The following is a 72,089-nucleotide window of genomic DNA, read 5'->3' on the forward strand; positions in this document are numbered from 1 at the left end:
AAGACCCTAGAAAGAATAAGAAAGATGACTCAAAACTTCGCATCCTGCTCATTCTACCATGTCTTGCGAGCTCAGAACAAGAAAGCAGATATAATGGCTAACAAAGGATGCCTTCTAGCTCAAGGTATTCTGGTGAATAATGAGGATGAAGCTAAAAGGCACCCAATTCCTTAACAGGCAAGTACAGTCGTTCAAGGACAGATTCCTGCAGTACAAAGGCTGGCACATACAGACTTTCACTGTCGAGAAAGAGTAATAACAGGGTGCATATTGGATTTCATATAGAAGAAGGCCTCAATGTATGAGATTCATAGGCTCAGGGTGGGGGATGATCTGATGGCCATTGCGAGCTGGAAAAGGTGGGGGGTTAAAGATGCGGGGAGTGGTAAGCAGTTTTTTCGCACCGCTTTCGGCTGCTGGGCAGTATTCCACGAATCAAATGCGATGTACCTCTCGGCCTGACGCGTGGCAAGACAAAACTGCCCATTTCACGTGCTCCTGTGGAAATAAAGGTCGAACAACAATTGGACGTGATCAGCATTGGATTTGAGCGGGGGAAGATCTGACGGTCATCACGCGCTTTTCATGGCGGGGTCTTATCCCAGTCGTGGGGCCGAGTACAGAGATGGTTCAGGTTAAAGCTCGGACAATGAGGGACGCGATAAGCGTCAGATCTGGGCAGGGTCGATCTGACAGTCACCGCGCATTGCAAATGGAGGGGAGTTATTTCGCTGGGAGCGGTAAGCAGGTTTCATCGCACTGCTCTTGGCTGCTTGGCAATTTTTTATGAAACAGACGCGATGCCACTTAAGGGCCGACGTGTGGCAATACAAAACCACCCATATTGCATGCTCTTGAGGAGATAAGGATCAGAAAGCGTTGGACGTGATATGCGTCAGATCTGGGTGGGGGAAGATCTGACGGCTATCACGTTTTGAACATGGCGGGGGTTAACCTTGAAGTGGGGCCGGGTATGGTGGAAAAATTAGGCTTTAAATAAATTCATTATAATATTTGCGGGTTTGTAATTTGGCTGTGGAACATAGTTTTGTGGGTTTTAACTAATCCAGGAAAGTACCAAAGTAGCAAGGAAAAGAGGAAAGAAAGTCAGGACACTAAGTCGACAACAACTAAGCAAGCATCACTCAACCTTCCAAATGAGTCAAATTCAGCTGCTAATCTCAGATACAAAAGTCAGATTAGGAGGACTCTATTGACCCAGAAGTCTCACATTTGTCTGTATTCGAGGTGTTTGGCACGCCCAACCTCTTTTTTATAAATAAAAATCAACCGTTTCAGTTAAAAAAAAAAAAGTATACATAATAATATTATTTTAATATATATATATGTGTGTGTGTGTCTAGTCTAACTTACTGACAAAATAGTTTTTTTTCACAGGAATTCACCAAAATCTGGCAATACAATTTCAATATTTTTTGTTGTCTAAGATTTGTTCTTGTTTATAAGGCTTTGGTGGTTGATTTTCCTTGGTTGGAAATTGGACTGTATGGCACGCTGAAAACAATCATAAGATAAAATTGGGGAAAGATCCTTGGTTAGGGGTGGGAGATGGTTTTCTTCTATCTGATGCACTTTTGAACACTCTCCATAGGTTTGGTCTTTACTACCTTGATGATGCAGAACCTCATACCCCACAAATTAGCATTATAGTGGGTTGGAAATCATCAGTTGATTTGGATTTGGAGGGGCAAGAAGCCGAAGAATGGAATCAACACACAAATTTATTTGTTTGAAATTTTATAAGGCTAAAGGAAGAAATCGAGGATGAGCTTTGTTGGTCAAAGAACCTATCTATGGGTCACTATACAACGAAATTGGGCTACTCAATTTTTCTTGAACCCCAATTTCTGGCTAAACCACTTTTACAGTGGAGCACAATATGGAAACTCGAGTCTCCTTTAAAAAGTATGGTCAGGTTATGGCTTGCATTCCATAATAAGCTTCTCATTTGGGACAATTGTTTGAAGTGTGGATGGGCAAGTCCAAATCATTATCCTCTTTGCAATTTTTTAGATGAAAACATAGGCTCACTTGTTCCTCTCTTGTGCTAACATAGTACATATGATCCAATTAGTCCTTGCAGAGATCTATCCATAAGCTCACTAGGCAAATGTAAGGTTGGAAGACAATTTGAAGATTTGGTTGGGGGATAGATTAACCATCTAATTTGAAGCCTTTCCTTGCATCCTCATGAATATGGTGGGCTTGAAACCTAGGTATATTCCAATCCTTTTTTATTCCTCCAAAGATAATATTCAAATTGATAAAAAGACTATGTAAGGAATATATGGTTCCCCAAAACAATAGAAAAATAGAATCTTTGTCATTCTAGTAATTCTTTTTAAACAAAAATGAGTATATATTTATTAAATATGCGTTGGTTCATAGTTGAAAGAACTTGGAGATACATCTTCCAATATCAAACCTAGTTGGGCATTCGTACTATGCTGCCTACAACATCCAAATACAAAAACCATAACTATTATAGGACTTTCCTTGACAATTCTACATAACACTAGATATACTAAGTACATAACCAGGACGTGCCGAAGCAAAACATTCATAAAATATAGATAGACATCTAACAACAGTCGATATTACTGGGAGGCAGGTTAAGGTCAAAATCATGTTTCCCAATGACATCTTGATGGCGAGCCTTTGCCCCTTGAGATTCCTTGAACTTCAGTTCCATTATCATGCTTCTTAGCGCATCCACTTCATCATACAGATGAGAAAATTGGACTTTGAGAGTCTGCAACTCTTCTTCCAACTCGATGTGAGAATGGGTCATTTGACAGAATTGGACTTGTAGCTCGCAGTCAGCCTGCAAGAGGGATTCGTGAGTAGAGAGGCAGAGTGAATGTGGGCTATCCTTTGAAGGAGACTTAGAATCTGAGGGGTAATTCATATTGCTATAGAAATTGTCAACCCAATTTCTAGCAATTGAGGAATATATTAGCAACTTACTGCATAAAGAGCTATCCCAACGCAATAAAAGAGAAAGGTGATCAATATGGTCCAAAACTAGCTTTGCTTTACCTAAATTACTTCGGTTACCGAGTCCCTTTTTAGACAAAGCCTTTGCAAGAACCCCCAGTGGCCAACTACAAATTTGTGGCCTCTTCAGTAACCGATGTTCCAAGAGAAGTAATATTGACCAACAATTTCGAACCAAATAGGATTGATAAGATTGAAGTCGGAGTTACCTTGAAAAAATTGGAGCCGCAACAGACCAGGCGGGAGAGGACAATCTTCCCAGGACTTAGATTCCCTTCTGAGCCCATGATGCTCGAACGCCAGAGGTCCCACAAACAGAAATGACGAACCCACATCACTACCAACTTGAGAAGAGAGTAGAATCGAGAGAGGAGATCTGAAAAGAGCTCCCACCAAAGAGGATGGCTTGATGCCACAATTAGCAAATGAGAGAGCCATGAGATCTCAAAATCCAGAAGCTAAAAGAAAAATCGAGTCGAAGAAACGAGAGAGAATGCTCCTAAGGGGAGGCTTCTTGACAATTTAACGCCACCATCACTGCCATCCCACACAAGCTCCATTAACTTAGGCATTGATTCCCTTACAATTTGCTCTGATTTCTTCATCATTGTGCATTCAGGAGAATTTTCCCTATGCTTGAACTGGGTAGGGGTGATGTTTCGAGCATGCAAACTAGAATATACAAACACAACATGACGAGAGCGACCATGAAAGGACACATACTTTACTAACATAAGGCCATCAGACAACAATGAAGTCAGATGAGGGAGGATTGTCTCATCATTGAATAATGAGGAGCACTTATAAGGGTCTCGTTTGATTTAAGTAAAAGGTATGAGACCAATCCCGAATTTATGTTCCTTGATCTGATGATCAAAATACATCATCATAGAGCCAAAGGTCTTGCAAATCCCTAACAAATAATACATTTGGATCAAGACTCATTTGTAGTAAGCATTGTTTCCATTAAGCAGTATGTCATGTTTCCTAGTCCGTCTGCCTCCAAGTTGTTGACTAGTAAAATGTGATACAATTACGTGTTGTGGAAGGCTGCCAATAATTCTTTGATTCTTTGAAAGTTCTTGGCAAGAGAGCTATCTTTAGGAAGCTTGTCAAATTTTATATGTTGAATCGTTAAGTAAGAGCCCCCTAGAATAATCAAATCTTTCGCCCCTTTGTCTTTTGCTATGTAGAGGCCCTGGATGAGACCATAGGTTTCATCTTGATTGTTTCAACATTTTCCCATACCCCATGAATACTTAGCTTCAATGTTTCCATTGGGATTAAACAAAATCCCTCCCCCTTCTGCCACCCCTCATTCTAGTCATTGATTATGAGGCCCCTTGGGGTTTTTTCAATGGAGTCTCACAAGGGCATCCACCCTATTGTGGTATTGGCATTATCCTTCATATTTGTCATTCTCATTACTTATCATTTTAGTATGCTCTTGGTCAAGGCATAAACAATAGAGTTGAATTTATAGCACTGAGGACTCTCCTGTCAGTGGTGTCTTTGAAGGGCATAAAAAAATTGCAGGTCCCTAGGGATTCAACATTGGTAATCGACTGGGCTTGGAACAAGGTTTTAGTTGACAACATTTTAATTCCAATCTTTGCTTCTAGATATTAAAGAGGCCATCCATTCATTTTATTGGTTATTTTTCACATGTGTGCTCAAGGCACTAAACATAAAGGCCAATGAACTATCCAAAGAAGCTATATTACCTCCCTTTGGTGCTTTTGACGTCACAAAACTAATAGATGGAGTGAAATGAGAAGTAATGACATTTCACTTCTAACTTTCATATCACATATTACAATTTGATTAATGATTTTTTAATGTTGATTTGGGTAATTGTTCAAATTTTGATCTTATATGGAGATAGAAATATATCCTTCGGCGAAAATCACATGGAATATCATTTGTCGACGCGTTTCGAACCAACTAGTGTGGTTCATCGTCAGGACAAGTTGAAGAAACAGATCCAGCTTAGCATGATAAATAGTCTGAGCAGAGTCTCCAACGGCTAAATTAACGGCTAATTTTGACCTTAGGACCCAGGTCAAATTCTTATTTACTAATTTAATTATAATTATAATTATTATTATCTTTCTTATGGAAATAAGTTAAATTAGGTAAAAAGGTTGGTTTTAAAAAGGGAATCTATTTATTTATTTAAATTAATATATATATATATATATATATATATATATATATATATATATAATAATTTTAATGGTTGGTTAGATAATTTATTTATTTATTTATTTTTATTCAAATTATTAAATAATTATTATTGGTATTCTATATATATATATATATATATATATATATATATTTTAATTAAAATCATAAGTTGACTAGTATTTTTATTCATATTCTAAGTTGACTAGATATTATAATAATAGAATACCTAAAAATAAATATAGAAATAATAATTTTATTTAAATTATATTAATATAAAATAATAATAATTTTATTTAATTTTTATTAATAGATAAAAGGTAATTAAGTTAGAAAATCAAAGATAACTATTATAAGTTAATGGGAAAATTAGTAAATGCCTCAATAGAATATATAAATGTTAATTAAAAGAATCATTTGATTAATAATTTAAAGTTAGTTAAATAAATGACCTAAAATAATAATTTTATTTCCATTTTATTAATAAAAATAATAATTTAATTTAAATTTCATTAATAAATAAAAGGAAATTATTACCATAAGTTAAAGGAAAAAGATATAATAAAATAAATTAATATTATTTAGAAGAATCATACAGAAAAGGTAAAAAAGGACCTTATAAGAACAACAAGGCCAAAATTGGTTAAAAATCTAAGGGACAAAATTAGTTAAAAGAAGGACATCAAAATAAGAGGGCTACAAAATATCAGAAGACATAGAAAGAAAGGAGAAACCAAAAAATAGAAACGACACTAAAATAAAAATAAAAATAAATTAGTTAAAAATAAAAATAGAAATGATAAAGAAATGAATTAAAAAATAAAATAAAATAAAATAAAATAAAATAAAATAAATAAATAAATAAAATAAATAAATAAATAAATAAATAAATAAAATAATTATATATATATAAAATAAAATAATAGTAACGAAAAACGACAAAAAACAAAGAGGATGAAAAAACGACTAGGACGAGAGGGCAGGGACCCAACACCTACTGACTTTCCATCCATCATCCCTATTGAGATTTCTTGGTCTCTTTTCAATCTCAAGCGCTTCCCTGAATTTCCGATGGTGGAAATGCGAAACCTTAGCAATAACACTGGCCTCTTCAATACAAACATGATGATTGGTTTTCTCAGCATGTTCAGCCAAAGCGGAAGACTTAGCTCTCCTATGCTTAAGATCCGCTGCGTGCTCGCTAATCCTCTGATTAATGGAACGACCAGTCTCCCCAATATAGGGGGTCCCACAGGAACAAGGGATCATATAAACGCCCTTCATATCCTTAGGGTCGATAGGATCCTTCACTGATCTGAGGGACATACGAATGGTGTTCAGGGGCCTAAAGGTCACAGGGACATCTCTTAAGAATCCTGCCAATTCTATCAGTGGTCCCTTGAACATAAGGAAGATGGACACCTGGAATACGATCTCTAGGTTCTCTTTTAGCCATAGAATTCCTGGAGGCTTTAAGGAAAGCCCTATGACCCAAGAATCTACTATAACCATTCTCCGCAAAGACATCCAGCAGATGGGATTTTTCTTTTTCAAAGCTCTTCTTGTCTGAGATCCTCAGGGCCCGAGTAGCAAGGGTACTAAGGACACCCATCTTCTGCGCCGGGAAATGGTGGGAACTGGCATGAAGATACTGCTCCGTATGAGTTTTCTTCCGGAAAACTCGATGGGCGAGGGAGCCATCATCATTCCTAGAAATAAGAATATCAAGGAAAGGAAGGCAACCATCTACCTCCTGCTCCTTAGTGAACTTAATGGCCGAGGATTGCTTGTTGAGATGGTCAAAGAAGAGATCAAGCTCAACCTGGCCATGAGACCAGATGACATTGGTGTCATCCACATACCTCCTACAAAGCTTAGGAAGGAGCCGGGAAGAGTTCAGAGCCTTAGACTCAAAATCTTCCATAAACAGATTAGCAACAATAGGGGAAAGGGGGGATCCCATTGCCACCCCACATGTTTGCTCGAAGAACTCCCCTTCAAAACTTAAGAAGGTGGTAGTGAGACAGATCTCAACCAACTTGGCCGTGTCAGGATCTGTTAGGCGGTTAATCACATCCATGGCCTCATTAATAGGGATGCAAGTGAATAGGGAGACAACATCAAAACTGACAAGAATGTCCCTAGGATCAAGGGACATTTCATCCTTTAGTCATGATATGAATGAGAAATTGTCTTTCAGACAGAATATAAAATGAAAGAAATAAGAAAAAACAAAAACAACGCAAAATATTCAAACACACATGAAGAGATATTTATTAGATCTAATCTATCTATCAAAACACACAACACAATCTCATATTTATAAGAATGGGATAGCTTACTACGAGCTAGAATGATAATGATACCAACGTTCCTACAACTCACACTTCTTAGAAAACAACACTTTCTAGAAGAATGCATTGGAACTCTAATACATTGGAACAATACATTTTTCCCATTAACTCTAATGCTACCCCTCAATGGAGAAATGTATTCTCTAAAACACCTACTTGTTTATGTTTAGTCCAAGCTGACATTTACAATCATTTCCAAAATGTTGACATTGATATTAAGGAACAACTATCCCCCAGAATGCATGGGTAACCAATCGATGCAGCCACCAGTCTACTAGGATTTCCTTTGTCTACATGGTTCATTTAACCATCCTTGAATCACATATCTTCATACATGTACCTGTACCTTTAAATCCCCTTGCATCATTATCATTATCATCCTCCGTTTTCTCAGCTTACCCATAACCATGCTCCTGATGCTCTTGCATCAAACTCCCAAGGAACAAAAAAACTCTACAAGAATCCTCGTCCATATTTTCCCTGTCCCTCATAAACTTTTGTTTCTTCATCACATCCTCACGTGGTTTTCGCTTACCACAAATGCATCAAGTGGTTTTGGATGACCACAAGCCATCACAACAAGTGGTTTATAGTTAGCCACAAACTTTCCTCCATCATGTGATTTCTAGTTAACCATAAACCTTGCGTTACAAAGTGGTTTTAAGATTACCACGAACTACATGGGGGTACGCATTTCCTCATCATGCTTACATTTGACTCATGTACATACAATTCTCATACTCCATCAATGGAGAAACAAGGTACATGCTCAAATATTTTCTAGGACCAATACATCAAGTCAAACATGACACCATAGACTTGTTTACAAATATAATGTATGATTCACATCCACAATACTCACAAACTTTTAACTTTGATTGTCCATCATTGTTTGCTCTCGTTTGTTGCCAACTTCATTGCTATTGCAAGACTTCCATGTGCACTATCATCAAATTTTCATTGTCTTCACTTGAGATTCATCCTTGAACTTTCTTCTATTTCCTTTTTGTACCTGCATAAAACTGATTATTTATGGAATAATCAATCCATTTCACTTTTTGAGATTTTTCCATCTCATATTTCCCCCCTTAATCAATGATTCAATTGCTTCGATTCCACATCAAGCTTATATATGAGTCCACTTGTTTCCCTCATACCTATATGAGTGGTTGATTTAATAGCTTGATGCCACATCCTCTCTATGACTGTCCTACTACCAATCCCATTTGCTGCCCCTGCTGTTGGACCAAAGGAGCTTTTGTTGGCTGATTTTGATCACCTGTAGGCATTTCACGAGATCTCATGAAAGCTCGGTCCTCCATGAACTTCACATCTCGTCTTGCCATAATCGTTCTATTGCTAGGAATGTAGATCATGTATGCCTTTGAGGTTTTTTTGTACCAAACGAGAAACCCCTTCTCTGCAGTCTAATCCAATTTGGTGCGCTTCTCATCTGACACATGACAATAAGCGATGCTTCCGAAGATCTTGGAGTGACTAACTTCTGGCTTTTTCCCGGTGAAGACCCCTTCTGGGGTTTTCATCCCAAATGCTCTATGAGGAGTCCTTTTCTTGAATATACACTACAGTGTTACATGCCTCTGTACATAGAAACCTGGGCAAACCCTAGTCATATAACATTGCTTTTGCAGCCCCAACTATGGTTCTGTTTTTCTGCTCCCTATCCCTTTTTGTTGTGGATTGTATGGAGTTGTCCACTCTCTTCTAATGCTTTCCTTCGCACAAAAATCTGTGAAGTCTTTATCAATATACTCTCCACCATTATCTAAGCGAAGTACCTTGATCTTTTTCTCTATCACATTCTCCACGAGAGCTTTAAACTCTCGGAAACGATCGAAGGCCTCATCCTTGGTCTTTATGAAGTAGATCCAGGTTTTCCTGGAATGGTCATAATTGAAGGTGGCAAAATATTCGGCCCCATTGAGAGCTCTAATGGACATCGGGCCACAAATGTTTGAGTGTATCAATCCTAACATGCCATCTACTCTGCTGTCACTTCTTGGGAATGCATGTAGGCCTGACTCAATAGGGCTTACAAAACACCTGAAGAATGAAACTTGCATATGGCTAAATTTACATCTTAGACAAAAACTTTAGGGTGATGGGTACAACTAATCATGCACCCCTTCCACATCTTTACATCATTTTAAATTAGGTACAACAAGCATTCAAATGTTTACAACAACATAAAGTTGGGCCACCACTCCTTTATAGGAATCACATGCCCAAAATATAAACCGATGTATACTTCAACTAAAATATATAGAAAAGAGAATGCACTCATGTGAATGAGACCAATAATACACCATTCACCCATCATTCTTTTAAAACTCCACCATGTCATAAATTTTAACATGAGCCCATAAAACAATGAGCATTATCTCAACCTCCTCATTTTTCTCTCCTTGCATTTAATAAAACCACCCTTGAAAAATGTATGGATTCTTTCTTTTCATTGAGAAGTATATTCTTCTTACTTTTTCATTTCACCTTTACATAAAAACATTTAAATTTGGTATATTTCCATGCGTGGAATCAAATTTAAACTAAAAGTAGATACTTTTTGTTTCTTTAAAATACATTGGGTTACATTCTCCATTTCAATGAATATTAAGATGCTTAAGTCTCTAAACAAACACTAAGACTCAGGTAAATTTAGGCATGGTAAATCTCCTTCACAGGGTAAATCTCCATTGCTAGGGATGTCCTTACTCAATTTAGTTGTCTGTAATGAAAAAAATCACCTAAAGTAGGACCGATATCATAACCAAACATTACACCTCACAAGGGTAAGAATTGAAATAGTAAAACGAGACAACGCCAAGTAAATATTTCTTGTGCTTCCTTTCAAACTCATTTTGGCATCGAACATGCATACAAAGACAACTCTTTTTACTTTGGCCACGTCTCCTTTATACTTTTCCAAGTAACTAGTCTTATCTTCTTCTTCTGTTTTTGAATTTATAAACATTACACCTCACAAGGGTGAGAATGGAAATAGTAAAACGAGATAACACCAAGTAAATATTTCTTGTGCTTCCTTTCAAACTCATTGCCGCATCGAACATGCATACAAAGACAAATCTTTTTACTTTGGCCACGTGTCCTTTATACTTTTCCACGTAACTAGTCTTATCTTCTTCTTCTTCTATTTTTGAATTTATCTCCACATCTCGTCATTCCAAGTCCACACAAACGAGTCCACACAAATCTCTCTAAACTCTCACATATATTTGTTCTAAAAGGGATTAGAATAACATATCTTGTAAACTAGAAGACACAAAATATGAGGAATTGAATGTCTTGCTCATCACACAACTATGCATGCCCAACTTTGATCTGCAACCTCAAACACTTGTTTTTCTTCTACATCGAGTGGCTACCTAGATCCAAAAATTTCTCAGGAAAATTTCACTTCAATAAATCATCTTACAACATATAACACAATAGTTTGATGGACAAACATTCTATTGCGAACACATAGCTCAAAAAAAATATTTATTTTATTCTCCTATGATAATCAACGATGTTATCCATAAGACCTCATTTCTCTAGGCCCTCTCCCAAGAGAGTGAGGCCCAGAGACCTACTCTGATACCAAAACAGAAAAACAGAAACACCACAAAATATCTAGACACACAAAAAGCTATATTTATTACACTTGATCTATCTATCCAAACACACAATACAATCTCATATTTATAGTGATAAGATGACTTATTATAAGCTAAAATGATAATGATACCTACATAATTACAACTCACACTTCTTAAAAAACAACACTTTCTAAATAAAAATAGATTAAAACTCTAATACATTGAAACAATATATTTCACCCTTTAACTTTAATAAAAAAAAGACATTTTAAATAAAAATTGAGTACCTTTTAAATGTATTTTTTTGGAAAGTTTTTCTGGTTTATTTTCTGATTTAATTTGTCTAAAATCTCGTATAGATTCATTGAAATAACAAGTTTGATAAGTGATTTTTCACAATCAAAGTGCCCCCAGGGTTTTTGAATCCATATACACAGTCAAAAAACCAATTTAAACAACACAAACCAAGATTTGACCACAAATTTTTTAGCGGATTAGAAATCCAGAAGTCACATTTAAAAACGGTGTCAAAATGGTCCTTTTCACGACACTTTTAATCAAAATGAGACAAAGATTTAAAAAAAATTGAATTCATGTTATTTAATCTGTAAAATTCAAGTGTCCCAAATTTTTTTAAGGTATTGAATTATTTTTTTGGTGACTAGCGGAATTGGCAACGGCGGTGGTATCGTACTCACGTTACACGGGGTCGAATCCTACTGACTACCACTATAACCTCTAGGAGGAACCGCCCAGCCCGCAAAAACGACCCTCGGTTAAGACGAGACTCGAACTTGTGACCTGCATAGCGGCATAGATGACCTGCATAGCAGCATAGATGACTTAGCAGATCGTCTCCTAGCCATGAAACCAAACCTCTACGGGCTTAGGGTATTGAATTTATTTATGTATTCAAAAATGTATTTTAAATAACAAAAAACATATTATTTCTTACAATTATTTTGCTAGATTCTTAAAATATCTATTTCATCTATAAATTAAATTATTCCTTTAAAAATTATTTTAATAAAAAATAATTATCGAAATTATTTTTATAAAATATTGAAAATTAAATTATAATATATAATTCAAAGCATAAAACAATAAAATAAATGAAATTTAAGATTGAAAATTAAATTATAATATATAATTCAAAGCATAAAACAATAAAATAAATGAAATTTAAGATTTCCGAATTAAAAAGATGTAAACTATTTTTTTAAAGAAGACACGTAAAATATTAAAAGGAAAGGAGGAATATCAATAGTGAGGAAATATAAAAGCAAAAGTAAGAATCCAAAAATCCAATATAAATGAATGGGGACAAAAATTGCAATGTCATGAGAATCATTATAATTGTTCTAATGGAACTTTTCATACTTTTTAAAAATAAATGTTTTTAGTATTAATTGCATTAAATGAGGTAGTCATTGTTTATAACTTTTTGAAAAATAAAATTATAAATGTTTTGGCAATCAAATGCATTAAATGAGGTGGTCCTTAAAAGTTGACTTTAAATATAATAGACAATTATCTTATAATGTTTTTTGAATTATGTTGATTTATGTGCTTGTTATTTAGTTTAATTTAATCATAAGTATGAATGGATGATAAGTTTGGTTAATTTTTTTATTGATTTGTTGTGGAAGTAGTATATTGAGTTTAATATTGATTTAGTGATTAGTTTAAATTTATTTTAATTTTAGATTTATTAAGTGTCTAGAGGGATCAATTTTTTTTTAATTCTAAAAGAAGTTTGTATTTCAAAATATTTATCCCTATGAGTGCTTGATAGCTCTAGATTTAAGACGGATATGGGTTCGTTTAATTATTAATTGTAATTAATTATTTTTATTATTATAATATAATACTTATTTTGTTATTTCATTTTATTTCAGTGTATTTTTAGCTTTAAGTAATTTGATTTAGTCAAAAATGTTTTATTGATAATTATAATTATTATTTTTTTAATTAATTAATTTATTTTTTGTAATTTTGATGTAATTTGATGGAATCAAAATGTTAAACATGGCATTACAACATTTCTACCATAGTAGGCTAGAGAGTTCTCGATGCAACAAGGTAAGGTTAACCAACCTAGATCCATGTTAACTTTATATCTACCAAGTGTCAAGAGCGATCAAATCTCTTGAGGTGCAAACCTCGTTTAGAGTGAAAATAGATTTGATCCCTCTAGGTGCTTGGTAGATCCAAAGTTAAGATGGATCTAGGTTGGTTTAATTATTAGCCTTTAAATAGACTACATTAGAGAAAAATACCATGAGAAAAACCATGGGGAAAATAGACTACATTAGAGAAGAATACCATGGGAAAAACCATGGCAAAAACTTTTTAATTTTTATTTTATCTTATTTTGACCTAGTCAAAATGTTAAACATTACAACATCTCTACCATAGTGGGTTGGAAAGCGCCTCTAAGTGCAACCAACCTAGATCCATCTTAACTCTGGATCTACCAAGCTCCATCTTAATTGTCTATCTACCAAGCATCAAGAGGGATCAAATCTCTTTTCACTCTAAAAGAGGTTTGCACCTCAAGGATATTAATCCCTCTTAGTGCTTGGTAGATCCATAATGGTTTAATTATTAATCAACCTAGATCCATCTTAACTCAAGATCTACCAAGTCTCTAGAGAGATAAAATCTCTTTTCTCTCTAAAAGAGGTTTGCATCTCAAGAGGCATCTCAAGAGATTTGATCTCTCTCAACGCTTGGTAGATCCAAAGTTAAGATGGATATAGGCTAGTTTAATTGCTCCCTTCAAATAGGCTATGTTCCACATGAATACCATGGGTTCTCAATATATTGAGTTATTTTTATATTTATTTTTTTAATTAAGTTTTACATTACATTACTATTTTTATTTTAGTTTATTTATGTAATGCGACTTAGTCAAAATATTAAACATTATATTACAACATCTCTACCATACTTCAATTAGCTAATATTCTAAGCTATTAAATTATTTCTTTTTCCTTATAGAGATATCTTTATATCCCATTAAGGAAAGATATATTGTTTTGTTCACTTGGGACTAATGTGAGAGGCTCGAAGTCATTACAACAATATTCAATAAGAGTTTCAACATATCACTTATGGGAGTTGAACCTATTTGGAGAGGATACCAATATTCCTCTCAACCATCCAAGATAAACACAATTGACAAGCTATTGAAGAGTTGTTGAAGTAAGATGTCGAGTTCACTATTAATCTAGTGATAAGTTCAGGGTAAGTGAATTGAACATTAATGCAAAATCAATATTTGAAGTTCAAGGTACATATGCTTTAGATGCAAAAATGAGTGGAATGAAAAAGCATCTAAATCACAAAAATGAATTGATGATAATCTGGGCAACTTTAATCACCCAACCAATTGGGCAAGCCAATCTTCCAAACTATTACATTGTTGTTGCAGTAACATGTTGAGTTCACTATTGATCTATTGATAAGTTAATGTTAAGTGGATCCAACATTGATGCAAAATCAATGGTGTGTTGAAGTTCAAAATGTCACGGCCCTAGATGCATAAATGCGTGAAATTAAAAGCAAATTAATCAAAAACATGAATTGATAATAATTTGGTCAAATTTAATAAACCAACTAACTGGACAAGCTAATATTTCAAACTATTAAATTGTTGTTGAATTAGCATATTGGACAAATCAATGTTAAGTGAATCCAATATAATGCAAAATCAATGGTGGTTGAAATTTAAGATATTATGACACTAAATACATAAATGAGTAAAATGAAAAGTAACTCAATCATAAACATGAATCGACAATAATCCAATCAACTTAACCTGAATTGAACTTTATTTACCTAACCAATTAGGCAAGCCAATCTTCTTGTTAAAATAAGATATTGAATTCACCATTAATCTATAATCAATAATGTATTGAAATTCAAAATACTAGTTATGCCCCCAAAGAGTGAAATGAAAAACATGTACTAATAATGTGAAAGTCTCACATTATGTGCTTAGCTCTAATTGTGTTTAAGTCTATCACATTATCCTCAACTCTAATTGTGTTTATTAAACACAAGCATAGTAAACACGAAAAGCCAGTCAGTATCTATGAAAATTGATTTACATCTTTGTTTTCATTGTTATATACTATTTACAAATATTCATAGTTAGAGAATTCTATGTACTCATAGCAGTTGATGTAAGTGGGCTTATTATATTTGCAATGCCCCTGCCATGTCTCATCACGGGACTTTTAACTTTCCAATGTCCCTGCTCTGTTCCTTTCTACCTTTTCAGTGTTCCCTGTTCCTTTATACTCTCTTCCCTATACTTATTTGGTTTTGTTTGCCTTTTTGTTCAAACGGTCATATACACTGTTTTGTATAAAACTTTTGACATAAGCTACTGCACACAACAACATTATTCCATATTTTCATTCTGTGTGTCCCCAACCCTCCAGATGTTGACTCCCCCCTGCAAATGTCCTCATCATTCCAATTGATTACAAAACACATAATGCCCCTGATCTCAGCATTGTCCCCATCAGTGGGGGCGCTCAGGAGTCAGGACCTTGTCTCACCTGAACCCCAATTCTTCTCCCTCACATTTTCTCCTCCCTGAATGACCGCCATGACCAGATTAGTAAGCGGCATCCTCGTACCCCGGGCCAAAAAACCACCTAAAACCACTTGACCAGCGACCAAACCAGCTTCATCATAACTCAAACCAGTGACTTGCCTTGCTCCATAAATCACTCAAAACCGCCAGACACCTACGAATCAAAGCTCACAGCTCTAAGGCATGTAACATTAAGAATGGAATTATGTGGATTTATTAACCTGGACTCCAAATATTCAATAAATCAATCATTACCAGAAGCCATTATCGAGCTCCCGGGTAGTGAAAGGTAACGTCTCTCTAACTGCTAAATATTTGTTTGTTATCATAAATCTACCATCCACAACCCAACCGACAGCCTTTAACTGGTCAAATGTTAAGAAAGACGTTGCAGATAAAACGGCGTTCTCCCAAATACTATTTAAATAGCCATAACGTGACGTGGAATCGTGGCATGCTTCCATAGGCTATTTCAGGCTTAAATTTAAAATATGTGGGACATCCGGCACCGCCGTTGGATAAATTTAAAGCTCCAGGAATGGTTATGGAGGACTAATTATCCTACGCGTTAATTATACTGTCCTATAAAACCTTGCACTCAAAGCATTCAGACCGCTACAAATTCATACCTATTTAACTCAGAACTGTTGCATTTACCCTGTGTTTATATCATCAGTTTGTTGTCCCTGGATTGGTTCTGATCATCATTTTGAGCACAAATTTGTTCATATTGCTTACCGGAGTCTGTTTTTTCTTTGGGAGGTATTGCATTCATATCCATATTAACATTAACATGTCTGTCAGAGCTATTCAGAAGGTTCAATTTATGACTGGGCATTACAGGTTTGAATCTTGCTGTTTTGTTTTTTGATTTTTTTTTGGTATATAAATAATCTGTTTGTGATTGCCTAGAAGCAAAGCTGTCACTGAAAATCTGAGAAAAATTAGTGCCCAGAGAATGCATGTTGCTTTCGTATAAACTAGGCCTTGGAAAACGGTATTTGTGGGAAAAATTACAAACCCTGAATTTAGCTTTAGGTTTTGTATGCATAAGTGATTGTTTTTTTCATCTAAATTCCTTTACTTATTTTTTTCCTTCTGAAGATTTATTTACTGTAACTTGCCACCACTGGCTGTTGATGGTAGGTGAGAGGTGTCCACACGCTTTAAGACCACGCATCTGCTCCCTAGCTTGCGATTTAGCCTACAAGTTTTTCTTAAACATCGTCATCAATGGTCATCAATGTTGTCATGTTAGCAGTCGGCCAAACATTATGGCTCTTTCTTTTTAGCTTTTCTGTTTAACCGGCAAAAGTGCAGGGGGTGACAGTTTTAGGAAACCAGCGAAATCTTAAGAATGGTTCTTTAATCCTCAAATTACAGTAAAGCAGGGACCTCTATGAAGCAACAAGGAAGATCTGCAAATAGAAATCCTGTATATATGTCTAAACTTGTATTGATTTTCTCTCTATTACATCCTAACCTTTTTCAGCTTTTATATAGGTTTGGATCCTTCCACTGGAGCTTTTACTTTTCCTAAAAATTTTTTGTTAGTTAAATCCTATGTTTTAATTGGCGAGGGTATGAAACTGCTCTTCAGTCAGGCTACCTTTGCCTAAGAGATGTGACTGAGAGCTATTAAAGTCATCCAGGATTTGCTCTTAGCTTCATCTGAGGATAGAGCTGCGCATGGTGGATTTTGAACCTGGGTCATTATCGTGGGTAGTGGTTCAACTTGCCACTTGAATACAGTTGGACTTTAATAGCTTGTTACTACCATTACTATTATTTGTGAATTTAAACATCTGTTTTGAGCAACATTTTGGGGAAACCCATTTCCCATGTGTCTTTGAAATTGAAATGTGGTGCTTTGCAAGATCTGTGTAACAGTGCTTTCAATTTGCATACAATTTCATACTTTTATTTGTTGACTAGAGGTTTGTCTGGACTTTGAAGTTTAATTCATTTCAATGATATATTTATACTGTTTTATCTTTTGTTCTGTTCTTAAATTCAAAGTGATTCTCAAACAGGGAAGATGTTTTAGCCTTTGATTGTTATGGAGTCCGGTGTTGACATGTACATTACTGTGAATATTGGCCTTTTCTGAATCTGTTTGATTGTCTATTATTTTTCTTGCAGCCAACGGGATTAAACCTGGGATTTATATAACCTAGAAGAGGGTTCAAGGATATATTGTGAGAAATCAGTAGAGATGGCATTTGTGTCAACTAACATGGATGAAAGATTGGCTAACATTATCTATAATCAACAGCTGCAAGAGAAACAGGCATTGAGTGAGTTAATAGACAGTTATTCAGTTTCAAATGCGGAGGCTGAATTTCATCGGGGTTTGAAGGAACTTGTTCGGGATCATCTTAATACCTGCATGGCCTTTGCTTCTTGCAGCAATTCTAATGAGTCGATTACTGATACTAGTAACTATGGCAGCAATGGCATTCATTGCCGGCGTTTGAAACATGTGAGTGAGCGGTGCAATATATGTCAACTCCGTGATTTGTTGCAGCAAGATGAGGAGGAGGAAAGTGATCAACTGGCACGCAGGCAACATAGATCCAGTAGTGAAGAATCGGCAGAGTCTTCGGCTGCAAGAAGACGGCAATCTAGAATTTTGAATCGGTGGGCTGCACGCCAAGCTCAGGAGATGATAACCACCATGGAAAGGCAGGCCCGAGAATCAGAGCTTCTATCTCTTGCTGGTTTGCATACTGTATCAACTAGGAATCCTTCATTCCTTAGGGAGTCCTCACCTTCTAGAGCGGTGCGAAGTGTTGAACGGCCGAGTACTAGGGCATCCTCACTTGTGCAGATGTGGAGGCAGTTGGAAGGTGAATCACGAGTTAATTCCTCAAGGGACAGGACAAGGACAAGAATGGTTCAGTCTGAGACTTACGAACGCAGGAGAGAAGGGGCAGAAAGCCAAGCATTCTACCAAGTTAGTGATTTAGAGGAAAGAGAGGACAGGTCAGTCACCAACAGTGTAAACGAAAATGCTCCTGCGACTCAGTCAAATGAGCACAGAGAAAATTCTGAAGGTGTTAGTTATCATTCTGAGTCTGGACGGAGAGATGTAAATAATCAAACTAACAATGAAGTGTACAGAGGCTGTGAAGATGGTCAAATAAACAGACAGAATGGCCATAGTGAGCGGCATAGGAGAGAGCAATCTGTTGACCTTGAAGAAGGGGAGAGCGAAAGAGTAAGGCAAATTGTACAAAGATGGATGACCGAAAGCAGGATGATGGGTCATACACCCAATAATAATGACCACAGAGCACTCTGTCATGGTGAAATTGAACACGAGCGAGTGAGAGAGCTATCTCAGGAATGGACACGCATGACAGGGCAACAGCGGGATGCCTCGGGCAATACACCGCAGAATTTTCAAAGGCATGAGATACAACCTGGTCTGGTACACAGGCAAGCTAAGAAACGGGAAGCAGTTAAGGGTGAAATTCATGTTGAGCCAGAGGTAAACACGCAAGCCTATGTAAATAGTAATGCAAAAATATTGCGAGGAAGGCAAGCAATTCTAGATTTATTGATGAGGGTTGAAAGAGGGAGGCAAATAGAGCTGGAGAGACTGTTGGAGCATCGGGCAGTTTCAGACTTTTCACATGGCAATCGTATAAAGGTTAGTAATTTGAGTTAGGGTTATGTACTTGGGATCATATTTTTTTATATTTTCTTCTCTGTTACAAAGATGCACAAGGTAAGTGAGTGACTGCTATTTTTGAAGAACTTCTCCCCGCAGTTTTAGGATATGCACATCTTTAATGAGCTTGCGTTTCTGCTCAAAATGAGCTTGTTTGTCCGTGCTGGAGTCGTTTTCTCTTCGTCTGTTTGCCTGCTTCATTGAGTATTGTTGTAATGATACTTTTGTGTATTCCACGCATTATGTTGCTTTTGTAGGAAGATCTCGTAATCTTAGTTAACCTTTGTGTTATAATGTTCTTTTAAGACCTGGATTACTGGGGATTTTGTTTTAACCATCACTTTTTTTGCCTTTTTGTCCGGGCATTTTTTACTATTCCATTTCTTTTCGGTGTAATTTGCTCCCTGGAATCTGCTCGTTCTTGATGAAATTTAGGTTAACATGCTCTCATATATTGATATTATTGAATATCTTTCTTCTTCTGGTAAGTTTAACACACCCATTACAATTTTATGCATTTGAAACTGGACCGGTTGCAGCTCTCTCGTTAACACTGGAATATATTGAAGATTTCAAGTTTCAATAGTATATCAGATAAAGTGATTTTGTCATAAAGCTGGATTGCGAGAAAAAGAAAGAAGGAAGATTTTTTGTTATTTTCAGAAGGGTCTTAATATTTCTGTTTAGGAACTGACATTTTTTATTTTTTCACTTGTTAACGCTGACAAGTGATATGTTTCAGCATCACTAAGAATACTATTTGTTCTTCTTTGCAGGCCTTACTTAGGGGTAGATTCTTGCGCAGTAGAGCTATAATTGAAGAACAGAGGTCCTCCTCAACAGCGGCAGGGGAGTTGGGCCAGCTAAGACAACGCAGAACTGTATCTGGTTTACGGTAAGGAATAATGTTACCATTTCCTTTTTGGAATATTATGCTACATGTCTGGTTATAATTTTGCTATTGGGAATTTGGTCTTCTTAGTCTGAGCTGAGTTATTTTGTTCTAATACAACACCATTCGGAAATAGGCAATGTGTTTTAGTACCTCTGCAATTTGCTGTTGTTGTATATACTTAAGCCAAGCTAAACTGCCCCCCTTGAAAGTTAAAACAATTTATTGTTGTTGGATTTACCTGAGCTAAGTTCAGTTTTCTCTATGTGAGTTGAAACAAATGATGTATTTGAGATCAATATTTTGATATGATTGTCAGAGTAATCTGAGTACTCCTGAGTCATTATCTGCTTAGGTTGGTTTCTGAGCTGAGTTAATCTAGTCCTAAGCCTGAGTATTGGCTGCTGAGCTCAGTGAACTCAGTCCTGAGTTTTCTAGCAAGTCAAACTTGCCAGCTGCATCTGTTGCCAAGTTTTTAACCGTGTTTTTGTTAACTTCAAGCCAAACTCTCACACTCTGGACATGCTGAGTTGTTCAAGAAACTGAGATTGTGAACATTGGCATATGCAGTGTGTTTTAGTACTTGCATTTTGTTTGTTGTCTATATTGGAATGCTATATACACATTCTGGCATGATCTCATAAATATAATTGCTTGAGCATCAGGGAAGGTTTCCGACTCAATTTAGACAGTACTACTGGGGCTCAACCTGTAAACCATTCCAATGACTCTGGAAACTTGTCTGGCACTGAAATTCAGGAGTCCATTGTTTCTAGAGAAACAGAAACCATGCAGAATGAGTCTGAAAGTGGTACAGAAGAAAGTGACATGGTTGCAAGCAGAGGAGATCAGGTAGGAGATATCAGGGGAAATGATGAAATTCTGAATGAAAATGTCTCCTTAGTAGCAAGCACAGACGGGCAAGTTGTTATGCAGGATGAAGGGGGTTTGCAAGCAGATGCATCACTGGGAGAAGAAAGGGAGTCACAAGAAAATACATTAGCGGACAGGGAACAGGACTGGCAAGAAAATAACATAGAGGTTGGGCACCAAGACTGGCAGGAAAATATCACAGAGGTTGGGCACGATGACTGGCAAAGCGGTCACACTGAAGGAGTACAGATAGACTGGAATGGTATTTTGCAAGGTGTGGATATGCACTGGCAAGGAAGTGACTCTGACATAGAAAGAGAATGGGAAAGGGATGACGCTTCACAACATGCAACTGGGGAGTGGCAAGGAGGTCCTTCACAGGACATTGATTGGCAAGAAAGTTCTTCACAGGAATTAGTCAGAGACTGGCAAGATCACTCAGCTGGAGTATCAAATACATGGCAAAATCTTCCTACTGTGCACAGAATCAGTGATTTTCAAAGTCTAGAGGATGCAACTGAATACAACATGGAAATCAGGGAACTTCTTAGCAGGTTTGTAATGGTGCGTTTTATGTTTTTAAGCCCATTGATTTGTTGAATGGGAGGATAAAAAAACACAAGTGGACACTATTGAATATGAAGATAATTGTATATTGTTGGTTTGTGTGCAGGCGAAGTGTATCAACTATTTTAGCGAGTGAGTTTAGGGAAAGGATGGATCAACTAATTTTGTCATACATACAAAACCGAGGACCTCCCCCTGTAGCTTGGGATATGCAAGAGCAGCACCCAGATGAACAAGATGATGTGGTACAGATTGAAGGTCCAATTAACATTACAGACAGGCCTCAATTTATAATACCACCACCTCCGCCACCACCTCCCCCACCACATCAACTTTGGCAGCGGGAGATGCAAAGACCATTACGGTCACGTGCATTACAGCACCCTGAACTTGTAATCTATTTCTGATATGTATCTCTTAGCCTAAATTATAAGATACATATGGTTAAAATACGTTTCAGATAGAAAATTTGTTCCCAACATAAAAATAATGAACATGAAAAAGATTACAAATATTTTGTCCTATGGCTTTTAGACTGAAGCACACACGGCTTTAGGCATCTCTCTTCTTAATCTTATCATTTGTGAGCATCGATGTATACTTTATTATTAATGTGAGTCTCTAAAATTTCTGGTGCAGGAGTGGGAAGCTATAAATGAATTGAGAAATGATATGGCAAGGCTCCAACAAGGAATGAGTGACATGCAGCGCATGCTGGAAACTTGCATGGAAATGCAGCTAGAGTTGCAACGATCTGTGAGGCAAGAGGTTTCTGCTGCTCTAAACCGCTCAAATGGAGGAGAGGGTGGTAAGTCTTTTATGGCAGTAAGATTTTAGTGTTTGAATTTTATTGCGCCCAGAGGTGCTCTACAGCCCAATATGGGGGAGATGTTATGTAATGTTATGTTACATTATGTAATATTATGTTAAATTATGATTAAAATAATAATTATTTATTAATTAAAAATATTGAAATTATAGAATTATGAATTATAATAATTAAAAGTTTTAATTTTAAATTTTAAATTACAAGTCACACCTTTTCAAAGAATCACAACCACAAATATTGCATATTAATATTTCAACTTCTCATTTCTCAAAATGCAATGACTGTAATAACAAAGTCAAAATTTCTCTTTGTGGACTATCTAGAAGGGCTTCCAAACATCTTAACGATATAAGGAAAATGATCAGTAACAAGGAATTTGTGTTGAGGTATTTCCTGTATGTTTTGTATTAAATACAATCATCAGTTTGGGTAGTTGACATGTCAATCGTTGGAGGCAATTCAACTTCGTAGGCATTCCATAGAAGGCGCAGGGGTCAGATTCAGTTTCATCTTTCTTGCCTTCATCCCTGTCCTCCCGTAAGGACCGATGCTCAACGAACTACTGGGAAGGCTCACGCTCATGCTGCCTGATGGATTATTTGTAAAGACAGACACGACTGCCTGCTGAAGCATTCCCACATGGCACTTGCAGTGGCTAAATGACTGTTCATTAATTGCACTTGAACAATCAAGAGTTACGTCTGCATTGCATCCACCTGAATCACCAAATCTCATATCGTAGGTCACATATCAGTTTTACGTTACTTTCCAAACTCAAGTTGCATTCTGATGGATTCTCATGTTGTCATGTGCATGAAGTTGATTTAAATTCATTTTACTCACTAAATATGTTTAAAGAATTCTAAAATAACACAGAGGTAAGCGCAAAAAGACCAGGTTTACATTCAAATTTGTTTATCACTCCAAATGTAGAAAATAAGGTTATATGATAGTTTACAAAATTCCTAACTAATTGATGCATTAAGATCTACAAAAGTGTTCAATTCGATTATTTCTATTAGAATGATATAGGATAGGTTTCACATTCAACTTATTCATAATTTTAAATTAACTAGCCTAGATCCATCTTAATTTCGGATCTATCAAGCACCAAGAGGGATCAAATGTCTCAAGGTGCAAACCTTTCCTCAAGTTTTGCACTCAAAAAAGAAGCTTGTACCTCAATAGATTTGATGTCTCTTGGCGCTGGATATATCCAGAGTTAAGATGGATCTAGGATGATTATGATTAGTTCCTATGAAATATATGTAGTTTATATATGCTTTAAGTTTTTATATTTTCATTTTTTTTTTTAATTTGTTTTTGTTTATTTTTAAATTTTTATTTAAATAATTTATCCATCTAACAAAGCACCCCACCCTTTAGCCCATAGGCAAGGGTAAGATATTCTTCAGGGCTCAAGGTTGTACAAAAACAAGGCTTGAAGCCATTACAATAATATACTCAATATGACCTTAATATGTTACTTTTGGATTTGAACTTTAGTGGGGAGGATAATAATCATCACTCTCAACCACTCAAGTTAAACCCAATTGACAGATGCCTTTTTGTTTGTTATATTTGCAATATAAGTACCATAGTACAACTATATCACAGGTTGTTGCATTTCCGATGATTAATAACATTCAACTAATTTGTTTTAATATACGACTGGATTCAGAGATTTGAATAAGACTATAAAATGTGCAGTTTATGTGAAAATTTCTGAATCTACACATCAGAAATCCTATTGCAATCATTGGTTTATCATCTGCTACTCGTTCTTTACATTTAACTAGTTATTTAATTACTTAAATAACGATGAAAACACTATTGCAACCTACACATACATACATATTCAACTAATTTGTTTTAATATACCACTGGATTCAGAGATTTGAATAAGACTATAAAATGTGCAGTTTATGTGAAAATTTCTGAATCTACACATCAGAAATCCTACTACAATCACTGGTTTATCATCTGCTACTTGTTCTTTACATTTAACTAGTTATTTAATTACTCAAACAACGATGAAAACACTATTGCAACCTACACATACATACATATCATGAACTGAAATAAACTGAGACAATCACACAAGGTACACCATTATTTTTGGACAATTGTCCCCGGAAAAATCCAATTCAGGAAAATTGGTGCAACATATAGAGGGTTTGTATTATTAAGCAGATTTCTGAATACAACTAAGGTGCCAAACCCAGCGCACTCAACAGAGAATAAACCTGGTAGAAGTACTTCTATTCGGAGATAGATATTTTGGCAAATGCAGCAATTGGATGATCAAGCCCCACAGATGACAATTGATGTTCCCATTGCTGGGCAGCGATGGCTGCTCCAAGCTCTGCGCTGGAACTGCGTCATCTCCTCTAGGATCTGCATCACCCTCCCAATGAGCCTCCCTTGCTCAGAAGTCGATTTGTTGAATTGTTGCACTCTCTGCCCCACAAAAAACCCCAGCGTTGCCTCTAAGGGACTGCGTCAGCCCCTCTAGCTTCTGTGTCACCCTCTCTGGAGTTGCACTGTCTCTCCTGCTGCTGCTTTGCCTCTCTGCTATGTATCCTCGGCCTTGGACTCAGGTCTCTCTGCCGAACTGCCCCTCCTACTACAACTCAAATCACTTAGCTCGACTTTTTCAGTAAACCACACCCCAGAAAAATTGAACTCTTTGATCTCTTGATGTGTATCTCCAACTGACCCTCAAGCCTCCTCTTATACTTTTCCTGTTGATGAATCAACGACCGAGATTAAGTCCCTAATCAATGGCTAAGATTAAAACAGACTTGATCCTCGTCACTTAGAAGTTTCTCACCCATATTCTTATTAATACCCATTCATATTTTTATTTTCCTAAGTTTAGACTTAGGAATCCATTAAAAATATTAATTATTTTAATAACTCCTCATTCGACTGGAATTTCTCCAAACGATTTCTGGGTTTTGGAGATCTCATGTGTTCTAGCCCCTCCACAAAATTTCGGGGCTAGAGCACATTCGATGCTACCCAAACTCAATAGTTTATTTTTTTATACAAAAGTTAAATGTTTATGCTGCTCTACTGCAAGGTAGATGTCTTGAGGATATTATTGCCATTTAGACAAACATTATTTTTGTTTATTCTCTTTGTCATATTATTAGAATAGATTCACTTCACATTAATAGACTATATGATTAAGTTATAAAACTTTAAACTAATTTCAAAGTCTCAAGAGTCTAGATACCACTGAAATACAAAACATGACAAGAAACAAGTATCAAAGGATATGTAGAAATCTATGCATAGGAATCTAAACAGGTGCCAAGGCCCAGTGTATTTAAGTTTTATGTTCATTTTCATACATAAAGCAAGTGCCAAAATATAATTCAACTAACAAGATGTCAAACTTCCATGTTCAAAGTCCTTGAAAACTATCTTGACAATTTCGTTTCTTTAGGGCCTAGCGTGTAGCCTATTAGAGAATATAGACCAAAAAGAGGAACAACCATCCTTGGGTCTATATAGATCCATTTTTTCTATGAGGATCTGCACTGATAAACGGATCTGTGGAGCATCCAATGCCAGTTGTTGTCAGCGGGGAGGATTAGCCAACTATGGGGTTGACTTAGTTTTGATTGCTGCTGGCATCTTTTTTTCTTCTTCCTAGTGGCTTACTGGCACCTAGGCTACTAGAATATAGAGACCAAAAGAAGACAAAAAATGGATCATCCTTGGTCCTCTCTGGGTCCATTCTTTTTTCTGGTCAGTACTAAAAAAACGAATCCAAGGAGGATGCAATTCCATTCTCACTGGGAAGGGTTAGTGCAATTATGGGGCTGACTTATGTTTGGGTCTTGACTGCTGCTGCACTCCTTTGTTATGTTCTTCTTGGTGGCTTCTATCTTTCTCCTTTGTGTCAAATTTCAAGTTTAAACCAATCATGACAAATATGTTTTGTTTCTCAAAAAAGAAGGTGTTCTTTAAACCTGTCCGATATTTCTCTAGGGCCTAGGGGCTTAAGACCATAGACTAAAAATGGTCCAAAACACTGATATGAATATCTGTACTAAACAATGGATCTGTGGAGGATTCAATACCAATACTTGTCAGGAGAATGATTACTGCTATTATGGGACTGACTTAGTTTTGACTGCTGCTAGGGCTCCTTTGTAACATCTTCTTGGTGGCTTCTATCTTTCTCCTCAGTGATTATCTTTTAGCTATTACTGGAGTTAGATTTCATAATCTTGGTAATCCTCCAATGTGGCATCTGCTTTCTTCATTCTGGCTCCTTAATTTGCTCCTTGTATTTTTGGGCCCTCTGGGTCAGTGAGATGATTTCATCTTTAAGGGAGGCCCTTTCTTTCTTGTCTGCCTCCTGCTTATTATGAAGTTGCTGACATGTACATTTAAGTTCCACCAGTTCTTCTTAAAGGTTATCTATGTTACTTGTGTGCTTCTTCCTAGAACTCCTTGGAGCATTATGCAAATAATTTAGATTGGAGTCAAAACCTCTTTGAATGATACTGAGGACTTTATTCAGCTGTGGTAAGGCAGAAATTGATCCTCACTTATGAAGGAACGAAAAAACACAGAGATACAATGAAACAAGACTTCAATTAATGAATTCCAAATGCTGAAAACTGTTTACATGCAGAATTGAAAAAACTACCTCGGGCGATGGTAGCTTATCTTTGAGAAGAGATGTGATGGCTACATGGCTTCTGAACTGTGTTACAATGAGACTTGGAGGCCTTTTTATCATGAAGAAACATTGAGAAACCCTAAACATCCAAAAACCTAACCCTAGGAGATGAAGCACCAAAAGGTATGGGCCTCAATGGGGTTAGTTGGAACGTCAACTTCCCAGTGTCGTAACTTTGGCATACGATCTTTGTTTGATGCGCATGATAGCCTGTTAGAAAGGTCTATCCGACGACAACAACTTTCAAAGATAACTCGTTTCCCCAAAATACGTCGTTTAAGTCTTTAAAACGGTTCTGGAAGTTCAGGACCTGAAAAACTGTAAAAAATAGAAAACTGTTGAAATAGGAAACTGTGCTGGAAAATAGGAAACTGAAAGGAAATAATGCTGTGGGTCCAAGTGGAATAGGCAGATGGCCACCAATATCCACCTGGATCAGTCCTCCCTCCTTAGGAAGTAATGGTCCCCATTGCGTTGAGTGCCTCCATGAGGTGGGGAAACTTCTGTCGAACTTGGTCCCTGGTGAGCTACTTTTCTTGGTGCAAGAGTTGACCGACTTTGATAACCCGATACAACTGGATCCTCTATTAGTGAGTGTTCTTAATCTGTGTCCATGATCCGATCAGTTGTGGTTTGTTCAATGCAATCTAGGTTGAGCTGTGTTGGTGTCAACTGCTCAACAATGTCTATGTGTCCAATGGTGGAAAGTATGGCCAAAGGCGGTCCATGTTAAATACTGGGTGTACGCCAAGTTATATGGGGATACTTAGCTCGAAAGCGTTGCCACCCACAATCTTGGTGATGGTGTAAGGCCCATAGCAGAGTGGTCGAAGCTTCCGATGGGCCTCAGTAAGGCATTCCTTCTGCAAATGCAACCAAACCTTATCACCCACTCGAAATGTATGTGGCACCCGATGTTAATCATGACATTGTCTGTACTTGTCATTGGCTTTATCCAGGATATAATGAACTTGTTGGTGGATTTGCTAAATGTGTTCAATAAACTTGGTGGCTTTATTAGCTTCAGACCGAACATGTGCAGATTCTACCTATGTAGTTGCAAGAGGTATTACAACATCAATGGGACACAATGGTTGAAATCCCAGGTCTTCTTGAAAGGGGCTATGGCCAGTAGAGCTATGGAGAGTTCTGTTATAACTGTGTTGCACATGGGGAAGACTCTCATCCCATGTTTGTGAATGCTTAGAGTTGTACATGTGTAGTATGTGCACTATCATCCCGTTGACGACTTTTGTCTGGCCATTAGTCTGGGGGTGGAATGTAGTCGACTTGGTAAGTTTGGTGTCCAACAACGACTAGAGGCTCGACCAAAATGCGCTTAGGAACCTGCTATCCCAATTTGATAATGGTTTGCAGGATCCCAAAATGTACCCATACTTGTTCGAAGAAGAGTTTGGCAGTGGCTTTTGTTGTGATACTCTTCTTGCAAGCAACCAATATGGCCATCTTAGAAAATCTATCAACGACCACAAATACATAGTCATTACCATGCTTGGTAGAAGGAAGGCCAAACATATAGTCCATCGAGATGGATTCCCAAGGTCGGCTAGGAGTAGGAAAAAGAGTGTATATGCCTTGCTTCTTAATGGTTGGCTTGACGATGGCACAAGCAGTGCAGGATCTAATATATTTTCCAACATCCTGTTGGAGTTTTGGCCAATAAAAATACTTCTACAGTACTGCGACTGTTTTCTCCACACCAAAGTGTTTTGCGACGCAACTGTAGTGTGCCTCCCAAATCATCTTGGCACACTCACATGAAGGAAAGAAAAGGTGTCCCAGGTAGCATAATAGTGCAACCTAGAGTTGGAAGTTTGGAACTTGCTTGCCATCCATCCACACCTGGTATGTCGTGGCAAATTATGGATCATTTTTGTATAGCTGTGGCCATCCAGAAGCCTCTTGGCCACAAGAGTTGAGAACAGTGATCAACACCACAACTAGGGGTCGACTAAGGAAATCTGCAATGTTACTGGTGCTGCCCTTCTTGTATTTAATGTTCAAATGGAATTGTTGCAGATATGTGGACCATTCCTAATGGCGATCATTCTGCAACTTTCCCTATATCTTCATAAACTGAAGAGGTCGGTGATAGGTGTGGGTGATCGTCTCCTTCCCCAGAATGTAATGTTTCCACTGTCGACAAGCCTGCATGATGGAATACATCTCCTTATCATAGGTGGGGTATTTCCGAATAGTATCAAAGTGTTTCACTGTGATAGGCCACTAGAACCCCTTGCTAGGTGAGAGCTGTACCAATAGCATAGTCGGAGGCATCTGTTTCAATCTTAAATGGTTGTTGCAGGTCTGACAATGTGAGGACTGGCTCAGAGCAAAGGCGGTGTTTCAGCTCAATGAATGCCTTCTGTTGTGACTCAGACCAAAAAAACTTTGCTTTTGCTTCGCCCTTTGTAAATTGACTCAAAGGCCAAGTGATATGAGAGAACCCCAACACGAATCTTCGATAGAAATTAGCAAGGCCCAAGAAGCTGCAAAACTCTGTTAGAGTCGTCGGGGCTGGCCAATCCCAAATGACTTAGATCTTAGTTGGATCCACATGCACGCCTTGCTCATAAATTATGTAGCCCAGATATTGGACTTGGTCCATGCCAAAGGAGCATTTCTCCAAGTTGGCACATAGTTTGTGCCACCGCAGGGTTTGAAGGACCCGTTGAATGTGTTGCAAGTGCTCTGCCCAACTCTTGCGAAGACGATGATGTCATCCAGATATACAACCACGAACGAGTTGGTGAAGGGTCGCAAGATGTCATCCATCAGTCTCATAAAAGTTGCAGGGGCATTTGTCAACCCGAAGGGCATGACCAACCACTCAAAGAGACCCTCCTTGGACTTGAAGGCGGTCTTTCATATATCTGTAGTTCTATTGGAACTTGGTGATAGCTGGACTTCAAATCAATCTTGCTGAAATACTTAGCCCCCTTGAGCTGGTCTAGAAGGTCATCAATCTGTGGGATTGGGTATCTGTTTTTGATAGTGATTTTATTCAGTGTCTGATAATCAATGCAGAGTCTCCAGGTCCGATCTTTCTTCTGTATGAGTACAATTGGGCTTCCACAAGGTGAGGAACTTGGTTGGATGTGCCCTTTTTGTAGCAACTCTTGGATCTGCCGCTTGATTTCCTTGTTTTCCAGCTGAGAGCGTTGATAGATCGACCCATTAGGTAGTGGTGCTCCGGGAGTCAGATTGATCGAATGCTTGACTTGATAGTGCAAAGGACCCCTGTGGGTGAGGAGAAGATGTTCCTGTACTCTTCCATGACCTTATCAACTTGCTTTTGTTGCGTGGAGGAACCCTTTCTGGGGGCCATGGATGTGGCCATGATCTTCCCCTTACTTTGAGAGTGAATAAGGAAGAAAAATTTTTTTCCCGGTCTGGGAGATGAACTTACGACATTGCTTAGCAGAGATCAAATAAATGGTGGTTGGCGGGGTTACCTCCAGTATCTTGTATAGTGTTTTTGCCCAAAGTAATAATAGCAGTACGAGGTCTGAAATCAGACACAACATGGAGTTTCCATAGGTATGGTTGGCCTAATAAAACATCACAAACTTCAAGGGAGAAACATCACACAGTACCTTGTTCGTGAAAGGCTTGACGCTGTAGGGAAGGCGACACTGCTCGCTGACGCAGAGATCTCGCTTTGTTGGATCCACCCGATGGTGTATGGTTGCGGTGTGGTGTTTTTAGCAGACCCAACCGCTTAACAACCTCTGTTGAGGTGAGGTTCTTTTGACTCCCACTATCAACAATGAACTGCAACAGAGAACCCTTCATCCACATTTGTGAGTGGAAGAGACGCTCACCCTCGTCTGGATCTTCGAGCTCGATCTTCTTGACCTTAGTGGTGGGAAGAGTGGCATTGGGTTTTGCATCAATGATCTGTTTCCCCTTTTCGGGTTCTGGCCCAGAGTCAGAACATGCATTTGACTCTAAAGCTTTTAGCTTGACCACCAGTGACTGCTTTGCACGACACTAATTTGTGTTGTGAGTGGGGCTCTTGTGGAACTCACACCACTTTCCTGTGTCTTTCTTTGTCTTCGCATTGCTATTTTTTGCTTGTGGCTTTGATGGGTTGTCCTGGGTTGTTCCACCTTGGCTTTGTCCTTTGTTCTGCGGTTTGGAGGTGCCTTTGCCTTGCCTCAGATTCACAGATCCAAAGTCTCGCTTCTTCTGTTTAAATTTCTGCTCGATCTTGACGACATATCGGTATGCTAAGCCAAGCGAGGAGATGTCCAGGAACTGCATTTTTTCCTCAATATATTTGTTCAGACAACCAGGATACTTGAGTACCAGATGTCGCTCAGAGTCCTTGATACCTAGTTTCGTGCGTAGGGTATTAAAAGTATTCATGAACTCTGACACTTCTTGGTCCCTTTCTTGCCGCAGTGTTATCCATTTTATGTACTTGTATTCATAGCTCCTAACAGGGTAACATTGTTCCTTGACAACATCTAAGAAATAATCCCAAGAGGGTGCAGCTGAAAATAGGGAGGATTCCTCCTCGTCCCTTTGCTCACAGTAAGTTTCCCACTAGTCTTTGACATGGGGGACGACCTTGAGGAGTGAAAAAGTAATCTTTTCCCTATCGAAAAAATTATGGACCAAAAAATATCCTTCTATCAAATTTAACCATCTATCTAGAACATTTGCATCTATTTGGCCTTCAAATATAGGAATATCAAAGTTAACTTGTACTTTAAAGGGGGCGATGCCTCCAAAGTGACTGCTGGATGAAGATGGTTCACTCACTGGTATCCGCCGAAGGATCTGGGAAAAATGATCCATCATCTCGTTCCTTTGTCGCTCAAGGGCTTCTTCGAGCAACAATTTGAAAGGATCTCTTGCTCCCTCTTCTTTCTTTTCTTCCACCATGGGAAGTCGTTGTGGTCGTCGAGGCTGGTCTTGCAAGGGCTCAACCAGTTCAAGTCCCAACTCCTTATACTCTAACCTCATTGGGGACATGTATAGAAAAACAGAGAAAGAGCAGACAACTTTGATACTACTGATCCAAATTTATGAAGGAACAAAGTGAAATACAAAATTAAGGAAGAACATAGAGATACAACGAAACATAACTTCAATTAATAAATAACAAATGTTGAAAATTGTTTACATGCAGAATGGAAACAAACTAGCTTGGGCAATGGCAGCTTATCTTTGAGAAGAGATGTGACAACCACATGCCTTCTCAACCTAAGTTGTAGGAAATGTGGGCAGAGGGTCCGTTTCTGTATGGAAACGAAATGGAAACGGGGAAACTCATATGGTACAGCCCGGAAACTCGTTTTTGGCCGTACTGGCCTGTTTCTCAAGGAGGAAAAGTGGCTAGTGTGGCCGGAAACGAGTTTCCGGGCCATACGGCAAAGCTTTCCCACGCAGATTGACTTTTTCTTAATTTAATTTAATTTTATTTTGTTTTTTATTTTTTAATTGGGTGACTAAAGTGGCTTCTAGTTGCTTCTAGATGCCTCTCTCAAGTTATAAAAGTGACCTTCGCCTCATTCTCTCATCACACAATTGAGCAAGTCGTTTCTCTTGGAGACTGACGATTTTAGCAAAGGAGAAGAGAGGAAGAGAGCAGTGGTTTCAGCTAGGGTGTTTTCAACAGTGAGCAAAGGAGATTTCAGCAGCAAGAGCAAGAGATTTCAGCAGCAAGAGAAAGAGATTTCAACAGCAGATTTGGAGTGCAGAGTTTCCGGCTATGACATTCTTGGTTTTTTGGCTTAGCTACAACCATATTTCTCGTCTTTTTTGGCATTTTGGGGTAGCTTCAGCTACAAAAAATTAATTTGGGTAAGCAACATTCATTTTCTTAGTTTTTTCCTACTATTTCTTCAATTTTTCGAGGGTTTATGCTACCAAAAATATGAAAAACGTTTTTTATTTACATATTTGTTTTTTTAATTTATTTTTGCAGCAATGGCTTCCAACCAAAGTGTAGCTACAAGTTCAAGCCCTAGGGCCAACCCAAGGGCTGAATATTATCCTCTTTGGAGGCATGTTCAGAAGCTTAAAAAATGTGGAGGTGGTGGCTCATGGGAATGGTGATGTAATCTTTGCAATAATTCGTACAAGGGCTCCTACCCAAGAGTGAAGGCACATCTTTTGCATGGAGGAGGACAGGGGGTTGTGGGTTGCACAAAAACAACAGATCCATTGGCAAGGAGGGCATATCAAAGAGAGCAAGATGAGGCAGATGTTATTAAGAGAAGGCATGATGAGCTTACTCAAGCTACTCCTCAAGCTCCATCTAACATTGAGCCAAGGATTGTAGTTGAAGCAAGAAAGAGGAGAGCCGGTGCCACTCAACAACATGAACAACCAACACCCAAAAATACCAGAGGGGCATCCCCTTTAGTTTAGGATAGTAGAATTGCTAAATTGGTGAATGTGCAAGCGAGAGAAGAAACTAATTCCAGAGTGGCTAGGTGCATTTATGCATGTGGTATCCCATTCAATGTTGTTCGCTCTCCTTACTGGCAAGATATGATAAGGGCAATTAACAAAGCTCCTCAAGGGTACAAGGGGCCCAACTATGAGAAAGTCAGAACTCAGCTTCTCAAAAATGAGAAGGAGCTTGTGGAGGATATTTTATCACCAATTCATTCTTCCTGGAGTAGCTCTGGGGTTACCATAGTCTTAGATGGATGGACAGATACAAGGCACAGACCATTGATAAATATCATTGCCACTTCCCCCAAAGGAGCAATGTTTATCAAGGCAGAAGACTGCTCAGGAGAGGTAAAAGATGCACAGTTCATTGCTGATGTTATCACGGATAATGCACCAGTTTGCCTAGCAAGGTGGTGCAAGTTATCACGGATAATGCACCAGTTTGCAAAGCTGCAGGTTTAATTATTGAGGGGAGGTATGACCACATCTTTTGGACACCATGCATTGTCCATAATTTGAATCTGATCGTAGAGGAGATCGACAACAAAGTTTCCTGGATAAAGGAAACCACAGGGGAAGCAAGGGAGATTGTCAAATTCATCACCAACCACCACCAATCCCAGGCCATATTTTGAGAGTACTCCAAATTGGAGTTGTTAAAAGTTGTTGAGACAAGATATGCCTCAAACTTCCTGATGTTGCGCCGCCTTGTTGAGGTTAAGCATGCATTAGTTTCTATGGTGGTGAGTCAACTTTGGATTGAGTGGAGACAAGTAGATTCAAAGCGGGGATATATGGTGTGTAGATTGTGCCTTGATGAGGATTGGTGGAGCAAGGTAGATTTCTTGCTAAAGTTCACAACCCTTGCATTTGAGCTTCTTCGGAGTGCTGACACTGACCAACCTTTCTTAGGAGAGGTATATGATGGCATGGATTCCATGGTTGAGAAAACTATGGAAATCATTTCGCAAGAGTCTCCACAACTTTTGTTTGTTGATGATCATTTTGCTGGTTTAGTCAAGAAAATCATTGTTGATAGGTGGAACAATTTCAACACTCCATTGCACACTTTAGCACATGCCTTGAACCCCAAATTTTATGATGAAGAGCTTATTGCTCAAAGCAATGGGAAGAGGAAGGCACCCCATAAGGATAGAGAGGTGGCTAATGGGTGAAAAAAGCCCTTATGAGAATGTTTCCTTCTCATCTACACAGGGAGGTAAAGGAAGAATTTGCTAGTTTTGCTGCAGGAATAGATGATTATGCAGATATATTAGCTTTGGAGGAGAGAAGCACCATGAATCCAGTTAGGTGGTGGATTTGTCATGGAGCAAATGGTGTACATTTGCAAAACCTTGCCATTCGTATTCTTTCACAATTGGCAAGCTCTTCATCAGCAAAAAGGAATTGGAGCACTTATGGTTTTATTCATTCTGTGAAGCACAATAGGTTGGGCTCACAGAAGGCAGACGATCTTGTTTATGTGCACTCCAACCTTCACCTTGCATCTCGTAGGGGTCTAGAATACAATAGTGGTCCTTCTAAAGAATGGGATGTGGATGCAGAAAGTCCTGATTTGGATCTCTCTCTTGCTGCCCTGAATATTGAGGTCCAGACTGGAAGTGGAATTGGCCCATCATCTTCTTCAGCACCACCATCCACTGTTGAGCATTGTTCTGCTTCTATTTTTGATGAGGATTAGTCTTTTGTCTCTATAGTTCTTGCAACCTTGTAGTCTTTATTGCACTTGCAGTCTCATATATTAATATATAATAAAGGTTGATTTTGAGATTTGGATATATAATAAAGGTTGCTTTTGGATATTCCGATATTTTTATTTTCATTGTGTGATCATTCATGAGTAATGTGATGTAAATTTAATCAAAATGTTTAAATGTAATAACTTATAATGTATTATGTATGCTTTATGATTGCACACACATATATATATATATATATATATATATATATATATATATATATATTCGCGTTTCCCTGTTTCCAAAATTTGGGGAGGTCGTGTTTCGTACCTGTGCCCGTTTCCCCATTTCGTGCAACTTAGTTCTGAACTGTGTTACAATGAGGCTTGGAGGCCTGTTTTTCATGAAGAAATAGTGAGAAACCTAAACATCCAAAATCCTAACCCTAGGAGATCAAGCGCCAAAAGGTATGTGCCCCGATGGGGCTAGTTGGAACGTCAACTTCCCAGGGTTGTAACTTTGGCATACGATCTATGTTTGGCACGCATGGTAGACCATTAAAAAGGTCTATCCAAGGACAACAACTTTCGACTACAAACGTGCCTGTTTCCCCCAAAAAACATTGTTTAGGGCCTCAAAATGCCTTCGGAAGTTTAGGACTCGAAAAGTTACCAAAAATAGAAAATTGCCGAAATAAGAAACTGTGCTGGAAAATAGGAAATTGAAAGGAAATAGTGCTGGGGGTCCAAGTGGAATAAGCGGGTGGCCACCAATATCCACCTGGATAAGAAAGGAAGGCTAAGCTAGAATATGAAGTAGAAGTGAGACATGGAATAACAAAAGAGTATCGTTATTCAAGTCATGGATAACACAAATGGCTCACATTATGATCGATCGTGTTTTTTGCAAGGTTATCTGTGCTTTATTGTGTTTTTCTATGATTTCAAGTATCATGAATAATTGACATGCTCAAAATCTTCCTTGGGGTGAGAAACAATTGAGAATCTCCAATGGAATGTGATTGAATTGGTAGTGCCATTATTTTTCATAATACTGATGATAATGACCAAATATTTGAGACATTGAAGCCACAGGATGCCCATATCTTTGGCCAATAATGTTGAATTACACCTAGTCAAAGCCAAGTGTACTCTATAGTGCATTATGGAAAATTTCACACTAATAGATCTGGGGTTAACATGAATCTATAAAAGTGTAATTGTTCAAGGCTATATGTAAAGCCCCATCACAAGAAATATATGTATTCCTTTTTGGGCCACAAACAAGTCCCCTAGGCCTGGCTCGATCAACATACCATTCTTGAAAATAGTAAATTTGACCAATGAGATTGTATATTATCCTTGTAGAATTGAATACAAATTACAAAACAAAACCTCTTTCGCAGAATATCAAAATGGAGGGCAACTTAATTGCTAGAGACAATAGTGGCCAGTAACTCCATGGGACAATTGGATCTAAACATATGACCTAAGGCCTTCCTATTGGAAACATGCCTTGGGTGGATGGTTTAACTAATTGAGCTATCTCTTGGGAGTTGTTTCCACAAAATATAGCAGGCCTAGCACAAAGTCCCACCAAGCATAACCAAACCTTATGGCAACAAGAGAAAGGGTTGCCACTATCACCTCAACAACCTTTCTCTTGCTCTTTAATGGTCTTTTACCATAAGGCAAGATTCCCTAAATCACCTAATGGATATTCAATTACTATGGCTCAAGGTGATAGATATTAGGTCAAATAAATTGAATATATACCAACAAAACCTAGAAAGGCCTAGATATTCTATGCCAATATTCTATACCAAAAGGGTGGTTGTTATAAGTTAGGTTTTTGTTGATTTGCATTGATAGGGTATACGATGTCATCTGATAGCCAAGAAAAGGCATGCCAAGGGTATTCAAGACCTTCTAATAAACACCTAGGTTTAGGGTCACTTAATGGGAAATTAGGGTTGAAAAACATGCATAAACAAAAAACACGGATGATGTTAGCCCTAATAAGGAAGAATTAACCATGCACAATGCTAGATTTTGCTTTTATGTGATTTATTGATGCGATTTCTAATTTATAGCCACAAACATCCAAAACATTCACTTTTATGCAAAATTTTACTCTAAAAATCCTAGTGGCTAACCCTAGATGTTTAGAAGAAGAAATTTAATGAAATTTATTGCCGCTCAAACTAGCTGGGATCCTAAAAGGGGATCCTTGAAGGGCTACTACTAGGTTAATGGCAACAATGGAGCAATAGCCCATTGTCACCTTGGCTAAGGCTCCCTACTCTTTATGGACTTTCACTGATGGGAGGAGACTCGTTATGATAAGGATCACGAAATGGATGGACCAATGATAGGGTGAGGGGTGATCCTGGAAGCCTATTCACAAGAGAGGCTCAAATATGTGGCTTGCTTGCTTTGGAAGGCAAGGTTGAAAGCTCTCAAGGAAGGGCTTAAGGGGAATTTCAAGGTTTAGGTTTAGGGTATGTATCTTATAATGGAGGTTCCTAGGCCTTAAAATTCTTGTGAAAGCTTGGATTCCAAGTGATCCTTGAAGAATTATCCTTAATAGTGTATGGGACCACACGAGACCAAGTGGACTCGGGGTTAGGTCAAGGGGGTAGGGTTTAGTAACCAATGATATGCTTGACCTATTCTGGAGGGAGAAAAGGATCAAAGAAAATTTTTTTAATGCAAGACAATGTGAGGGTCCTAATGAGGTTTCTAGCCTAAGGAAAACAAGGGAAACATTCAATCTGGAGGCTAGGGCTTGAGATATCTTGAAATCCCACCGTCGGAATTTCTTCAAAATTGGGGGTCACCTAGGAGACACATCAACACAGTAGGAGCCAAGAGATCGATTTTTTCTGATGGGTGGTTTGCAAGATAAATGATGCCCTAGGAGACCTAATGGGCTAGGCCTAGAAAAGAAGAGGGTGTAGAATGAATAAGGTTTAAGGTGATCACCTTTTGGTGGACTAGTGCCTAATCCTTTGGGGAGATTGGAGTCGTAGAATTATAACTATGGAAGTTTGGATTTTCTAGGTCAAGGAGGCCTCAAAGGCAACTTCGCTTAGCATTAGGGCAACAATAAAGCAACTTCAAAGACTTTATACTTCGTTTTGCAAGATAGATGGCTTATCAAGATGAATTTCAGTAATGAAACATCCCTAGGAACATTCATTTGTTATACATGGCCCATACATGAAGCATTCACTATCTAGAAACAAAATTTCCACAACTTTGCATAAATAGATGCAACAAATAAGCCCTAGTATAGCGAAATCCTAGCAACAATGTATGTGAAAAAAATAGAAAGAAAGAATAGCATTAAATTGTACTTATTGTATAAGAATATATCCAACCATCCAAAATTTGCCATTCAAGAAGCTCCAAGACATGAGAAAATAATCCAAACATCAAAATTCATTCCATGCTCCAAAAATTCGTCCTCCAAGAAGGATAGCGAAAATATCTAAAGAGATACAAGTTCCAAATCCAAGTGATTATGTTAAAATGAATCCTCATCACTTCTATTTATACACTTCTAATAAGTTCGATTTAGCTAATTAGGCCTACATTAGCCCCTAGAATAAAATAATGTGCAAAACAACTAACTTTTGGTGACAAGCCCACCAAACTAGCTCATAAGCAAAAGAATAAGCCTCTCAAGAGGTCGAATGATCTATAGTACATGTTGTTGGGCCATCTAAGAGGCCTATGAAGTCCATAAGTGCCATAATGAGAAATAGGACTCCCAAAAGTAGTGGACATGGGGTTGTCCCCTTGTTCTCCAAATAATAAATTGGTGGTGCTCCTAATGGGTGTGGGGGCACACAAGTGTCCTCATGGGTCTCCAAATAGATTGAAGATGCCCGTAGACCATTTGAAAGGGCTCGGATGATGGTATAAGTGATGCCATATCATCATCAAGGTCTTGAGTCATCTTCCAAGTGCATAATACAACTGTGGGGCCGGCTAGGCATGGTGAACCAGGTGCCGCTTCCTCGTCCAATAGATGAAACTTGAGCAATCTTTGAACATCTTTGGGGATCCATGGAATGTTGTCTACCGCTGTGGAGGCCCATGGCTCTCTACACACACCCTACATGTGTCAATGTAGCCCTTTGGAGGGTTAGGACCCCGTATAGGGAGACCAAACCCAAAATGGAGACCATCTGTAATCCTGCATAAGATCCAATGTGTCCCCTTGCCTTCTAGCACAACAAGTCATTTAAAGAAATTGAGTTAAGGAGCTTACAAACCATGGACAACAGGTGGGCACTTCATAATGGCATGCCCTTCCATAATGGGATTTGGCATGTGCTAATGTCTCCAAACTCCACGGGGGTTAACCAAGTGCCCTATTTGGTGGTTCCTCTTTTGAAGGGGATGATATGTCCAAAGTACATCCTTCAAATGGTGGTGGCATGTGATAAAGTGATGGAACGAAGTAGGGGGGAATAGAGGGGCAATCTCGGGTCACATGCCAAGGTACAAGGGTAGCTAATAGAGGGGAAGCCCACACTTGGGTATATAATGTATAGGAGGGAGCAATCGTGGTACATGAGTCACCTGACCTTGATTTTTCCACCCTTCTTCATTTGCCTTTTGCCTTTTATGATTTTTATTTGGTTAACTGCTCGAGGCTCAAGGAGTAAGAGCATGATATGTAAAATATAGCAATGGATACCCCCTTTGAGGTGGGGCGGTTCATTGCCCACCAGGGGTTGGGACAATCATGGGTTCCTAAATGATAAATGAGGCTCATCTAAGGCCTATAGGAACTAGGGTGATAGCCATGAGAATGGGGTAGAGCTCATGCATTGGATTTTGCCCACATGTTAAATGTGTTTGTCCCGACCATCTTTTGCATTTTGTGGTACATTTTTCTGTTGAATGTGGCCAATTATGCTTTTACTTTTCTTTTCAGCTGCATCAATCTCTGAGGTATCGTTCTAGGCCCGACCCAAGGTGTGGGCAAGGGGAAGGGGAGGCTAACCCTATGTGGACCCAGTGGAGGAATGTGGACCCAGGTGAGAAAAATGATGAATGGGGTTATAATGAGTGGAGGGGAAGTGATGTATGTGGATGAGGGAGTGGGACCACGCAACCAAAATCGGGTTTTCCCATAAGTACCATCCTGAGAGCCCAAAGGTTAGTAAAAGAGATCCCACGGGACTAGGGTCCAAGGCTAACATCCAAAATAGGTCAATGGGACAAGAGCACAGACCTAGCCCACTCTTTCCACCGAATCCCCCCATTAATTCATGCCCAAAAGTTGCCATGATAAGTAAACTACAATACTCAATTTCCAAATGACAAGGCATACCTTTAGGTTTGGGAAGCCCATCTTCAAATGTACGATCATCACAGATGGGTTAGGGACCACATGGTTGGCTCAGGTGGTGGAGAAGTGGCACAACGAGCTAGTTGGTGACTGCAAGGGGTTGTCGGCTGTGGACCATCTTGGAGAATTCTTTTCTCCTAGGGATATCACCCACAAAATGGTGGGTAACAAAATTAATGGATGATCAACACAACAATGATTAGTTCCTAATCCTAAATGGGCTTAATGGAATCTTCTAGGACTAAAATTTTATGAAGAGGTTTTGATGGAGTAAGGCGAGATGACTAGGGCATCCACTTTTAAAACCCTAACTATTTTCCTTGTGAGGGGAGAAATTAAATATAAGGAATGCACATTCAAAGTTTCCTTATAGGCTTCAAAGAGAACAATTTTGCATGCAATAATGGAGCAAGATTTCAACATAAATTTAGCATTTAGTCATGGCATAAATAAAAACCCTACTTCACACATACAATATGCAAAATATCAAAGATAAAGCATGAAAATTACAAAATTCTCCAAAGAAGCACTTCTTTCAATCCCAAAAAAACATCTCCATGCAAAATACCATCTCCACAAAAATTTACACCATAGAAAAGTCACATCTTTCCCAAGTAGCGAAAAAGAGACTATTTCACACTCTTTTGTAGAGCAGAGTGACAACTGTGTGATGATGAAATGAAATGAGGGGGAGCCTTTATTTATATGAGACTTAGCACCCTCAATTTTACAGTAAAGCAAGTAAAAGCCCTAATTACAAGTTTACTTTGAGTGTTCAACAAGTGTGAGGGTGCAAGGAAACCTCATAGCTTGAAAACATAATAAATAATGCCAAAAATAAAATAGGCCACCTCTATGACGTCACCCTCCAAAGGAGCTCAAAATGCCACAAGTAATTGATGAATAGGCTAATGAGTGCTCCATACTATAAAAAGTAGCTCTAAGTCCATGTGCATGCCTTCAAAGTGCCTCCAAACCAAGGCATCATCACCAAAATGCCCTACGTCACCCTCTAAAGGGAAAGAGGGGTGATGTGGCATCAATCTACTCAAGTGTTGGGGTCAAATTTCGATGTGCAAGCCCTCCTTTGTCATCTCGAGGATAACCATCATCATCCGGGCTTTGGTACAAACAACACACATCAAACAATGTCAAGGATAGCCTAGGGGAATCCTGGGTTTATGTGGGCACATTGTCTATAAATCTAACACCAAGCTTCATGGGCTCAATGTTTCAACATCTCGGGGTACTTCATAGTGTGAGTACCATGTGGAACTAACATATAACCCAATGGTCTACTCGGGGTAGGCGACGCTACATCAACAAGGTCATATATTTTCTTTGGAATGTGTAAAATGACCTCTAGAATGTTGCTGAATAGAGTGATAATCATGTCTGCAGAGGCCTTTGTTCCTGTGATGACACCACCTGACAAAACCTTACTCAAAATCAAGTGAAATCACCAATAATTAGGGATAATATTAAATAACCATAAATGCACCATAGTGGACTATACCTAATGTCAGAGGCACAAAAGCACTTGACACAAAGCTCACCTTCAAATGTCTAACTAGATCAAGTCTTGTAAACAGGTTACCTCCTTATGTTAGGGATGGTTAGGTGGATAACCCTATCAGGTGTTTCTAGCCCCCAAGAGGAAGTGACATGTCCCAAGTTAGCCCATCAATCCATAAGTGCGTGTGAAAATGGTGGCTGTGGAATGAGAATGACTTCAGGGCAAGGTGCCATAGCCATGTTACCAGCTAATGGAGGTCCAACATCCTGAGTATATAGATGTAAGGAGGGAGTGATTGTGTAGGCATGATTTACCTCTTTCCTTGGCTTGCATTGTCTGCCCCTCTAGTGCGCCTTTTACATCTTTATGATTTTCTTTGATTTGGGTGCATAGCCTAGGAGCCCAAGTTTGCTTTTGAGATATTTCTTTACCCCTCAAAGATGAGTTTGTTTATTGCTCATCAGGGTTGGGACATTACAAGAGTTCGTTTTTGTAGATGAAGTGTCATATGATGGCTAATGAGCGGGGTAGAGCTCATGCTAGGCTTTTTCCCATGCACTAATCAAACGTCCTAGCCATAGCCATCTTTTGCATTTTGCCTTTTGTTCATTGTGGTTTTCTTATGGTTTTATCTTTCTTTTAGCTGCATCAACCTCTAGGTCAAAGATTTTTGGGCCCATACTCAAGGTTGAGGATTTTAAGGCTGCCAATCCCAATGACCAATGACCACCAACCCAAAGAATGGAAATGAACAAGGGGAAGATGAAAAGTGGTAAGTATGAAATAACCATGGACATGCTACTTCAATCAGTACCTCCAGTAGTGCCCATGCATCAACCTTCAGGTCGAAGTTTTTCAGGCCCATACTAAAGGTTGAGGATGTAAGGGTGCCAATCCCAATGACCACCAGCCCAAAGATGGAAAGTGGTAAGTATGGAATAACCATGGACATACTACTTCAATCAGTGCCTCCAGTAGTGTCCTTCCTAAATCCCTAAGGCCTCGGAGGAGGTCCCACTGGAGTAGAGTCAAATGCTAACCTCCCAGTTGAAATGAGGTAACAAGAATACAGTCAAGATCAGTCAATCATCTACGCCTTGATCCATATTAGTATGACCATAATATTAAGTGAAAAAACATGATTGCAAAATGGTTAAAGTACCCGCCTTCCCTCAAGAAGGATTGCTAGATGGGAGAGAGAAATCTGACGGGAGCAAGAAGTGGAAGATCCTGGCATCATGTTATGTGCTGATCATACAGGGCTGCTGGCTGGATGGCTGTCCAAGGAAGACAAAAATTTTCTCCAAGGGGTTATGCATTTTTGGTGGGTAACAGGACTATACTCCCCTTTGACTAACTGTGTAGAGTGAGAACATACAGGGCTAATGGCTGGATGGCTGTCCAAGGAGGAGACAATTTTTCTCCAAGGGGTTACACACTTTTGGTGGGTAACAAGACCATACTCCCCTTTGACTAACTGTATAGGATGAGAATGTTTTATCTTTTATTTGGAAACTTGTACTACAAGCCAACGATATGATGTGTGTGTAGACGAGGGTTTTATTTGGAAGAGAATTTTTACCATTTTTGTTGAATGATATTGAAACTACAGGTCTTATTTAGTGCAAGTTCTAGAAATACGAAATCCGGCCAACCTTCCTCTTGTATTTACTGATTAGGAATGAGAAGAACATTTTATATTAATGAACAAAAGGGACTAATTTTATATATCTTTTTATTATTTTTGAAGTAACGCGTCAAAGTAGATTCAGAAGCTGTCACAAAGCCCAATATTTTTTTTTTTTTTTTTCAAATTTGAAGTAAACCATTGCAATTTGTTATCATTTTAGAGCTTAGCGCAGGAGAATGTCTTAATAAAAGTAGTCAATAAATTGTTGTTTCTCACATCAATTCAAGTTTTCATGTATTCAGAATTGACACAGAATTCCGAAGCCGTGAACCATGTTTTGTGGATCTGATTAAAATTCTGACTGCTTGATTTTCAGAAAATGCAGGTGTACTGGACGAAGCTATAGATGGTTCAAAATGGGTTACTGTCAGGAAGGGAATATGTTGTATTTGCTGTGAAAAACATATAGATTCCCTATTGTACAGGTTAGGAGTTCTCATCCACCTGTTGCAATTACCTTTGCTGTTTTTAATTTTGTGGATCAAAATAGTGAAGGTATACCCAATTGCACGTGGTTTGTTTTAGGAAATATTTGGTTGAATGTGTGACTATTTTACAGGTGTGGTCACATGTGTACCTGTTTGAAGTGTGCGAATGAATTGGTTCACAATAGTGGAAAATGCCCCATGTGTCGAGCTCCAATTGTGGAGGTTGTTCGTGCCTATTGTCAAGCGTGAAGAATATTGTCGAGTGTGAATATTTTAAGTATTGACATCTAACTGTTCCTGACAGCAAAGGACTTGGGGGTATTTCATTCCAAGGTTTGTGAACATCAATGAGAGTTTTCTTGATCAACTACTGATAATATACAGTTTGTTTCTGGTTTATTGCTTCTTACTCCAGCACCAGCAAATATGGTTGGCTGCAAAGGCTTGTAATGATTTTTTTTTGAGATGGGTGATGATTGGGCGACGTCGTCGTTTCTGGAGCCATGGTTACTACAAAGTTTTGGGTGTTAGCAACATAGATTTTCTGCAATGGGGGCTATAATATGCCAAGGCCATTAGATATTACTTGGTGTTAGGTAAAACGTTTTTCTTCAACAAGGCTATGACAAATGATTTAAAATTTGGGCTCAACTTTCTAATGCTACTATGTTGTATACTAGTTTTGTTTGAAGTTCACAGTTTGCGGGCAATAGCAATATTTTTTGTTAACATATTCATATATGAAAATCTGACATGCAGTGAAAGGCTTAATTGTTTCTTTTCAGTGTTTCAACCAGGCTTGATTGTTTCTTTTCAGTGCTTCAACGAACCATGGTCTTTTTTCAGAAGATCATTGTTTTGTGTCGTAATTTACACGATGAAAGAATGGAAGCTTGGTTAAAGTTCGTGGTGTCAATTAGCCAGAACATAGTTGGAATGTAGTTTGGCAGGGCTGAGTATTGTCATTTTTTGGGTTTGGTTTTGAACATATTGCAGTGTTTGCATCAGTTTTTATCGATTTTCAATCTCTCCAAAAAGTAATCAGCAGTATATTTCTTTTAAAATGAGGGAAAAAATGACAGTAAGAAACATTGAATCGGTTAAAAGCCATGAGAAGATGCATAATATGCAAATAAACCAGAGCTCACATATATAGAACACTTTTGATTGGCTTTTCCGTTACGTGGTTCAATTTGAACATTTGGCTAGTGTTAAACGATATGTACAGCTTTGGTTGGCATTGAATTGTGACCATGTGCAGGACCTTTGTATTTTATAGTCACATTGCTCGAAAACTAAAATTCCAGAATATTTGATGAATTCTGTATAAAATAAAATCCTTATATAAAATAATTATTAATTTTAAGTTTGAATTTTTTTTTTTTTTTTTACTTACAAGTTTTGTTAATACAAAATTTAACAGTTTAGTGTAAAGTCATTCCCAAAGCAGGTGTAATAAGAAAGTGTTACCATTATTACCTAAGTGAATAAGGTGGTTAATTTAAAATAATTTTTAGATTTGAGAGTATGAAACTTTTAAGACAGTTTAAGATGTTTATTAAGTCAAAATAGGTCATAGAGGAGAGAACTTCAAACACTACCAAAGAACAAAAAGATAGGACTGTTGCAAATTTTGAACAAAAAATGGTATGTTTCGGCAAGCAGATCAACCATTGAACAACTAAATAATCAATGCAAACTAGGGTTTAAACAACTAACTAATTCTGAAAATTCAAAGGGCAAATAACAATCCAGCAGTACAAGATATGAGGATATGATCTATCTTTGAACATACAAATGTGCAATAACCCTAGATGTAGAGCTTTATTATGGCTGAAATGAGAAGTATAGCTGTTACAAACTCTAATCTAACCCTAAAACACAATAAAAGGTAAAATTTTAAGATTGGCACATTCTATTTTTTTAGGCATATGGAGTCAACTAAGGCCTTGAAGAAATGTAAGTTGATTTAGGGTGATAACCATGGTTGTTTGCTACTAACCCTAGAAGATCCTCCTAGGACTTTTTAAGCTTCATGACAAAATCAAGGGAAGGTTCTCTACCAGAAATCTCCTTAGGGTTTAAGAGATGAGATTTATCCAAGAAGAATTCACCCTCACCACTTAGGGAGAACACTTAAAATATCGTTGTTCATCCATAAAACCCTAACCTTGAAAATCCATTCACAAATCTTCTCAATATTGCAAATTTAATCATCCATCCATAGCTAAAGATATGATTAGACATCTAGTGATATATTTCCACAAGTAGGAACTATTCATAGATGGGGAGTGCTTTTATTTGATATGAGAGATCTAGCACTTCATCCATTAAAAGTCCTAAAACATAAAATAATGCCTTTATCTCATACAAACCCTAAAGAAAAAGCAACAATACATGAAATAACCAATGATGTACAAGTCGATAGGTCTCAAGATCCCTATTGATGCCTTGTAAACGAGAAGCAATGTTGAAAACACCAAGTTGTCCTCATCATAAGTGTGCTCCAAGGCCACACATGTGGCATAAGTGCTCTAAAAAAGGTGGACGGTTCACTCCAAGTGATAGACAAGGGCTCAAAAATGAAACATTGTCTCCAAAAGTCACACCATTTCATCATAAATGGTCACATCAAGCCCGAAATGATGTGATGCCATCATCCAAGAGCCCCATCATCACATAAGGTACCATGTGCATCATCCAAGAGCCCCATCATCACGTAAGGTACCATGTGCATCATCCAAATGCCCCATCATCATGTAAGGTACCATGTGCATGTTCTACAAAGGACCATGTGTTGATAGTAAGTGCTCCAAGAATCAAGTGAGACCAACCAACATGTGTGGAAGAGTCAATGTAACATAAAATGCAAATCATGTTTAATGTAGAAGCTACCAAGTATTGTTTGTTAATAACCCTAGAAGATCCTCCTAGTACTTTTACAAAGATTTCATGACAAAATCAAAGGAAGGTTCTCTACCAGAAATCTTCTTAGAGTTTAAGAGATGGGAATTATCCAAGAAGAATATAAGAGAATGCACCCTCACCACTTAGGGAGAACACTTAAAATATGTCCAACATAAAGTACCTCATGCATCTCATTTAGCACTATCCTTTTCATCCCCTAATAATTTGGCACATACAATTTTCCCTTGTACATGAGGATTCCTCCTCTTTTAGCTCACAATTCTTGTACTTCCGCTGTAAATTACCTTGTTGTAGCTCTTCTTTTATTTTCATGTACTGCTATTTGAGTTTTCAGCGTCTAAAACTATGATTTTAAATCAGATTTGCACATATGCCTATGATTGTAGCATGCATTGTATGCACCCTTCTAGTGTGTGCATTGATCACCATATTTTCCTTTCCTCTTATGTTATTAATTTCAAAATCATAATCAGCTAGAAATTCCAGCCATATAATTTGTGTGCCACTCAAAGTTGGCTATCCAAATAAATGCTTCAAATCACTGTGGTATATTCTCAATTCAAATCATTTTCCTAGAAGATAATTCCTCCACATTTTAAAATCATAAATCGTAGCTACCAATTACAAATCATGAGTGGCATAATTCCTCTCATGCTCCTTTAAATTCCTTGATTCATAATATATTACAAGCCCATTTTGTATGAGGACTCCTCCAAGCCCTTCCTTTCATGCATCAATGCATACAATAAAATATTCATTTGGATCAACTATCCTTAATATTGGTGCACTTGTTAATAGCATTTTCAAATGTTGAAATGAATCTTCACGTTTATGGGACCAATCAAGTTTTATACCTTTATTTTGCAAAGAAGTAATGGGAGGTGTTATTTTTGAGAACCCCTCTATAAATCTCATGTAGTAGCCTACTAATCCCATGAAGCATCTAACCTCTATCACATTTTTTGATGGTAGCCACTCCCTAATTAATTTGATTTTCTTTGGGTACACTACCACCCCTTCCTCTAAGATGATATGACCCAAATAATGAATCTAATTTTGATAAAATGAACATTAACTCATCTTGGCACAAAGTTGATGCTCTCTAAGTAGCCACAACACCATACCAAAGATCATGGCCCTTACAATTAGTCTTGATACAAGGAAAATACTAGGGCTTGATGTCAACAATTTATGATAACCAATCTACACTTTTGACTTACTTATTGAAGGAGATATTACACCAACCGTTTCAGTCCATGTACCTTGAACACTTGGCAGGTCCTTTGCCACCTATACTTGCAAAAGGTATTGCTGCTCCAATGCCTCTGCCACACAAGAAGGTCTGCAACTTCAGATTCTCTTGTACATCAACTCATCAAACTACCTTCTATCAATGGAATTGCTGCTCCAATGACATTGAACTTAGGACACAAAATCTGCGCTCTAACAACACCTCAACTGCTTCAAAGGATGCTGCTCTTAGGGTCTTCAACAATTGCCTTCTATCAGACCTCTTGCTACTCCAAGATGACTGAACATAGGCTTCAACAAAAAACTCTCACAACAATCTTCTTGCTCCTCCAAGATGATTGTCCTTAGGGATTCAACACATATCCCTCTCAACAATGATGTGCCACCACAAACACTATACTTAGGGCTCCTAAAATAGGTTTGCAACACTCCTTGAATTCACCCTTGCATTTAGTCCCATACTTGTGCATTTACTCAATGGTGAATGTGGAAAACACAAAACTCTACGAGTCTTCTAAGCTGGATTAGGAACAAGAGTAAGTCCTAACTTCCATAAAGGGCTTATCACAAAATGCTCAAGTTGTTGAAAATTAACTAGGTTCGGTCTTCATAATGACGTGCATAATTGTGATTTTATGTAATTGATGGAAAGAAGAAAAATAAAATTATTATTGTAATGCTTGTTTCATGGGTTTCATGAGCAAGGAATTTTATTTTTAGTATGACTCCCATTGTGAGTCCTTAGGATTGGTCATAAATTCAAATTGAGCCAATGTCATGTATGAAGGACCCTTCTTGGGCATGTTATATATTTATATAAGTCCTTAAATTAGATAGAAACCCGTCCAAGACCAAGACAAAGTCTCCTCTTCAATTCGCGTTCAAGAAGGGTAATTATATCTCCTATAAATGACACGTCGGCTCACCCTCCTACAAGTCGGCTTATTTTGATGAGAAACAACTATATATAGTGTAGTGCGTCTTCATTTCAGGACAAAATTTTTGGTGATCAAGTATGAAGTAGAAAAGTGCGAAGTACAACTAAGTAACTTATTATCAAGAAAAGGAAAGAGGAGGATAGTCCGAGCTCTTTTCTGTTTTGTTTTTGGGTTTATATTATCTACACGTGTGAGGCAGCAAGAGCTTAGTTGCAGCAGAAGAAGCCAAGAAGAAGTAGCACTCCTCCTAGCCGAGGTGGAAAAAGGTTGAATATAGAAGGGACGCCGAGAGGCTGAGACAAGAGTTGGAGGAAGGTCGAATCTAGAAGGGAGGCTGAGACAACAATTGGAAGAAGGTAAAGTCTAGAAGGGAGGCCGAAGGTTTGAAGTAGAAGCAAGACAAAGTGGAAGAGGAGCTGAGAAAATGAAAGGAGCAGAAGGTTGACTGTCGTTGTCTAAGGATCTCATTAAGGGAACTTGTGTCTTGGTCTTGGAGAGGCAAATAGGTCAAGGTTCTTGGTGTTTGTATTCGTTAATTGGAATCTCTATAAGAAGAATAATTTATTCGGGTTTTCTTCTCAAAGAGTGAGAGGTTTTGGCCTTGGCTAATAACCTATATTTTGTGTCTCTTGTCTCTTTATGGTTTATGCATTGGTAGTTGTTTGATGAAGAAGAACACTAATAACCTAAGTAAAAGAAGATCCTAATCTAAACAAGTAAAAATCACTCACAAGCAGTTACTAATAGAAGATAAATCACTTGATCTCGATGCCCTAGATTTTTCAACATGGTTTCAAAGCTAAGGTAACTAAGTCAAGGAAGGGCATCTTATCAAGGGACACTCAAGGATCAAATCTCAAAGAAGGCATCAAAGTGAAGATCACTTGAAGTCAAAACCCTAGATCAAAGAAGAATTGGAATCACCATAAAAAAGGGAGAATGCCAAAACCTTACATCTACTCAAGTTAAAGTGTTTTGAAGACTATTCATCCAAAGGAAGCTAGATCAAAAGGTAGTGTCATCTCATTCTTTGTGGGATCAAGGATCATTCTTGAAGAAAACTACCTTCATCAAGGAGAAGTTTTCTATCCTCTATATCATCATCAACATCAAGAAAGTAGCAAGAAGAAATAACATCCTATCAAGTAAGTATATTTATGTCCACATTTGAATTTGTCAAAATGTATCTTTGCAAGGAAAGCAACAAATTGGTTGGGGCTTCAAACTATCTTGCATGGAAGAAAAGGACGAATCTGAATCTCATTGAAAATGAGGTGATGGAACATGTCAAAGGATATATCACAAAACCAGGAGAGGAAGATGCTCAAGCTCTTTCCAAGTATATGAAAAGGGAAGTTAGGGCTCAAAGTATTCTTATAGAATCCATCAAGGATCCCCTCATCCCATATGTATCTAAACTCGTAACTTCAAAAGAAATCTATGACAAACTGGTAGAGTTGTATTCCGTAAGCACTGTTGAAGAATTCATCTCATTAAGGCAAGAACTCTACAAGCTAAAGATGTCCAGGGAAGATGGAATAGCCTCATACTTTACGAGGATATCTGAGTTCTAGGATTGACTACAAGATCTGGGAGAAGTCATGTCTAATAGTGAAATGACTACAATTGTATTAAATGCACTACCAAAGGAGTGGGGTAACTTTACTTCAAGTATTTATGGGAAGAAAGAAGCTACTCCATTCCAGGATCTATGGTCACTATGCAAGATTGAAGAATCTAGACTAAAGGCCAAATATGATGTGGGAGTAGGTGAGAAAAGTCAAGCTTATGCTACAATGACAAGAAGAAAAGGAAAACTTGGAAAGTTTGGTTCTTGGAAAAAGAAAAGGGACATGTCTAAAATTCAATGCTATGGGTGTCAAGAATATGGACACTACAAAATAGGCTATCCTAAGATCAAGAAGGACAATAACAAAAGAAGAAGAGAAGAAGCTCATGTTACCGAAGAAGTGGAGGAAGCTGAAAAGAAGAAATACAAGATAGAGGAAGTAAGAGATCTCTACTATGACTAAAATAGTCTTCCTCACCTAAGTTCTTATCAAATTCCTAAGTCTTCTATTGTAAGATATGGCTATCACGATTCACTAGATGGGATGCATCAAGGCATCATAGAAGCATTGAAAGAAAGAGATTGGGACATCATCATAGAGAAGCATGAAAGATGGTTAGAATCTATGGAAATAAAGGATATAGGAATTGGGAATCTAATTGGAAACATAAGTGGCAAGGTCATATAGTACAAGGTTCATCATACATGTATCAAAAGGAAATGTCTATTTACAGGGATACTTTATATCCTCAAAATTCTCTGATGGAATCTTCATTGAAAGGTTCACCGATCATGAGGAGAAGCAAGTGTTTCATCAAGAACTCCAAACTCGTGGAACTCATGGGATGATGATATGATGACATAAAAGTGAAGCAGATCAAGGGATTGAAGCTCTTTCAATCAAGGAAGATGTTGTAGGAAGTCTGGATGACCCAAAGGAAAAATGAGGTATGCATGCTTACATTTGATATTATGGAAGTCATGTCATATGGTTGCAGGTAACATGAACCAATGCTCTATCTTAAGAGAATGATCAAAAGAAAGGATCTCCTCCCTCAAAGGGGTGCAGGAATGCATGGATCACACATTCATTGGATGAAATCAACATAATATGTCCTCATATGAAGTATGAGGTGGTTGACTACAATTGAGGAACTCTAGTTGGAAGCTCCTATGAATGCAATGTGTGAAGAAAGGAATGAAGAAATCATGGAATATGTAACCATGGTAAAGGAAATCAATATATGAAAGACCAAGAAAACTTCACAAGGATATCTCCATGGAAGATATGAAGATTCTGATGGAGTCTGAAAAAGAAAGAGACCCTTGAAAATATATATATCTTTGGGAGATGTGTCGATATGTATGCAGGATGTTGACACAAACTAGAAGATGTCATGATGAAATACCATCATAAAGGTAATTTTGATTTTAATGTTCATTCCTTTATTTTTGAATATATGGATGGTTTTATGCAGGGATGCCAAGGAAATATCTATGGATATCTTCCACCACCAATGAACATGTAATAGGATGAAAGATCCTTAAGCAAACATAGCATGAAGAAAGCATCATGGCGTAAAGGAAGGCCATATATGGATTGATGGATCACTTTTCGATGATGACATGAATGACTCATGTATGAAAGTGATGGATGGTTGGTGCCCTATGTAGAAGTCCCAAACATGTAGACTCCTAAATAACGAAAAGAAGTTCATGACATCATGAGGAGGAGTTCTTCAAACAAATGGTTGTCCCATCATCTCCACCTAAGGATATGTTATAGGTCCCTAATTAAGAGGGGGCCTAAAAACAAGTTTCTTACTTGGAAGAAACTTGGAAATTCCTAAGACAAGAGGGAGCTTAGGTAGATTCCTTCTGTAGGAATGAGTACATTCCTTTATTGGAATAGATATGTCCTCCTTAATTAAGAGGGAGAGATAGACACATCATTATTGTCTTCACTTGTGAAGACATAATGGAGGTTTGGGTAAGCATCTGGCATCTGATGCTCTTTGAGGATGTATTAGGGCATCCAAGATAAGAGTAGTCTTTGAGGACTGGGAATCCAAGATAAGAATAGTCCTGGTGGAACACACCCTTAGAACCCGCTTGGGGTATGTTTCGAGAGAGACAATGATGAGGGTGTCTATACATCATTGGTCTCGCCAACATTTTGCTCAGATCTTGTGGAGAGATAGAGTTGTTAGTCAATGCCTTGCTATGTGACAATGCTGGTTGATATGATGTTATACAAATGGGTTACCAATCCGACTCTTCTTATCAGAAATTATTCAGATTGCAAATGACCAAGTGCCATTATGAATACCTCCCTAGTTAAGAGGGAGTGTTGAAAGGTAACTAGGTTCGGTCTTCATAATGACACGCGTAATTGTGATTTTATGTAATTGATCAAAAGAAGAAAAATAAAATCATTATTGTAAATCTTGTCTCATGGGTTTCATGAGCAAGGATTTTTTTTAGTATGACTCCCATTGTGAGTCCTTAGGATTAGTCATAAAGTCAAATTGAGTCAATGTCATGAATGAAGGACCCTTCTTGGGCATGTTATATATTTATATAAGTCCTTAAATTAGATAGAAATCCTTCCAAGACCAAGAGAAAGTCTCCTCTTCAAGTCGGCTTCATGAAAGATAATTATATCTCCTACAAATGACACGTCGACTCACCCTCCCACAAGCCAGTTTATTTTGATGAAAAACAACTATATGTAGTGCAATGCATCTTCATTTTTGGACAAAATTTTAGGTGATCAAGTATGAAGCAGAAAAGTGTGAAGTACAACAAAGTAACTTATTATCAAGCAAAGGAAAGAGGAGGATAGTCCGAGCTCTTTTCTGTTTTGTTTTTTGGTTTATATTATCTACATGTGTGAGGCAACAAGAACTTAGTTGCAGCAGAAGAAGCCGAGAAGAAGTAGCACTCCTCCTAGACGAGTTGGAAAAAGGTTGAATCTAGAAGGGAGGCCGAGACAAGAATTGGAAGAAGGTAAAATCTAGAAGGGAGGATGAGACAAGAATTAGAAGAAGGTAAAGTCTAGAAGGAAGGTCGAGATAAGAATAAGGTCAAGTCTAGAAGGGAGGCCGAAGGTTTGAAGAAGAAGCAAGTTGAAGTGGAAGAGGAGCCGAGAAAAGGAAAGGAGCAGAAGGTTGAATGTCATTGTCTAAGGATCTCATCAAGGGAACTTGTGTCTTGGTCTTGGAGAGGAAAATAGGTCAAGGGTGTTGGTCTTGGTATTCGTCAATTGGAATCTCTATAAGAAGAAAAATTTGTTCGGGTTTTCCTCTCAAAGAGTGAGAGGTTTTGGCCCTGGATGATAGCCTATATTTTGTGTCTCTTATCTCTTTATGGTTTATGCATTGGTAGTTGTTTGATGAAGAAGAACACTAATAACCTAAGTAAAAGAAGATCCTAATCTAAAGAAGTAAAAATCACTCACATGCAGTTACTAGTAGAAGGGAAATCGCTTGATCTCGAGGCCCTAGATTTTTCAACACAAGTAGAGTTTACAAAGGATATAGTTTTATAGAAAAGGTCCAAAACTACAAGAAAAGGGTAGCATGACCTTTGGTAGATTTGGTTTAAAGGAAAACGTCCAGGTAAGGCTAAAAGATCCTCTAGGGAGAAGGTAGAGGAAAAAATCCTCACCTCATTCTAAAAATATTTTGGGGAACAAAATCCTCCAAAAATGGGGAGGTGATTCAAACTATATCATTATATAATTTGTCATCCATATTGATGCTTTCAGTGTGAAAAAAATTGAACGAATCATCTTTTAGGAGCATTTTTATTAGTGGGACCTAGTTTGAAGAATTGGGATCTAAAATCTTTTGAGGCGAGTTTGAGGCCCTAAATGTTGTTTTTTGGGGTAAAAAATTCTCAATTAAGTGTGAAACTATGACAAGTCTATTCTACACTCAAATACCTTTCCAACAGTGTAAGAAAAACATCAATTGGAATTTGAATGCAAAATTTATGTCCCACGAAAGTTGACATATCATGATCAACCACCATAATTCGAGAGGATGCCACATCGACCCCTATTATTCATGGAAAAAGAGCTATCCACATGATGACTATAAAGAATAATATAGAAAGATCAAGCTGTAACTCATGTTGAGGGTTGAATGGGTCAAATATAACCCCTAGTTAGTTATCTTATTGTGTTTTAATTGGGCCATTTGGAGGAGAATGAGTTCCATTCTATTGAAACACTATCCAACTTGGTTTTCTCCCAAAAGGGTTTCCCTAAGCACATCTTTGTGTTAATTGTGATTGATGTGTGTTTGTATTTCATTATTATCCATTTTTTACATTTTATCTATGGCATGCACACACAACAGAATTCATAATAACATATCTAGAATCTAAAGGAATTAATCCTTCATAGCATAGATTTAAATTTATTTTAATAGATTTTTTGTGATTAACTACCCAGTGGAATATCCACAACAATTTATAAATCAGAAACAATCATTTGGGAACTATGACAACCAAATTTGGCTCACCAATCAGATATCCAAAATATTTGGACTCTCTCTCTCTCTCTCTCTCTCTCTATGAGTGAATATGATATGATATGATTAAAAGTGTGAGGCTCAATGGAAGTCACCTTTAATTAAGAGTTATGCCTTTTAGTTGGGACATGTCCTTTCATATGTACATTAATTATAAGTTACTTTTTAATTATGAGTTATTATTTATATTACTTTATATACATTTATGTTCAGAGCATTTCCTTCCCCTTTTGAAATTCTTTGTCCTTAATGCGTATTGATGAAAATGAATTTATGTCTATACTCTCACTTGTAGTATATTTGCTTGATTCTCTATTCTTGATATTATCATGGTTGTGATACAAGATGATATAAACCTGTAAGAGATTAGGATAATTATCAACTTGTAAAATAATATGAATAAGGCTAATTCAATCCTTTACTAAACATTGTGTTTATAATATTCACAAGATGAATTGCTATCATTAGAATATGATACTAATATAAGTATTCTTCAAAAAATATGGTAATTGTTTCCCCTCTGAGTGATGTTGATACACTATCTGGTTAATGTACCTTCTCTTCTGATTAGGATGTTGATAAGGTTTCTTTGTAGTGTTTCTTTGATTTGCTTTCCAAGTTTTATTTTCTTCATGCATTATTAATTGATCTTTTATTAGTAAGTACACTCAGAATTTATATTGTTTTCTCTAACATCTAAATATTTATTTAATTCAACTGGTTTGAATTTTTTTTAGTCATGGTATTAGTAGAATTTGTATTTGTTCTCTTCTCCTCAACTTGTATTTTTTTCCCTAAAGACCTTATGCATCTTTCTAGATAAGTTATTCTATTTTATTTTTAAACAACTACTTATCATTCTTAAGCTTCTCAATTGTGTGAGTGGACTTTGATTATGATTCCTTGAGGTGAAATTTATTCAAATGAAAATTTTCTTCACCTTTTCATTAATAGGTTCTTCTTGAATTCTTTTTCAAGATCTTCCTAGTAGATTCTTCTTAAATTTTTTGTCAAACTCTTCCTTTTTTACTATACTTATTTGAGATTGTTATAATTTTGTTGTGATTCTTTCTCGTTCAATCAAACTTTTGCTATTTTTTCTTCTAATTCTTTTATATGTCACTAATCTTACTCTTCCAACTATGATTTTTTTGCATCATGTAAGAATAATGTTTTATATTTAACTTACAAATTGAGTTTTGTATTCTTTAGTTCTTGAGCTACATATTCTTTCTTTTTGTTTATAAATTCCTCAACTTTCACCAAAATTTATTCTAATCCTTCATATATATGCAATTCTAAATATGTGTTATCTTAATATTTTATTAAAATCAATATTTTAATTTTGTGCTAATAACATTTTAATTTTTACATAATTTTCAACTATTAAACTATTCCTCACACAGAACTCTTTATAAAATTCATAGTTCTTCACAATTAAACTATTCTTCCACACAAAATTCTTTATAAAATTCATAGTTCCTTTCAACTTAGATACATATGCATATATAATATCTATCTATTTATATATATATATCATTCCAAAGTTATAATAACGTTTCAATAATAACTTTTCGAAATATTAATATATATATAATTCCAAAGTTATAATAACGTTTCAATAATAACTTTTCGAAATAGTAATATATCTCCTTATATAAATTACTTTTGTGATACCACATGTGATGGTATATTTATAGCGTCTTTCTCTCTTCAAAATATATTCATGACATTTTTAAGAAATAATCAATACTAAAAATGTGAAGAGACATTATTATACTGAATGTGTTTATAAGGGGAGGGGAGGGAATTTAGTTATTTTTTGAGTTTATAAAAAATGTTGTTTGTTTGTTTAATGGTTAAAAAAAATGTTGTGTTTGCTTATTTGTTTGATGGTTAAGAGCATGTATTTTTTTATAAGAGGTTATAAGTTTAAAATCTGAGGGGTAGAGTATGTATGTCTTTGTAGACTTAGTATTCAAATCACTAACTAGAGGTGGGCCTCTTGGTTGTGACCTTAAAATTGGATAATAATAATAATAGTAGAGTATATATGCGTTCGACTTAGTATTCAAATCGCTGCGCAGAGGTGGGTCCCTTGGCTGTGACCTTAAAATTGGATAATAATAATAATAATAATTTCAATGACAGTTTGTTCATTTCAACTGTGACTTTAAAATTGGATAATAATAATAATAATAATAATAATAATAATAATAATAATTTCAATGACAATTTTTTCATTTGCATTAGGCTTTCAAATCGGGGAGATGGGTCCCTTGGTTGTGACCTTAAAATTGGATAATAATAATAATTTCAATGATGGTTTGTTTATTTGCATTAGGCTTTTTAACACGATAGGTCAGTGATTCAACTTCAACCACTGATGATAGGAAAATGGGATAATAATAATAATTATTTCAATGACGGTTTGTTTATTTGCATTAGGCTTTCAGTAATTCAACTTCAACCACTGATGCTGGGGAAATTGATGCATGTGCAGTGCAGAGTCCTGTGCATGCAGTGGAGCTCTCTACTTAATATTCCAACTAGTCCATCAAATTTGACAACCTGTTTTAGGACATTCAAAAATAATTTGTTAATTTTTTGGAAACTTATTTCTATTTTTCTATTGGGTTTTGATGGAACATAATTCCACCATTTTTTGTATTTTGTAGGATTGACCATTCATTTAAAAACAAAAAAAACTAATTTTGTGAGTGCCCATTTCGTAAATGAGTGCTCTGACACTGTTATGCCATTTCTTTATTCAAAAATGGCATGGTTGCAAATCCAAATTAGAAAGTGAACAAATATCTAATTAATATTTTTATGCAAAGCAAACTTGTAATTACAAAAAATTAAAAAAATATGCGATTAATATTTTATGCATATAAAACTTTTGTGTGAAACTTTAAGTGCCCAACTATACACCGCTTTTGAGGACAACATATCACAAAATAATATGTGCAGAGGCAAAAACACCTCCACACTCTGCACACACAAATATTATATTGAATTAGCTCGAACAAACCTCACTTTTGTTCAATTGTGAAAAGGCAGAACACTTAATTTTAGGTGCTCCTTTGATGTCAAATGCATCGTTAATTTGGCACATATGGATGTGCTAGGTTGAAGAGCATAATAGGCTTGGTGCAGTGTACAAACCTTCAACGATTAGCACGTGTTTGGATGGTCATTGTGATCGAGTCCTCTCGGAACAAAACAAGAACGCCTATTTGATAAAACAATTTATTTACTTAGTCGATTTCTCATAGTAAGTGTTTTTGCAGTGTTTTGCATAAACTTGGATATGACCATTTTTGAATATGTGTCTCGTAGTAGGAAGATAACAGCTTACTCACATATATCTCATCTAAGCTCAGAGTTAAATTTTTGGAGAAAACAGCACCATAACCACATGCAAGTTTTGGATATGATCAACCTCATAAATTCAATTCTACAATGATTGAATTCGTGGTTCCATTGTGTATTGGCCTATTTTTATTTCGTTGAGAGTTCGCACTTAGACATTGTGAGGCCTATTTCATTTCATGGGAGTTTGTGTTTGGGAATGGAGTATTAGAAAAATAGAAAGAGAGAAAAAAATTTACACAATACAAATTATTCTTATATTTTTATTGATCACAAATGTTAAATATATATAAGATACAAATTACTGATTTCGACAAATTTAGATCTTAAGAAAGTGGATTTATGACTGGGGCATGACATAACAACAACTCATACACATAGGAAACAATTACATCTAAAATAACACTTTATTACTCACTTACAATTTGTAATACACAGAACACACATAACATAGAAACATTACTTCGCACTTAAAAATATCTATACTATACATATAACCATTATTTACAAAATTAAAATGATTAGATTACTTGTCAATTGTGCCCCAAATGGACGTTGCAAAGGCGATCCAAACTATGAAACACTAACCCACGACCACTGGGCTCACTTCCATTAAATACAACATCGTTACGAATAACCTCAATGGTTGATGGTCATGACTGATACTTGGTGTTCATTAGGTTCCTTTACGTTCAAGGGTACTTTGGTAGCCCTAGTGGATTTGTTGTCCTATACACTTTGCTAATTCTGTTTGTGATTGGAATGAAGATGGGTCTAATCGATTCAAGAAGAATCATGTTAAGCTTCTAATTAAACTCTCCCCGACAATAGGATTATTGTTATGGGTGGCAGGCAAGCTTTCTCCTACGGGTGTTTTCCTAGATTGCAATCATATTCTTTGCCAAATATCGTTCTATGAGTTAGAAGCGCTACCAAATAGGGAAACATTGATATCCTTAGAGGTATTTGGGGTGAAGATCTTAATAAGCTTAAGAGCATACCGGGCTTGGCGAAGTGTACAAACCTTAAGGAACTATTTGTTTAGTCTTTCAATAAGTTAAAGTGCTACCAAATATGGAAATACTGAATTCTCCTTATATTTTGAAAAAAATTGCCAAGTTTTTTTGTAAATTCAAATAAAATGTGTTAAAATTCATAATTTTAAGTGTTTTAAATGTTTTTGATGGTGATGAATCTATTTTCATTATCAAAAACATAATTCAAATACTGCAACTACAAAATTTTTTGAAAATTTTTACCCAAATTCCAAAGTTTTGACTTTTTAAACCATTCCTAAATGTGTTATTACACCTATGCCGTCCAGCGGTCAACTACTTTACACGGTGAAAACTCTGCACAAGCATGTGGAACAGACATACTCATATTTAATAGTTCGTTTTCATAATGCCGGAAGCATATTGCTGCTGCTTTCAACGTTCATGCGGATAACGACATTTCTTCCGCTTTTTCTTCAAATTATTATTAAATAAATAAACGGTGGTTTAATATTTTATTTGTGTGTTAATTGAAATAAATTTAATGCACCTCCACACAATGAAAACCTCCGCACATAGGTTTGTGTGAGGCTTTTATTGTGAGGAGGTGTGGAATAATGTAAGCCTCGGCACAAAATTATTCTCTAAAAACACGTGTCTTCGTTTTTTTTAACCTATATGGGATCTTGCCTTCATCATTTCGATGATTCTCTCGATCGCTTTCACGTGGATTTTCAAGTTAGGACTCACAAATAATCGTTGCAGTCTGCCTACCGCGTAGGCCTTTTTTGAAGCATAGCTAGAAAGGTTTATATATGTGTCAGGTTGGGGTTAAAATAATATTTTTAATATCATTCAAATAAAATATTTCGCGTTCTTTCCAAAAGCTTGGTGAGAAAGTATATATATATACATGAAGTTAGGGTTAAAATAAAATTTTTAATGGGGTGATAAGAGGGAGGGATTCTCATTAATTCTAAAGGAATTATTGAATATAGATATGTTTGGGGTTTGGATGGAAGACAAACAACCAAGGTGAAGTTTATGGTTTGTTTTTAGGTCTCATTTGAGCTCAAAAGAAAGGAATAAAAACCCTGCAGGTGATGGGAGACTCCATGATTATAATACCACATATGAACTATGTCTCATCTGCAAAAAATACAATTTTAAACCAAATTATCAAGAGATCCCAAGAGATGATCTCATCCTTCGATTCAGTGACCTTCCATATTCTAAGAGGAAATAATCAAGAAGTTGACAAACAAGCTAACCTTGCTTGCTAGTTGATAGAAGAAAAGAGCGTGGTGAATGATGTCATGGGCACGACTAGTATCCCATAAATTAGTTAATGATTTACAATTCCTAGATAGTGGAGGTTGCTCTAAGCCTTGCTTGGAAGATAACAAACCTTAGAATTAGGGAATTTGATTTTAGATTTATTGGGTTGACTTCATGGCCTGCCGCCCTACCCTCCCCCCCCCTTCCCCTGCCCCTTCCCCCCCCTCCCTTTGCTCCCCCTCTCCCCTATATATCCTTCCCATCCCTTCCCTTTGACATTCCCCTTTATTTTCCCCTATCGCTCCCCTCTTCTATTTCGTCCCGCCTCCCCTCTCTTCCGTCATGCTCCTCTTCCTTTCCCACCTCACCCCTTGCCACTTGGGCCCCACAACGTATCTCCTTGCATTCCCTGGCTTGTTCAAGAGCCTCATGGCAAGCGAGTCCTATGCTTTCACCTGCAACATGTATGTTATCGTCACCCAGGTACTATCTTTATTAATAACAGGGATCTCTCGGTACGTTTTCAGTTCCCTCATCCTGGTTATTTGTGCACAACAAGGGGAAGAGAGGAGAAACATTTATTTCTTGAACACAGATTGATCCTGAACACTCGTGGGAGGAAACTCAGAAGGAGAATGACGGACAATTCATATCTTTTCTTATTTTTTCGTTACTTTGTTGTTTTCCCTATTTTGTCAATTGATGCATGTGCAGTGCAGAATCTTGTGTTTGAAGACGACAATGCATAAAGTGGAGTTGTCTACTTAATATTCCAACTAGTCCATCAAATTTGATGGCCTCGATTTTCCTAGGTGGACTATGTCTTTAACGATCATGCAACTATTGTGTTGAGATGTCACGGACTATAGCATTCGCCTCATGATCAAAGTGTGTTGACAATACGGTCAAAGTGTGTTGACTATGCATTATTTGACTGTGTTTTTGCAATTTTAACCAAAGTTCCAGGAAAATGTTGAATATTTCTATGTTCTAATTTTCTGGAAACTTATTTCTAATTTTCTATTGATCTCTAATGGAACATAACTCCCTTAGTGGAAGGCGTTTTTTTTTTGTATTTGTTAGGACTGACACTTTATTAAAAAATAAAACAAAATTGTGAGTGACCATTCTGTAGGTGAGTGCTCTGACACTAACAGTGCTGAGAACTGACACAGTTGAAGGCTCCTTACTCTACCTAGAATTGACATGATAATAGGTCCTTTACATAGGTTAAGAAGGTGAATAAATATCCAATTAATATTTTTTATGCAAAGCAAACTTTTAGTTACAAAGAAACTGAAAAAATATGCCATTAATATTTTATGCAAAGAAAACTTTTATGTAGAAATTTCAATGCCCAGCCATACACTGCTTTCGAGTACAACATATCACAAAATGCTATGTGTGGAGGCCGAAGAACCTCCACACTCAACACACAAATATTATATTAAATTAGCTTGAACAAACCTCACTTTTGTTCAATTGTGAAAAGGGAGAACACTTAAGCTTAGGTGCTCCTTTGATGCATTTTTGTAGCATCATTCAAATGGATACAAATTGAGACTGTCAAAAAGCATCGCTAGTTTGGCACATATGGATGTTGTTAAGTTGAAGAGCATAATAGGCTTCGTGCATTGTACAAACCTTCAACGATTAGCACTGGTTGGGATGGTCATTGTGATCGACTCCTCTCGGAAAAAAACAAGAACGCCTATTTGATAAAACAATTTATTTATTTAGTCGATATCTCATAGTAAGTGTTTTGCATAAATTTGGATATGACCATTTTTGCATATGTGTCTCGTAGTAGGAATATAATAGCTTACTCACATATATCTGATCTAAGCTCAGAGTTAAACTTGTGGAGAAAACAATACCGTAACCACAAGCAAATTCTGGATATGATCAACCTCATAAATTCAATTCTACGTTGATTTTATTCATGGTTCCTTTGTGTATTGGCCTTTTTTATATTTTGGTGAGGGTTAGCACTTAGAAAGCTGTGAGGTTTATTTGATGGGAAATTGTGTTTCGCAATGAAGTATTAGCAAAATAAAAAGAGAGAAAAATTACACACAATGTAAATCATTTTTATGTTTTTTATTAATCACAAATGTTACATGGATATAAGATACAAATTATTGATTTCGACAAATCTAGATTTTAAAAAAATAAATTTATCACTTAGACATAACACAACAACTCATACACATAAAAAAAACAACCACATCTAAAATAACATCTTAAAATATTCACTGACCACTTATAATACACATGACACACCATAAAAAGGGCTATACCATATGACCATGATTTACAAAATTACCTGGCTCAGATTCCTTCGCACGGCCTTCAGTCCTTGGCCACTGTGCCCCCCAAAACCCACGACCGTTGGGCTCACTTCCACTGAATACAACATCGTTACGAACAATCTCAGTGGTTGATGGTCATGACTGATACTTGGTGTTCTTCTCGTACATTTGCGTGCAACGGTACTTTGGTAGCCCTAATGGATTCGACCATGAAGCCAATGTTGTTTGTTGTAGGGCATTTTTAAGTTGATTGCAGATTCCCCGAATATTCGGGAATTGGATAAACATGGGTGCGGTCAACGCCCATATCCATCCGATTTCCAAATATTCAAAGAATATGCAATCTACTTAATCTCAGGGTTCGTTGTACTATACACTTTGTTAATTCTGCTTGCGATTGGAATGAAGATGGGTCTAATTGACTTCAGAAGAATCATGGTATGCTTCTAATCAGACTCCACTAACAATACGATTAGTGTTGTGGGCAGCAGCCCAGCTTTCTCCTACGGGTTTTTTCCTGGATTGCAATCACATTCTTTGCCAAATATCATTCTATGAGTTAGAAGCGCTGCCAAATATGGAAACATTGACATCCTTAGAGGTGTTTAGGGTCAAGAATGTAATAAGCTTAAGAGCATGCAGCGCTGCCAAATATGGAAACATTGACATCCTTAGCGGTGTTTAGGGTCAAGATTGTAATAAGCTTAAGAGCATGCAGGGCTTGGCGAAGTGTACAAACCTTAAGGAGCTATTTGTTTAGTCCTTCGATGAGTTAAAAGCGCTGTCAAATATGGAAATATTGATATCCTTAGAGGTGCTTCTGGGTCAAGATTGTAATAAGATGAAGAACATCATCTTTGGAGTTATTTGATGCTCTACGTAGTAAGAAGATGGGGTGATAGAAAATTCAATCAATTTAGTTTAATTTTAAATTTATAATTTAAAGTTAAATAACTTTAATTTACCGGTCACTAGTTTACATATATGGGAAAATAAGAACACCATTTTTGCAAAGCGTTACCAGCATTTAATTTTCGGGATTTTTTTGAGACATCAACATTTTCCGCTATTGCAATTTGGTAGCTGGAATGCCCAGCCTGGACAGTACTGCTAGGAAATTAAGACTCCGCTTGCGAGTTTGAATGTTTTGAAATACAATCCTCGATGCCATTTACAAATGTGTTATTATACCTGTGCGGAGCTTGTAACTGAACATTGAACTGGCAACCACAGACGTGTGGAACGCCTTTACACATAGAAAGCTCTATACAAGCATGTGAAACATGCATATTCATATTTAATAAGTCATTTTATAATGCATGAAGTATATTGCTTTTGTTTTAGGTATTTATTTGATATTTTGAAAAGTGGAAATAGAGAAACATTTCATTTTAAAATGTGAGCATTTCAAAGACAACATAGAAAGTTATGCAAATACGCTGGCTGCTAGCTCTTGTGACAATCTATTTACCTAGGAGTGAAGAGTTTGTCGAGACGCTGGGAGCATTTATTTTAAAACTTCAGAAAAATGATTGAATACATTGTATTCAAGCAGATGAAGAAGTAATCTGTTCTATAGACCATCTTTAGCTTCTTAAACCTTAAAATAATGTCTTTCTTCTTTCTTTCATGCGGATAACAATACTTAATACTTTTTGATTTTTTCTCAAACCATTATGTTAATTAAAATTTAATGCACTTAGGCACCATGAAATACTGCACACATTGGTTTGTGGGGAGGCTTTCATTGTGCGGAGTAATGTAAGCCTCAGCGATATGCGATCTTGCCTTATCATTTCGATGATTCTCTCGATCGCTTTCACGTGGATTTTCAAGTTATGACTCAAATAATCATTGGAGTCTGCCAACTTCTTGCGCCTTTTTTCCAGAAGTATAATGAGAAAGGTATATAGAAAGAAAGAAATAAATTATTTTAACGTCCACAAGGCTAAAGATAGCCTATAGGACAGATTTCTTCTTCATCTGCTTGATGTATTCGACCCTTTTTCTGTAAAGCTTCACAATAAATGCTCCTAGTTTCTTGACAAAACCTTCGTTAAATAGATTATCCCAAGAGCTAGCTGCCAGCATATCTGCATAACTTTCCCTGTTGTCTTTGAAGGCCTCATATTCTAAAATGAAATGTTTTTCTGTTTCCACTTTTCCGGAAGAACAAAAAATGCATACCCTTCCTCCCACACTTCCTTTGGCCTTTTCCAGCACCCTATTTCACAACGGAGTTGATGAGAATTAGTCCTTAACTGAGCAATAATAATTTTGGCTCTCCAAGAGATATTGGCCTCTATGTATGCTTTTGGTTGATGATTATGAGTGGGGTTAAACACTTCAATATAGTATTTTTTCTTTCTTCCTAGCTCCCTATCCCAAGTACGTTTGTGGAACTTTTCAATAACAAAAGCTTTTATCTCTTTGCTGTTTATGGGACACACATTCAAGGAAATACCCCATTTATTAAACCATTTGTTATTTTTGTTGCATCCAAGTTTTTTTGCTCTTGCACAATCTATCATTAAAGACAACCTTAGGCCATCTACTCTCTTCCATTTGCTCAATTTTTTTTTAAATACCTTATGACTCGCACCATAGCAATTGCTTCAATAGGAGCAGTCCATGTTTCACTTAACAAGATATCATAAGGAACTGCACTTTTAATCTTAAATTTGTTTGTAATCAAACGCTTCTGAATTTTCTCAATTTGTCTCCACTGCATGTTGGAGGCACTGCTAACCCACTGTTCACAACCATAGAAAATCACCGGAATCACTAGAAGCCCAAAAAGAGTTTGAGTGGTCTTCCAGTCCCATAATTCTGCCTCTCTACACCTATTTTGAAAAGCATAAAATGCTTTCCAACCCCCCAAAGTTCTTTTCTTTCTACAACCATTCCAGCTTAGATTTTTGTTGAAGTCAATTCTGAGGTATTTGTAATCCGCAACTTCTTCCAGAATGTTGCCTTCAAAGTAGAACTTATGCTAGTTATGTTTTCTTTTCTTAGAGAAGACCATTACTTTCGTTTTGCTGATATTGACTTGCATCCCCACACTTCTACCAAAATGCTCGAGGGATAGTAAGTGCTCTTGCAAACCAAGAGCCGATTTAACAATTAGAATAAGGTCATCTGCATACAAAAGAAGCCTTATAACAAACTTGCACAAATAGATACCATCACCTCCTTGCGAATTTAACCACTCCTCAAGCTTGTCGATATATAAACCAAAAAGGGTAGGAGACAGTGGGAAACCTTGCTTGACCCCAATATTGCTTCTAAAACTTTTAGAAATGCCTGCTGAAGTTCTAATTTTGACTTTCACCTCTTCATACAGCCTATGCACAACTGCTCTCAAATGTTTAGGAACCCCAAGTTCCTCCATTCTCTGCCAAAGTTTATCCCTAGGAACCGAGTCAAACACTTTTCTGAAATCAACAAAGCAACAAAAGACTTCTTCCTTTTTCTCCCAAACTTTTTCAATGATGTGCCTTAAAGTTATGCAATGATCAACTGTGGAATGCTTAGGTCTAAAACCTGCTTGCCCTTTAGCACGCTTATCTCTTTCTTCTGCCCACTTGCTAATTTTGTTTTCTAGCATGCTTCCAAATAGCTTTGCAAACAAAGGGTTTATCATGATGGTCCTATAATTGGAGGGATTATTGAAATCACCACTCTTGAAAGGAGGTATTGCCAAACTAGTTGTCCAATTTGCGGGGAGCCCTTGTTGTATGATGTTGTTGAAGATTTTTGTAATGTGAGGTGCAAGAATCTTTGAGCCCCACTTTAGATATTATGCTTGGAGTTTAGCTAAGTCTTTTGCTTTTCCAACACCGAACTTCTTGATACCCATCTCTACCTCTTGTACCGTGAAGAGTTCAGTATCAGTGTTGACCAAGGGGGGAGGGTCAACCTGCTCATAGAGTTGTCTTGCATAGTCAAACCATGTAGAAGCTGTAATATTATTTCCAATTTTTATCTTTTTCGGTTGGAGCTCCTTCCAAAATAATTTGGGATTATTTTTCCTAAGGAAGATTAGTTCTTCCCTCCTTGAAACCATGAAATCAACCTTTTTCTTGCTTAATAACTACGATTTGAGCTTTATGTTATCCTTGTTTGACTCTTTCCACATTCTCCTTGCCTTTTTGCATTCCTCATCAAACCAAGCATTAACCGAAAAGCAATTTGTTTCAGACTTCTTAATTTTTTTTCTTTTGCACTTTGCAAGTGCGCATTGAATTAAATGTGTTAATTTATAACTATGAAGGCTATGAATTGTAATTTTCTCCTTCTCAAAGAGCCTCTCTAGCATCATTTTGAAGGTATTACAATTTTCTGGGGTCAAAAGAATTCTGCCCTGTGGGAGATTTTGTTGAACATGCTGAATTTTTGATTCTAATTGTTTCTTTCCAATCCAAGAGAAACATAAATAAATTGGCTTGTGATCTGATTTCAAATCCCACAACTGATCTCCAACCAAAACTTCTTCCATTTTCTCACACAAACCATGCGAGCAAATTACATAATCTACCACACTTGCTCCATTGTAAGTATTGCAAGTGAAATTACTGGACTTTGCCCATCTAGTCAAGCCATTACAAATGACTAAATCAAAGGCCCCACATAGAGTAAGAAATTGTTCCCAAAAGAGATTGCAACCCTTTTCCTTTGAAATTCTTTCCCACTAATGATTACTTTCTTTTGTAAGCCAAATAGGGTCACAATCATCTTTATAACAAAGAATTCTAGCTTTCTCACTTGCAGTCCTAACATTGAAATCACCCACTATAAGGACTTCACCTAGCTGAGCATATGTTGCAATATTCGCTTTTAAAGCTGCAAATGGATCTTTGTGGTCAAGCCCTAATCCAGGTGGATCTTCAGATACAATGGCATGGAGAAACTCAAAAATCCAAGTGGGCAGAATGAAGTCAACTCAGGACTAGAGCAGAGATCTTGTCTTCTTGATTCCAATGGCGCAAACAGGACTTCAATCCGAGTCTAGATGATGAAGTTATCGCCCGAAGAAGGATGTTTTAGTCCTTAAGAAAATGAGGAATTTCCTTTGAAAAAGGAGTCTTAAGCCTTAAGGCCAAATCGCAATCAGAGGTTGCATGTGGGTTGACTTAAGCATTGGGCCATGGAACCCTCGATCGTCGATCTCCGATCAGATCGGATCGGCGGATCGGAGGCAATTGTAATCGGCGGTCATATATATATATATATATATATATATATATATATATATATAAGAGTATATCGGCGATCGGGCAGTGCAATCGACGATTAATCGGATCGCTGGAACCTCTGTCGGATACCCGAGGCGATGTATGTGTGGGATGCCGATGCGATCGGCCGACGCTGATATTGGCGATCGGCGGTCGGTCATTCCTGGTAACCAGGACAGGGACACCCCGATATGCCGATTTGCGACCTCAGCACGGACCCGATAGGAAAAATAAGCCCGATTTAATGGTTTTTGAGGTCCGGGTATATGGTTTTTGGGCAGATTTGTAGTGTTTTTCGGGATTTTGAAGCTTTATCGTTTCAACGATAAAAGACCATCTTTGAGAGGCGGTTGCACCCGCCGATTCTTCCACTCTACCAGCCTTTGTTAAGAGCCGGACAAGCCCCGATTGGGAGGGGATCCTATCCGAGAATCCATTATAAAAGAGGATCGTTGGAAAGAGCGAGAGGAGGACATTTTTTATGGTTGCAGCACGCTGTTTTGCAGGAGGCCAAGAGCACTTATTGATCTGTCTTAGACAGTTTACACGACTCCAACCCCTTTCATTGCTGTGAGACGCTTTGGTGCTGTATACCTCTCCACGCCAGGCATTCATTTCATAGCCATCTTGCATATTAGAGGTATAAGCCTCTTTGTGGACATATTGATGAATGCAATTCTCTTTATTCATGCCGTTTAATAAGAAAGGCCTCCCCATTGTTGAGCTGGGCTCGGAGACGTAGTACGAATTGGACGAACTTCGTTATGAAGCCTTGGTGTCTTATTTTTGTGCTTTTTATGTGTTTACTTCTTCTTTTCTTATGTGCACATTTACATGTTAAGCTGCAATTTTATATGCAATTCTTTTCTATACATCTATAAGCGAAAACATCTTGGATCAAGTGGTATCAAAGCAGGGCTTTTTAGATGTGAATTGCATGTTTGTATGCTAACAAGAGGCAGGCTTCAAAGAGGCGAAGGGAATCTAGAACCTTTCGATCCAGAGGTAGGGCGTGCACCTCGAAGAAGAAACATGGCTGAAGAGGAAGCTCGTATTGAAGAGGAGCGCAATTTCAGAAAGACTTTCTATTCAATGGCAGAGAATATCAGTTAGCTGGTTATAAGACTGGAAAAAGCTGAAGAGAGGAATCTAGAAGGACAAGGTTCAACACATGGGAATGATGGAGAAGAACCCCCTCCTTCTCCTTCTAGTGGTGAAGGTTCTTCTTCCCCTCACCACCATAATCAGAGAAATCCAAAGGATGCATCTAAGAAACCTTTTTTTAAATTAGATGTTAAATTTGATCTTCTTGTGTTTAATGGTGAAAGTAACGCAGAAAAGCTTAACAATTGGATCAGGCAGATTGAGGTTTATTGTAGGATTCAACAAATCGTAGAGGATGAGGCAAAAATCCAGCTGGCCTCTCTACGACTGGGCAACACAACTCTCGTTTGGTGGGAGAGTAAATTGTAGAGCAGTAAAAATGTGGGTAAGCTCTTTTCCTCATGGTCTGATTTTACTTCTGCGTTAAGGGAACAGTTTTATCCCTTAGGATACAAACAGAAAGCTTTGATGAATTGGCAATATTTAAGGCAAGGCAAAGGGCAGGATGTTCAGAGTTTTACAGAAGAATTTAGGAAGCAAGCACTGAATTTGGGTATTGCACTAGATACACCTGAAGTTGTAACTAAGTATATTGGCTCACTGCATAGTTATATTCAACATTCATTATTGTTGTTTGAACCAACCACTATTGACGCAGCTAGTGTGAAAGCAATTCATATTGAGAATAGGGGCAAGAATGAAAGAGAGGATCAGTCCAGAAAGCCATCGTTCAAACCTCCCAATGGCAAATCCAAAGCGAAATGGAAAGGGAAGGAGAAGAAAATAGCAGCAACCAAAGAGGGAGAGCAACCTTATTGCAATCATTGCAAGAAAGAAGGCCACGATGATGATCACTATTGGAAGTAGCACCCAGAAAAACGCCCAAAGAAGTATGGAGGAAAAGGGAAGCAGAAAACAGTGGCAGCAGCATAGCAAGACCTTGGATCAGATTCGGGAGATGAAGCGTTGGTCACAACAACGGGAACAAAAGGTACCCTTACACCTCCTGTTGATTCTAAATCACATGGAAGCACCAGTTCTGTAGATGAGTCCCTTTCAAATGATAGAAAAAGAATTGAATTATTTCATATCAGAGTTGTAGTAAATCACACCAAAGTAGAAACTCTGTTTGATACTGGGTCCCAAGCAAATTTAATTGTAGAATCCCTGGTAAAGAAATTTAGCTTAGAAACAAAACTGCACCCAAAGCCTTACCTGCTGGGATGGATACATGATAAAGCTAAATTGAATGTAACCCAACAGTGCAAGGTAAAATTTGTGATTGCGTCTAAGCTGGTAGACGAAGTAGAAATGGATGTAATCCCACTGGATATATGTGGCATGGTATTAGGGAGCCCATACCTGTATGACAGGAAAGCAGTCTTTTTATGCCATGAGAATAATTACCACATCAACAAGGATGGGGTAGAGTACATAGTGCGGGCTCATCAAAACAAGATTAACGCTAGCCTTGTAAGCGCTAGGCAGATGAAACAACTGGTGAATTCCAGCAAGACATGCATGCTTATGGTTGTAAGGGAGAAGGAGGTCAAATTCGCAGACGCGTTCCAGGGTTGCGATAGGGAGCTTAAACAAGAATTAATGCAATTAATTTCTGATTATACTGAATTGTTTCAGGAGCCGCGGGGACTACCTCCAAAGAGGGAAATCCAACATGAGATCCACCTGTTGCATGACGCCCCTTTGCCGAATATCGGCATGTACATAATGTCAACAGTCGAAATGGAGGAGATCAAGCATCAAGTGCAGGAATTGCTGGACTAAGGCATGATCAGGTCGAGCTCCTCTCCATGCGGCTCACTGATTGTTCTAGTGCCAAAGAAAGACGACAACTGGAGGATGTGCGTGGACTACCGCACGCTTAACAAAATATCGGTGAAAAATTGCTATCCTCTCCCACGTATAGATGATTTATTGGATTAATTAAAAAATTTTGTATATTTCACAAAGTTGGATTTGCACAGTGGCTATCACCAGGTCCGAATTGTGGAGCAGGACATGTGGAAAACCGCTTTCAAAACTAAGCAGGGTCTGTTCAAATGGATGGTAATGCCATTCGGGCTTTGGAACGCTCCAGCCACCTTTATG

At 37.5% G+C, this 72,089-nt stretch overlaps 1 protein-coding gene across 1 annotated transcript; it reads left to right on the plus strand.

Annotated features, from left to right (window-relative positions):
* The first annotated feature begins 16,409 nt into the window (after nt 1–16,409).
* LOC149234650 (uncharacterized) lies at nt 16,410–45,174 on the plus strand. The gene is made up of 8 exons (XM_089461216.1): nt 16,410–16,625; nt 17,925–19,437; nt 20,235–20,353; nt 21,016–21,777; nt 21,897–22,182; nt 22,430–22,598; nt 44,346–44,454; nt 44,589–45,174. The coding sequence occupies exons 2-8, from the start codon at nt 17,998–18,000 to the stop codon at nt 44,704–44,706; spliced, it is 3,003 nt and encodes a 1,000-aa protein (XP_089317342.1). The 5' UTR covers nt 16,410–16,625; nt 17,925–17,997; the 3' UTR covers nt 44,707–45,174.
* Nucleotides 45,175–72,089: the final 26,915 nt, after the last annotated feature.

The sequence above is a fragment of the Pinus tabuliformis genome, chromosome 8 (genome assembly GCF_031772625.1).
Source record: "Pinus tabuliformis cultivar Carrire ecotype Pingquan chromosome 8, CPIR1, whole genome shotgun sequence".
In the NCBI taxonomy this organism is placed as follows: domain Eukaryota; kingdom Viridiplantae; phylum Streptophyta; class Pinopsida; order Pinales; family Pinaceae; genus Pinus; species Pinus tabuliformis.

Coding starts and splice junctions, on each gene's coding strand:
- LOC149234650 (XM_089461216.1), top strand. CDS start 17,998: ATGGCATTTGTGTCAACTAACATGGATGAAAGATTGGCTAACATTATC. Junction 21,778..21,896: donor ATCAGGGAACTTCTTAGCAG/GTTTGTAATGGT, acceptor GTTTGTGTGCAG/GCGAAGTGTATCAACTATTT. Junction 22,183..22,429: donor CATTACAGCACCCTGAACTT/GTAATCTATTTC, acceptor TTTCTGGTGCAG/GAGTGGGAAGCTATAAATGA.